This window comes from Gobio gobio (assembly GCF_949357685.1).
Source record: "Gobio gobio genome assembly, chromosome: 18".
Classification (NCBI taxonomy): Eukaryota; Metazoa; Chordata; class Actinopteri; order Cypriniformes; family Gobionidae; genus Gobio; species Gobio gobio.
In genome coordinates, this window is record NC_137111.1 from 43,645,978 (window position 1) to 43,718,066 (window position 72,089).

General features: G+C 38.2%; 2 protein-coding genes across 2 annotated transcripts in view; one reads left to right on the top strand and one right to left on the bottom strand.

Annotated features, from left to right (window-relative positions):
* Positions 1-1,735: 1,735 nt before the first annotated feature.
* LOC307142541 (collagen alpha-4(VI) chain) lies at positions 1,736-51,272 on the top strand. The gene is made up of 39 exons (XM_079843510.1): positions 1,736-1,826; positions 1,921-2,508; positions 4,500-5,072; positions 5,286-5,855; positions 7,228-7,845; positions 7,946-8,518; positions 8,688-8,843; positions 12,645-13,028; positions 13,821-14,069; positions 18,386-18,729; positions 19,377-19,452; positions 20,246-20,382; positions 22,956-23,048; positions 23,319-23,372; positions 23,643-23,714; positions 25,028-25,054; positions 25,593-25,637; positions 27,503-27,556; positions 27,687-27,749; positions 27,833-27,898; positions 28,379-28,435; positions 31,505-31,540; positions 31,928-31,993; positions 32,105-32,167; positions 32,279-32,341; positions 34,361-34,423; positions 34,537-34,587; positions 35,825-35,887; positions 36,025-36,060; positions 36,171-36,207; positions 36,369-36,380; positions 36,502-36,998; positions 38,367-38,442; positions 40,774-41,415; positions 43,688-43,778; positions 44,363-44,520; positions 44,717-44,887; positions 45,253-45,294; positions 50,954-51,272. The coding sequence occupies exons 1-39, from the start codon at positions 1,751-1,753 to the stop codon at positions 51,151-51,153; spliced, it is 7,242 nt and encodes a 2,413-aa protein (XP_079699636.1). The 5' UTR covers positions 1,736-1,750; the 3' UTR covers positions 51,154-51,272.
* A 10,254-nt stretch (positions 51,273-61,526) lies between these two features.
* The window catches only part of fndc5a (fibronectin type III domain containing 5a), a gene marked incomplete at both ends in the record, with an annotated part of 15,789 nt that continues 5,226 nt past the window's right edge, over positions 61,527-72,089 (bottom strand). The window contains 4 exons of the mRNA XM_079842435.1: positions 61,527-61,666; positions 64,441-64,530; positions 67,881-68,079; positions 68,219-68,334. Coding sequence (XP_079698561.1) covers positions 61,527-61,666; positions 64,441-64,530; positions 67,881-68,079; positions 68,219-68,334 — 545 coding nt within the window. The remainder of the gene's footprint in view (positions 61,667-64,440; positions 64,531-67,880; positions 68,080-68,218; positions 68,335-72,089) is intronic.

Below are 72,089 nucleotides of genomic sequence, written 5' to 3' on the forward strand. Positions count from 1 at the left end.
TTCTGAGCAGCTCATTTTTATAAATTCAGATTCTTTTTTTGTCTTGCGGACCATATGTAAACATCTTTTATGTAAAATATCTTATTCAGGACAGTGCTAAATAAAAAATAACATGCATTTTGTGTGATCCCTCTTTATTTTGTTAAATTTATTGATGTTTTTGCAGATTCTGCAAGGGGTATGTAAACTTTCGAGCACAACTGTATACTGTAAGAACCTGAAAGTCAATGATGTTTCTAAACGTTCCATCTGTCTTGTAATTTTGCTGCTTTGCTAGAGATGTCTGTCTGTTCTTCATCTGCTGGGCTGGAGATTCATCTCAAGTAAATATTTGGCTTAACTGTAGGCAGATGCTCTGAGGATGTAAGAGTAATTCAGAGACTAAGGAAGTCCTCAAACATTAGCCCTTAAGAGGAGAACCCCCTCAATGATGGCCCACATAATCAATTAGACAACAATGGATGGGTTTTAGATCACCCTTTTAGTATCTGAAAGATGTGTTTGGAGTCTTGGCCTTGTACGCTTTCTTAGTTATTACACTTGTGTGCAGTGTAATTTCTGCAAATGCATGTTGCATTAGTGAGCATTTGATAAGGTTTAATCTGACTTGTACTTGCGGTTTTGCTGACCTGTGATGGCCATCGCTTACACGAGTAAACATAAAGTGCGCCGTTTGGGACAAGGCCCTTATGTGGTAAGGACATAAGTATAAGTGGTCGTAGGCCCAGTAACACACGCAAAAACAGTAGATCTCATATCTCAACCTGACAGTCTTTACAAACATTATCTGTGTTATTTTCATTCAAAACAGGAAAGATCAGTGGGAAAGTAGGAAAAAATCTCAGTGTCTTTCGACTTGTACACTCTCAAAAAAAAGAGTTTGTACCTTTTAAGGCACAAGTGGTCGTCACTGGGGTGGTACCCTTAAGGGTAAATATTTTAACCTCTAAGTCAAGGGTTAGCAAGTTCGGTCCTAAAGAGTTGATGTCCTGCAGAGTTTAGCTCCAACCCTACTAAGCCACCACAGTATAAAACTCATGGCTCCCAGCATGCACTGCAACCATAATTGACATTCTTATGCTGAATCTTGATATCTGTGTGCGTCTAAACTCCCCCCCCCCCCCTAGAATGTATTTAAAAATCAAAATTCAGATTGTCTGACCTGTGGCAAGAATGTATTGTTGGTGAATATTAATTATTAACATTTTTAGTCAGTGATGAGTTTAGTCGAACATTTTTCTTTATGACCATTTTTGTTTATGGCTTTATGGCAAACTCACAGAAAAAGCCAAGAGTCAAACTGGCCAACTAAAGTAAACACCGATCACCATAATGGTCACCAAACATTTTCAATAAAACATCAACATATAAACCTCTGTCAATTCTCAATAAGAGCGTCTATAGGTGTCTTTCAGGGTTGGAGCCAAACTCCAACACAACTGCAGGACAGCAACTCACTAGGACCAAACTTGCCTACCCCTGCTCTAAGTAGAGGAAAACAATGGTATAATTGTACCCTAAGGACCAATAGTGTACCTTTTAAAGGTACAGTTATACATTTTGTTGTACATACTGTACCTTTTTTTCTGAGAGTGTATAATGACATCCCTACTACCCTAATATATCTGTTAATTCTTTCTTAAAGCTAGCATCATATTATACTTTACTTACAATAATGTTTGGTGATGCGAATGTTGCAGAAACGTTTAACCTCATTGGTTGCCTTTTTCAGGGAACAAGGAACTCAAGCATGGAGAAGGAGTGGGGATCACTTGGCTTCCTTGTTCTGTCATTATGTTTTCATGTCAGCAATGGCCAAAACCTTGGTAGGGGCAGGATTTTCTAGATAATACGAGATGATTATGTTCAGTTTTGTCTGATTGTTGCTCAAATTAAAAGTCTCTGTTTTCTTTCTCTCAGTCTGTAGACAGGACACGGTGGCTGACATTGTATTCCTGGTGGATGGCTCTGGCAGTATTGGGGATGGCAACTTCCAACAAATCCGTGAATTCCTCTCCTCGCTCGTAGAGAACTTTGAAGTTGCTCCTGACAGGATTAGGATCGGCCTTGTTCAGTACAGTAACACAGCGCATACTGAGTTTTCGCTCAACACTTACCAGAACAAAGAGGAAATTATCGACTACATCCAAGTGCTGCCTTATAAAAAAGGCGGGACATTTACCGGTCAGGGTTTGGAGTTCATCCTAAAACATCACTTTGTTGTAGAGGCCGGAAGTCGAGCACAGTGGAATGTTCCTCAGATTGCCGTTGTTATCACAGATGGTGATTCTCAAGATGAGGTTGAGTCACATGCGCAGGAGTTGAGGTTAAGGGGAATTGAAATATTCGCCATAGGGATCAAAGATGCAAACGTGACGTTACTAAGACAGATCGCAAACGAGCCGTACGATAAGCATGTCTACAACGTATCAGACTTTGCAGCTCTGCAGGGAATTTCTCAGAGTGTGATCCAGAAACTGTGTACCACTGTAGAGGAAACACACAAAGGTAACATGATACATTGAAAAATGTATAATCCAAAACTCTTGAGTTACAGATTTACTGGAAAGTAGCTAGTTGGAACAAACCCTTTAAGCTCTTTATTGATATTTATTGAAAGTATTTATTTTTTTCAAACTTTGAATGTTGACTTGACAAAGCCTTGCCTGAAAGTTTAAAGCAATTTAAAATAGTCCTAAGGCTCTATAGGAAGTTTGAATACTTGGATCAAATCAAAAACATTCCAAGCTAGATTTGAACACCTGTCTGTTTTGGTTTTGGGGGGATTTTTGATAATGTTGTATGTGAAAGTATGATCGTTTAGAAGAAATAACGCATACTAAGTCAGAACAACCTGAAGGACAGTTGATTTTGATTCTCGTAGCTTGAAAGCTGTAAGAGGCATCATAGATCAGTTTTTCATTGAAGTGTAAGATATTTTTCTATAGCAAAATCGCAAGTGATTACGTAAAAAAAGACTGAGTAGCTTGATTTAGAATAGGTTGACATTTATAAGGCCCTGTTTACACCTGGTATTAAGATGCGTTTTAGTCTATCAGGATCACAGGAGGACGATGCTAAATACAGGTGTAAACGGGGTCTAAAACATTTTGAACTTATCCACTTTCAACCACTTCCAGCATTTGTCTGGATAGCTTTTTTTTTTAGTGTAGACGCATATGTGGTTGAATGCATTCGAACAGCCACAATAGACCGTCTACTCTCCGCCTACTCACCTAACACATAAACATTATGGAAGCACGCTAGCCAGATGCGATTTAAACTTTAAACCCGCAATGCATACTGGGAGCCAACATATTAAAGTATTAAAATCATGGCTCCCAGCTTGCATTGCGGCATGAAACATGTCACCACTGTTGAGATTCAAATGCTGATTCTTTATGTCTGTGTGTGTCTAAAGACTTTTTTTCCCCATAATGTATTTTAAATTCAGAATGTCGGATCTGCTGCAACAAAGTTTTGTTGGTAAATATAATATATTATTCACAAATAATCACTTTTGATCAGAAATAAAAGTAGAAACTATTCCCCTTTATAATGCTGTTATCTATATCACCTGATCATTTTTGGTTATGGCTTTCTTTGCAACAAATTATGTGTTTTGCTAAACACTGTTACAAAGACCACAAACTCACATAAAATGCCCAGAGTCAAACTGCCCAACTAAATGAAACGATGATCACCATAATGGTGACCAAACATTTTCATATTCAGTTTATTCTTAATAAGAGCTTCTGTTTCCAATAGACACAAAATGTTTAATTGGCTCAAGTACAAAATATTTGTTACAGAATTGTTACATCTCTCCATAAAACAAATAATGTCAAGTTGACCCAACTAAACGTTTTTATTTTTGTGTATGTGTGTGTGTGTGTCACAGACAACTTATTTTCAGTTTGCATAACTGTTATTTACAAAAGTTGAGTCAACAATAAAAAGCTAGGGGAAATTAGTACTAAGATTTTTTTTTGTACAAGATTTTTAAAGTGTGGATTTTTGCTGAACCAACACAACAAATTCAGTCATTTAAACTTTTTTCAAGGTTTTCAACTCGTTCGTTGCTGAAACGAAAGCTGCTGCTCTCCGTATGTTTTTCTGTCATCTCATTTCATGTTCACATGAACGGTAAAATGGGCAAGCTTATTTCGTCCATTAGATCGAAAGATCTGAAGAAACCCGTACATTTACCCACCCATAGACCCTCCCCTCGAAGAAATCAGGACAGAAGTGGTTGAAAATGGACACACAAGAGATCTCGTCTACTTGTGATCCGATCGAACAAAACACATCCTAATACCAGGTGTAAACAGGGTCTAAATGTTGTGGAATCTCAAGTTAAAGTAACAAGGCAACATCATGACAGTGGCACGTTTGCAGCAAATGCAGATTTCATCCTTACAATTATATTTCTATGATTCTATTTGTACAAACACAAGACTTATAAGCAGTTCTAACTAAAGCTCTTCCATTTTCTCTAGGCTGCAACGATACTGCGCAGGCAGACATTGTGCTCCTTGTGGACTCGTCTGGTAGCATTGGAGACAGTAATTTTCAAGAAGTGAGGAATTTCCTCCATGCTTTTGTGGACGGATTTAACCTTAAACCTGACATGGTGAGAGTAGGACTTGCCCAGTTTAGTGACAAAACATACCAAGAGTTCCTACTTGGTGGCTATTTAAATAAGAGAGACCTGCACCAAAAGTTGGATGATCTCATCTACCGTGAAGGAGGCACCAACACTGGTCAGGCCCTGAGTTTCATCCGTGAGAATTACTTTAACCTGGCCAGAGAGAAGGTCCCTGGCATTGCCATAGTCATCACAGATGGGGAATCACAGGATGCTGTAGAGGAACCTGCCCAGAGACTACGGAATCTGGGAGTTGCCATCTTTGTCATCAGGGTGGGAACAGGCAACATGGAAAAGCTGCGCTCCATTGCTAATATCCCACATAAAGATTTCTTATTCAGTATTAACAGTTATCAAGAACTGCAAAGTCTAAAAGAGAGTCTGGAGAACAAAGTGTGCTTAACTGTTGGCATCCAGTCAGAAGGTAACATTATGCTTTCCCATTTGTGTCTATACTGTGGGATTGTTGAATTATAAACATCCTTAAAATGAATACAAACAAAACAAAAACTTTCCTTAAATGTACAATCTTTGAGTCCCACCATACTGTGAACTACATACTTGTCTGCACCCTAGTGTTGTACAATTTGATTTATTTTTTAGATGGAAATAATTAATTTGTTTCTATTCTCCTCAGCTTTTGTGCAAAAATTTGCTGATCTCTTCATACTCGTTGATAGTTCAGCATCCAAACAAGAGCAGGTAGCAATAAAGAATTTCCTCAATAGACTGGTCCTCCAGCTCAAATTGGAAAAGAATGCTAATCTTGTGAGCCTGGCTCAGTTTGGGGAAAATGTCAATGAGGAATTCCTGTTTAATACTGACAAGACCAAGAAAGAGATTCTGTCAACTATTCGCAGTCTGCAGCTGAGACCTACAGGGGAGCGGAGAATTGGCCATGCAATTGAATATACACACAGACATTTCTTAAATGGTAGTGCTGGAAGCCGTGTCTCTGAAGGTTTTAAGCAGTTCCTGTTAGTCATTGCAGCTGGAGAATCTGCTGATAGTGTCATCCAAGCATCCAGGAAAATCAAAGACGATGCAGTAACCGTTTTTGCTGTTGGCTTAAACAAAGCTGATCCGTATGAGATGAATTACATCTCTAGTCCACAGCACAGCTACAAGTTAGTAGGCAACGCTCCACAAGTGCAACTGAAAATTAAGCTTGCCATAGAAAAATGGGAAGACGCCACTGTCACAGAGGGTGAGTGCTTGCATAATCTTCTACACTCACCTAAAAGATTATTAGGAACACCTGTTCAATTTCTCATTAATGCAATTATCTAATCAACCAATCAATCACATGGCAGTTGCTTCAATGCATTTAGGGGTGTGGTCCTGGTCAAGACAATCTCCTGAACTCCAAACTGAATGTCAGAATGGGAAAGAAAGGTGATTTAAGCAATTTTGAGCGTGGCATGGTTGTTGGTGCCAGACGGGCTGGTCTGATTATTTCACAATCTGCTCAGTTACTGGGATTTTCACGCACAACCATTTCTAGGGTTTACAAAGAATGGTGTGAAAAGGGAAAAACATCCAGTATGCGGCAGTCCTGTGGGCGTAAATGCCTTGTTGATGCTAGAGGTCAGAGGAGAATGGGCCGACTGATTCAAGCTGATAGAAGAGCAACTTTGACTGAAATAACCACTCATTACAACCGAGGTATGCAGCAAAGCATTTGTGAAGCCACAACATGCACAACCTTGAGGCGGATGGGCTACAACAGCAGAAGACCCCACCGGGTACCACTCATCTCCACTACAAATAGGAAAAAGAGGCTACAATTTGCACAAGCTCACCAAAATTGGACATTTGAAGACTGGAAAAATGTTGCCTGGTCTAATGAGTCTCGATTTCTGTTGAGACATTCAGATGGTAGAGTCAGAATTTGGCGTAAACAGAATGAGAACATGGATCCATCATGCCTTGTTACCACTGTGCAGGCTGGTGGTGGTGGTGTAATGGTGTGGGGGATGTTTTCTTGGCACACTTTAGGCCCCTTAGTGCCAATTGGGCATCGTTTAAATGCCACGGCCTACCTAAGCATTGTTTCTGACCATGTCCATCCCTTTATGACCACCATGTCCCCATCCTCTGATGGCTACTTCCAGCAGGATAATGCACCATGTCACAAAGCTCGAATCATTTCAAATTGGTTTCTTGATCATGACAATGAGTTCACTGTACTAAAATGGCCCCCACAGTCACCAGATCTCAACCCAATAGAGCATCTTTGGGATGTGGTGGAACGGGAGCTTCGTGCCCTGGATGTGCATCCCACAAATCTCCATCAACTGCAAGATGCTATCCTATCAATATGGGCCAACATTTCTAAAGAATGCTTTCAGCACCTTGTTGAATCAATGCCATGTAGAATTAAGGCAGTTCTGAAGGCGAAAGGGGGTCAAACACAGTATTAGTATGGTGTTCCTAATAATCCTTTAGGTGAGTGTATTCTTTCAATAAAATTCGTAAGTGTGTTATTACACTTTGTTCCCCTTGGTTAGGGTTTTAATTATGACTTTTAAAATTATTATGTATTATATAATCCAAAAGTTCTTATGTCTTTTTGACAGAGTGCAAGCTTGACGTGGTGGCAGATATTGCTTTTATCGTTGATCAGTCCAGTAGTATCAGAACCAAAAACTTCAAACTTGTGCGTGACTTTCTCGAGAGCACCATCGGAGGTCTCGACGTGGGCGAGGGAAAAATAAAGATAGCTGTAATCCTCTATAGCGACTTGCCTCGAGCTGATGTGTACTTCAACACCTTCAATGATAAGACTGACATCCTGCGCTACATCAGTAGCATGGCGTATGGTCGTGGTAACACATACACCGGAGCTGCTCTCAAGTTTGCCAAAGAGTATGTGTTCACCAAAGCAAGAGGCAGCAGAAAAGATGAGCACGTTCAGCAGGTTGCCATTGTTATCACCGATGGGAAGTCCACAGATGACGCGGCCAGCGCTGCAGCAGATTTGCGGCGATCAGGCGTCACTGTATTTGCGCTTGGTATCAAAGACACAAAAGAGGATGACTTGAGAGAGATTGCATCCTACCCACCCAAGAAGTTTGTGTTAAATGTGGAACGCTTTGATCAACTAAATTCACTTGCAAAGATTTTAACCAAAACACTTTGCAATGAAATCACAGATGCCATCTTACCTAAAACCCCACTCGACACAGTATTAGAAGGTTTGCACAATATTTTTACTTTTTGTATTACCAGCACAGTGTTCATCCTGTTCAAATGTGTTTCAATTTCATAATGGAATACTCTTTCCCTTCTTTGTAGTCTGCAAGCAAACAGTCAAAGCTGACATATACTTCCTTGTGGATGAATCAGGAAGTATTACCTATGAAGACTTTGACGATATGAAGGAATTCATTATTGAATTGCTTGATGTGTTGAAGATCGGGAGTAACCACGTGCGCATTGGGTTGGTGAAGTTTGAAAGCCGTGCAACCACAGTTTTCCGATTACACGACTATAGCACAAAAGCTGGTGTCGAAAAGGCAGTAAAGGGTCTCGTTATGAGTGGAGGGGGCACCAGGACTGATCTGGGGTTAAGACAAATGATACAGCTATTCGAAGAAGCTGTACAAACACGTGGGGAAAAGGTACGTGAGCTGCTGATTGTAATCACAGATGGCGAATCAAGAGGGACAGTAGAGCCGGTAGAAGTTCCTGCTAAAATACTCAGAACAGAACAGAATGTCACCATTTATTCTATTGGTGTGAAAAGCGCATCTGTCCCCGAGCTGGAATTAATATCTGGGAGTCCACAAAGAATGTTTTATGTCAAAAACTATGATTTTCTCAAGGAAATTAAGAACGAAATCCTTACAGAAATCTGTACTTTTGAAGGTAAGAAATTCAATTTATCACATATGTTTTTTGATTTGCACAATATGGTATGATTGCACAATTTATTGAATTCTGTGATCAAATAATATAACCAATGCATTCAAATAAATGCCAGTGTCCGATTGTCATTTCAAGATTCTTTGCTCATTTTATGCATTTCTTATTTTAGGTTGTGAAGGTCTTTTAGCAGATGTTGTCTTCCTGATCGATGGGTCAGAAAGTGTTAGCGCTGAAGGGTTTAAAAACATCATAAATATAATGGAGTCTGTGATAGAAAAGTTTGCAATTGGACCAAAAAAGGAGCGTGTTGCAGTTGTTCAGTATGGCACAGACACAAAAGAGGAATTTCCCTTAGATGAATTTGAAGATAAAGCTGGATTATTAGAAAGAATTAGAAATATCGAACAGATGAATGGAAAAACTTACACTGGAGCAGCACTTACAGAAGTATTGCAATCTTTTGACGAGTCTAACGGAGGACGCCCCAGTGCCATGAAGTTCTTGATAGTTCTTACAGATGGAGTGAGTAGGGATGATGTAGCCCAACCTGCAAAAGTCCTGAGAGACCATTCCATCAACGTTTACGCCATTGGTATGAGACATGCAAACAGATCTGAGATTATTGCCATTGCTGGATCCCACGAAGGTGTGTTCTTTGAAGACGCAGTTGCTCACCTGAAAGAAATAAGCAGTGAGGTTATTCTCAAGATCTGTAATACGGGTAGGTAAACAATTTCTGATATTTTTTTTAAGAGATCACATTATGTCTGTAACCTCTTTCAGTTGATATTAAGAAAAAAATGTTTTGTGGTTTTTAGTCCATGTCTGTTAGCTTTGAGGGCATCTACTCTTAAAATTGAAAACATTTGCAGCAAATCATCTTTCTTCATTAAATTGGACCAAAACCACTGATGACTAATCTTAACCTCCATTTCCAAAGTCCTTCTGAATCTGACCGGCAATAGCATGTAGACTTTTATGCCTCATGGCTGTTTTGCCAAAAGAGAAGGACTTTACATTTTTAAAGGGATATTTCACCCCAAAAATAAAATTCTGTCATTAATTACTTACCCTCATGTCATTCCAAACCCGTTAGACCTTTTTCGTTCATCTTCGGAACACAAATGAAGATCTTTTTGATGAAATCTGAACTATCCCTTTAATGCAGGGGTCTCCAAACTCTGTCCTGGTGGGCCACTGTCCTTTAGCTTCTCAAAACATAAACACACACTGATTCGCTGGTTCAGGTGTGTTTAATTGGGGTTGGAGCTAAACTCTGCAGGACAGTGACCCTCCAGGACCAAGTTTGGAGACCCCTGCTTTTATTTGTACATCTTGTGTTCACACTTGGCATGTTTGGTTCGATTAAAAACCCCCTGGTGCGATTGCTCTGTTAGTGCGGTTCATTTGAATAAGTGTGAACAGTGCCATCTAAACCCTGGTGCGCATCAAGCAAGCAGACCGAGGCGGCTGAAAAGATGGGTCTTGGTCCACTTCCAAAAAAACTCTAGTGCAACTGAAATATGAACACGAACCAAAGACATGTAAATGGCACATGTCACAAGATGAGACCTTAAATTCGATCTTATTTACTTTGTTAGCACACATTACAGGTCTTAGGGTGAACAATTAATCCGTGCAAGTTAATACACACAAAAAAAAACAGTTTGCCGTGGTAATCTTTAATCAAAATCTGAAAAGTAACTTCCGGTCTCGAATGGCGTTCCCTTTCCGGTGACGGCAGTTTGACGGCTTGGGTTTGAATATCCTCAACCACTCCCCTCCAACCGTTAGTAAGCGAGAGATGGAGAGGAGGAGGTAAAAACCTGCCCTCTATTCAATATTACATTTCATTTGGAAATGCGTCACAACACTGAAATAAAATCAGATGTAACGTCCGGTTCACTGGGATTTTAAAAAGGACAGTATGCTCAAGCACACCTGTTTTTTCTCGTCCTGGTCATGATGTTGCCCATCACAGTCCGGTACAGGCATCAGACCCGCATCTCCTCTCAGCAGATCTTCATTTGTGTGTGTGACGGAGGGATTCCTGCCACTGTTTTGACTCCTTTACTCATTTTATAAGCTTTTCACGAGTTCTCAGCTGGTCAAAATACCATCATATGTAGCTACGCACATACAACAAGCACAGCATTGTTTCGGAGGTTTGATAAGTTCGTCCAGGAAATATACATCATAAAAGCCGAGCAATCAGGTTGTGAACGTATCCCTTTGCCTGTTAAAAATGCCAGTGTGGACAGTAAGCAGACCAGGGGCTGTATTCACAAAATATTTTATCTTACCACTGAGAGTTCTCCTAAATGGCAGTAAAAGTTTTTAGTTACAAGTTTTCTCTTAAAACCTATTCATAAAGCTGCTGAGAGCAACTTTTACTAAGGAATAGAGGGAAGTCTTAAGCTAAGAGTAAGGGCGGGGTTGACCATGTTGCAATGGATGATGTCAGCACGCTCACTAACTATGACCACAGTGATTGGCTGATAGGGGAGGGGTCTCTGTCAGTGATTTAATTATAGAAATATTTTGTTGAACGAGGTTTCATCAGCATGTCTTCCAACCAATACGCCTATATAGGTCGTTTGTCACTTCCCTGAAATACGGCCCATAGGACCGTTTTGCTAAAGTTGCGTCCCTATTGACAACAGGACACTTTCATTTTAATGCTTTGTTTCCTTTTATTTGCATCATATTTTGGGTTTTGCATAGCTCAATTGATAGAGCATTGCAAAATACATCATGTGATCATGCAATCGTGGGTTCGATCCCAGGGAACGCATGTGCTAATAAAGTGTATATGCACTATAAATAACTGGGTAGGTTTAGGGGTGGGGTGGGTGTAGTTGTTAATAAAAAATTTTTTTTTGCTAAATGGAAATATGACAAATGGTGGTAGAAAGTATACACATTGCATTTAAATGAACACGCTTTTTGATTGGTAACGACAGTCATAACACTGTCATTATTTTTACGTCAGCTAGAGGGCGCATAACTTTAAAACGTAAATAAAAGTCGTAATAAGGTGCTTGAAAAACAACCTATAGAATCGTATTTTGGAGGAGAGTTTGGGTTTCATGGTACTATATTCAAATAAAATGTTTAAAATAAGAATGCTGCCATATTCAAATAAAGATTTTAAAATAATGTTGCTATATTCAAAAGTGGGCCAAGTGTCACTAATTAAACTAATATATGTTCAGCTAATTGTTCAGCTTCTTATATGTCTCCTAAATGCGAAAATTATGTTTTATAAACAAAGTTTGTGAGGAGTACATTCAAACTGTCTATCTAATCAGCGCGAGAGGAGGTATATACACAGCTGAGAGCCGGCTCACCAAGTTACCTCGACAGTTTTCTGCATCCCTCCGCCACCCCGTTCCTCACTGACGGTCTGCAATTGGACAGTGCGCCTAATATGTTTTTTTACTCTATTTGATCATTTGTATGTATGAACTCGTAAAAACAACTGCCACAGGTAATCTGACATAAAACATTTTTATTAAAGAGACATTTATTATCGCTATAGCCTCAATGTTGTATAGTATCTTTGGGCAGATTGCGGCAACAGCCATTAGGATTGTTTAGTGATTGGTCTTAGTGGCTAAGGAGTCCTCTTGGCTACTCCTACCCTTTCATGGATTTAGGAGCTAGTTTTAGTGCTAAAATACTTTGTGAAATACTCTTAGAGCAAAAATGTAGGCGTCCTATTATTTTAAGTTTCTCCTAAATCGGCAAGTTAGGAGCTACTTTTACCCTTAAGATATTTTGTGAATACGGCCCCAGTACTAAATGTTTTTTTGGTCTGGACCAAGCAAAAAGTGTGAACACAGCCTAAAACATTGTCAGCTTTCATGTTTATTATAGTAAAAACCAAACCCAGAGTGATGATTTCTCACATTATGCTAATTTATCTTTCCAGAATGCAAGACACCCGAACTGATTGACATAATCTTCCTTGTGGATGCCTCTGGTAATCCCAATAAAGATGGTTTCAAGGAAATGATAAACTTAATGAAATACGTGGTGAGGAAATCTGTGGTTGGAGACAAACGGGTACGATTTGGCGCCATCACCTACTCTAACAGCCCTCAATCGGTGTTCACCCTGAAAGAGTACAACAATCAGACTGATGTTCTGAAGGTTATCTCAAACCTCAAAGCTTCAGGGGGAAGAAGAAACACGGCTCGGGCTCTTAAAGATACACTCTCCTACTTTGACACAACATATGGCGGACGACGGGCAAAAAATGTACCCCAAGTGCTATTTCTGATTACAGATGGCAAGGTTAATGATTTAAGTGGATTGGACACATGGAATGAATCCCTGGCAAATTCAGAAGTCAACTTTTTGGGGATTGGTACTGAAGATGCAGATGAGGTCCAGCTAAAGAAGATGGCAGGAAAAAAAGGCAGAGTGCATTATGCAGACACCTACCAGGATCTGAGTGAACTACAAAAAACAATCACCCAAGAGCTCTGCAGTCTTACCAAACCAAGTAAATTTCATTTCTTATCACCTTCTATCAGTGCTTGGGAATAAGTAGCAGTAGATTTTCTAATAACAAGCTTCCCTCTTATATTTGATATGTAACTCCAGTTACATATAATTTGGATTTGATTCTCTTTTATGTTGTATTAAGTGCAAACGATCTGTTCACTTTTAATGCTGACATGCTAATTGAGTTCATTTGTTCAAAAAAATCTGAAAAACAAGGTTTTTTTTTTTTAAACAAATAAACTCAATGCTCAAATGTGTGAAGTAGCTTCTGATTAAATTATATCAAAGGTATATAAAAAATAGGTTGACCACATATTTAGCTACTTTTTGTCAATGACTTTTTCAATATAGTAAGCTGACTATTTCTGCCTACTCACTTCATGCATCTTGATTGGTCTATTTATACTTGGTCACATACATTTCTCACTGTAAAATGGATACAAATCTGATACTCTTCCCATGTTAATGGCAATATAATTCACTTTAAAGCTCTGTCTATGCCCCCATATGATGCTTAGCGTTTGAGTTTAATGGTCGCTTCTTCTGTGCGTCTCATCCACAATTGCTTGTGGTTCAAGTCACATCTTGTATGTGTCTCATACCACCTTCTGAGCTATCTGTAGCCATCAATACAAATGCTAGATCTAAAGTGACCAAGTTTTTAAGTAAACCGTAAATCATGAGTAGCTTGTATCTTGCCAATCTTGCTTCACCAACACTGCAAACTATGCTTTTGTTTTAATCTCTATTAATGATGTTTGTCCTAATGTTTTTTTGTTCCTCTTTCTAGTTTGTGAGATGGAGGTAGCAGACCTTGTTTTTTTAATTGATGGATCAGAGACTATCGATATACCAAGTTGGATTGTTCTCAAACAAACCATGATTGACATTGTGAGAGAACTGGATATTGCTCAAGACAAATGGCGAGTGGGTGTCGCCCAGTTCAGCAGTGACTTCATACATCACTTTTACCTGAACAGTTACACAAATTTGGCAGATGTGGAGCAAGCTATAAACAACACTGTGCAAGAAAAAGCGGGTACACACACTTGGAAAGCCTTGAAATTAATTCGACACTACTTCACAAAAGAGAATGGATCCAGAATAAATGAAAGAGTCGCTCAGAATCTCCTGCTGATCACAGATGGACACGCCAATGATCCAAAAGATTTGAATGCATTAGCTTATCTTAAAAACAAGGGCATAACAATAACTGTTATTGGGATTGGCAGTACTATAAAAAAATCTGAGCTGCTTGAAATAGCTGGATCAGCTGACCGGGTCCTCGTTGAGACTTTTGAAACCCTTGAACTAAAGAAAACCATAAGGAAAGTGTTGAATTTACTCTGTACAGTCCAACCGCCATCATATAAAAATAATGGTAAGTAATGGTATTGGTACATGTTAAATATGTTTTTATAGTACAAATTAATTATTATTATATACTAAATATTTTACATATAAACACTGTTCCTAAACTTGAGCTGCCGCCTATTTCCAAATATGACCATTAAAATGTTGTCTTATGAGGGAGCTCAATAGGTTTTGAATCAGAGCAATAGCGTTAGTTCTGGCAGGTCATGAAGTGAAGAGTGAAACATTTAAGGGGGTCTGAATACTTTCCGTACCCACTGTATATCCATACACATTTACAGTACAACAGTCAACAATGCCATATGTTCCATTTTGTCTTTCTATGGATGTAGATGTTAACTGATTAACTGACCTTGACCATAATAATAATTAATGCCATCAGTTAATTTATATGTTTTATTTTACGCATTTGTTTTATTTCTTTATATTTTTAGAAAGCAGTTACCTTAAAAACAGGTTTGATGTCGGTTAATTGATTAAAATAAATCTAAATCTTGGCCTACACCACACATTTTCACACTTTTATTCATTTTTGACCACCAATAAAAGCTCAATTACTTTGCCCTCTATAGAGATGAAATATTTAAATACTTTATTATCAGCAAGATGAATCTGAAACCACTTTTTGTCAGGGTTTGTTGAAGGGAAAGGAGCGAGGACTCAGATGCAGAGGAAATAGGTCTTTTAATGATAATAATAAAATAAAACAAGACAAAACAAAACTACCCCGAGGGGGAAAAACAAGACTTGGCTTGACTTGATGGGAGCAGGGAAACATGAGGTACATTCAACGACGATTCGGCACAGGGCTGCAAACACAAGGAGATTAAATAGGAAACAAACAAAAGAGGGTAACGAGGGAAGACAGGTGGGGCAAATGAACCAATAATCAGGAAACAAGGTGGGCGGGGTTAGACATTAGACATGAGCACATGGCACAAGGAAACACTTGACAAGACATGTGCTCACACCAAACGTGACATGAACATGCAGCTAATGAAAACTCATAAGCTGCATGTTCACACAAAACATGACAACATGAAAGCACACAGCCAGTGAAAAACACCAGCTGCGTGCTACACAACACAAGACAAAACATAACACATGGACAGAAGAGAGCACACTCACACGACAAGACAGAGTGCACAAGAACGAGCAAATGCTCCTTCTGTGCGCTCACAACAAAAGACACACATGGAGCATGAATATCCGAATCCCAACACAAAACCCAAACACTTTTTTATCACCTGTTGATAAGCAGACTGTTGTGATTTTGGGAAAGCCTTACTTGATAAAAAGTCAGTACACTTTAGGGACCCATTTTATATTAGGTTCACTGTAAAAAAAAAATCAGGTCTCCAATTGAACATTTTCTAGTGAGCGATCACATCTAAATTTTTCAGATTTAAAATTTAAATTGAATTTCTGTGAATTGATGCAATTTAATTCAATTAAAATTCAAGAGATTCAATTTGGCCAACTGAAAAATTTAGATGTGATCGCTCACTAGAAAATTTTCAATTGGAGACCTGAATTTTTTTTTACAGTGTGGCCTTAACTACTATGTACTAACATTTTAATTAATCATTTGATACAATGCACTTATTGTGTACATGCATGTTTTTACATTGTACTTACATTTTTAAAAATACCTGCATGTAATTACATCTGTAATTAATTTCTGTAGTTACATTTGTAATTACACAGTTGGCACTTCCCTTACACCTAACCCTACCCTTAAACTTACCCATACCACCACACCTGTCCCTAACCCTACCCGTATCCCACCTCAATATCAGCAGATGTGTTTTGCAATACAATTTGAACACAGTAAGTACATTGTACTTATTTTTTATGTAAGTACATAGTAGTTAAGGCCACCTAATATAAAGTGGGGCCCACTTTAGAATAATAGTCCATCATTAATAGGTAAGTAATGCAGGACAAATGAGTAGTACTACATTAACAATTCAGCCACTACTATTAACTAATATGGAAACAAGAGGAACTAATCAGTAAGTAATAACATTAATAATGTAATATCTATTAATGACTGAAAAATTATAAAGAATTACCAATTAATTACTAATCACAAAATTATTGTGTGTCTGAGAGGTTATCAAGAATATTTTTACTCTATATGTAGTCATAAAAAGCATCACTAATTACACAAGCAGTCACTCTGCGGGAACTACTAGTGATCTGGAACGTTATTTTAAAGTGAAAAAAAAAATGTTTTTCACTTGTATGGTCCAGATCACTAGTAGTTCTTGAAGAGTGACTTAGTAAAACTAGTGCAGGGGTCTCCAAACTCGGTCCTGGAGGGCCACTGTCCTGCAGAGTTTAGTTCCAGCCCCAAATAAACGCACCTGAACCAGCTAATCAGTGTCTAACTAGGCCCAAGTTAGACACTTGCTGCGTCCCAATTCGCCTACTTATACTACGTCCTAAAAGTATGTACTCTTTTTGTGAAGAAAAAGTACATACTTTTGAGTGTATAGCAGAAGAGTATGCAAGCTTTGGGACATACTACTTCGTCATCTTTAACGGACTCTGTTACGTGCGTCCCGTCACCGTTTAAACTGCCCTGTCAATCATCGTCACAGTTCATATCCTCCACTTTCAATTTAATTTCCTACCGTATCGGAGAGAAATGTAGTCGCTCGTTGATCTGCCTTTCGTCGGTCTTTAATGCAGAGACTCCTCTCATGTGTTTGCAAAGTTAATGGGCAAACGTATCATTACAAAAGTTCTCAATGCTGCTGAAGGAGAAATATAATGTGGGTAATATTGAATAAATATCTTTTCGTCAGGTTAAATACTGATAATTGCTCACTCAAACCACTTTATCTAATCCTCTCCACTTAACCGTCAGACTCGCGTAACCGTCATGTTTGTAGTTTTTTAAACACTTTTTATCCGCGTTTGTAGTTCTAATCGAATCCTCGTCCATCTCGCAATGGGTTGTGGGCAATATCAGCCGTTAGAGTGCGCATCGATCAGCACTTCGGATTCTGACCGGAAATAGTAGACCATCCGGGAATCTTTGGAATACTTTTTTCAACATACTAAGATTTGGGACATACTAATTCTTTTTTCGAATACTATTTAGTACGGATAGTATGCGAATTGGGACGCAGCAACTGATTAGCTGGTTCAGGTGTTTTAATTGGGGTTGGAGCTAAACTCTGCAGGACAGTGGCCCTCCAGGACCGAGTTTGGAGACCCCTGCACTAGAGTATTGATGCATTTTAGGACCACTTTGAGAGTAAAAAAAAAAGACAATTGCTCACATCTCAAACACATTCATGTTAACTAGTTAGTTATTAGTTCTTATTTAGGTCATTCTCATTCAGTCATTTTTGATTATCTAATTAAGGAACTATCTCAGTCCTAAATTTGATATTACTTACTGATTAGTTCATCTTGTTTCCATATTAGTTAATAGTAGTAGCTGAAGTGTTAATGTAATACTCCTTTGTCCTGCATTACTTCCTGGATACACTCTAAAAAAAAAAGGTTATATATGGCACCAAAAATGGTTCTTTGCTCGTAATCATAGGGGAACCTTTTTAAGTGCTTTATAGCACCAGTTTTGGTGCTTCAGTGGTGCTTCAGCGGTTCTTCAGAGGTTCTTCACCGGTTCTTTGACTAAGGTGCTATATAGCACCGCTAACTATGGTGCTATATAGCACCGCTACCATATACAGAACATGTTAAGATATGGTGCTATATAGCACCAAAAGTGGTTCCTCTATGATTACGACGAAGAACTAGAACCTTTTTTTTTTTAGAGTGTAGTTAACTATTAATGATGGACCATTATTCTAAATTGTTCCCAAAAAGTCTTCTAACATGGTAATATACTGCGTACTGCTGTACTGTACATAGTATGCATGCATAGGCATTAATGATGATGATGTAAACTATTTTGTCTTCTCCTTTTCTTTAAGATTCTGACCCATTGTTTTGTTTGAACAGATTGCAATATTGACATTGCCATTGGGTTTGACGTGTCCACACGATTAGACGAGAAACCTCTGTTGAGACCTCAGGTGGAAATGTTGGTTACTAGAGCCATCCGCCGTATCTCCAAGATGGATGATCTGTGCTGTGTCAAAGCGAACAATATTACAACTAGATTTGGCTATAGGCTAGTGTCTGGACAAGATGGCAGTAATCTGAAGGATTTGGACTTTAAGGTGTACGATGACGATGTGGTCAGAAATGTGATGTCATGGCGACCTACGGAGACCCTGGTCTTCAACAAGTTTCTGTTAGACTCCTTCAAAGATAAGTTTGTCTCCTCCGGAGCCAAGGCAAAGGTGGGAATGTTTCTGAGATATAAAAATGATTGTTTTATCAAACTATATTACATTCTTTATGTGAATGTCCCCTTAATTATACAAGATGCGGATGTTATTTCTAAATGATTATATGTTTTTGTGATGTTTTACTGACATAGTCTCACTAGAAACGTAGTTGAACTACGTCTAATTTAATATACAACTACTTTAATTTAATATACAACCAAAGAAACACTATCCACTTGTATTTGCTATGATATTTAGTTACACTTTATTTTAAGATGACAGTTACATTGTACTTACTCAAATGAGTGCTAAGTAATATTAATTACATGCACTTACTATAGAGTTACATTTAGGGTTAGTTACTTGTATTACCATAGTAAGTACATGTAGTTATGTGTTACTACATCACCTTAAAATAAAGTGCTACCTGATATTTTACCCAAAATGGTGATTTAAATTGCACCTGTAAGAGGACTATTGGGGGGAACAAATGAATTAAAAAATGCAAACATGGTTGGGAAATCAGATTCAGCATCTTAATCACTTAGATCCATATTGGGCACATTGCATTCAATATTTATTGATCATTCAAGACAACCAGAGACAATGGTACTCGCACAGAATGATGCTGCTAAATCTAATTGTATGTTTGTGTCTAGGTTTTAATAATCTTCTCAGACGGGTTAGATGAAAGCATCGAGAATTTATTGCCGAGTTTAGAGATCCTTCAAAAAAGTAAGTAGCAAAATATCCCACCACTCACTTTTTTTTTTCGAGCTGTTTTACAGCAGAATTGAATTCTGTTTGCATCATTGATCACTATTTTACTGTTTATCACAGTAAAGCTGTTTTTGAAACAATTTGTTTTGTATAAAGCTCTATATAAATGAAGTTGACTTGACTTAACCAAGTAACACATTTATCTTCAACAACACTGAAAGTGAATAGCAGGTACAACCTATGGGTCACATGACTAAACACGCATCCTCGTTTTCAAATACCTCAGTTTACACAAACCACACTACAACATGTTTTCAAATATATCCACTTGGAACAAGGAGAGTTTTAAAAAGGTCATTTTCAATGGACAAAAATGTTGTCTGTGTGGATGGAGAAAAATATGTTTTCCAATTTATCCGGATTAATGTGAATATAGCCTTTATCACTAAACCATAAAAATCAGTGCCATTGTAAAGTGTTTTAAGATTGATCCACCCATCCATACACCAGAGCAATTCCTTGATTTGTTCAGTTTAATGCAGGACTTTAATTCGTTTGGTAAAAGGATATAATTACCCCTCCCTCTCCATCTGCAAATCTGGGCTTGCATATTGGTTTTGTTTTGTTTGATTTGGAAACACTGCCTTTAGTCTTGTATAGCCCCTGTGTTTCGTGTTCTCCTTGCTTTTTTTGGAGGACTTTTAACATGAAATAAAATCAAGTCAAAGTGTATTGAAGTTTACAGACTGTGACCCTGAACTTGAACCATTTTAAAGCTATTTGTGCTTATGTCTAATGTGTAAACTAGGTATCAGCTCACTGCTGATTGTGTCTTTTGAGGGACAAATGGATGTTCGCCAGCTGGAATTTGGCAGAGGTTTCGACTACATGCAGCCACTGACCATCAACATGCAGAATTTAGGCGATGCTCTTATGAAACAGATTGTAAGTATGAAAGCAATGCTTAAAGGTTTAGTTCACCCAAAAATTTAAATTAGACCATGATTTACTCCCCCTCAAGTCATCCTGGGTGTATAAGACATTCTTCTTTCGGACGAACACAATCAGAGTTATATTACAAAAGTGTCCAAGCTTTATAACGGCAGTGACTTGTTGGGTCATTTTTGAAGTCCATAAAAGTGCATCTATCCATCATATAACTGCTCCACACGGCTCCGGGGGGTTAATAAAGGCCTTCTGAAGCGAAGTTTGTGTAAGAATAATATCCATATTTAAAAGTATAGACTAAAATATCTAGCTTCCGGCGGTCAGCGGTATGCAAGTCGACTTTACGGCGAAAGAGTAGCCCCTGATGCGAAGTACAGGAGCATCGCAATCTTTGACGCCTCTCGTGGATAGGGCTGGGCAACAAACTTAAGCCCTTCTTCTCTTATATCGAAATCCTCTGCCATTTCTCTTTAAAAATTCTCGTTTTAGACTCTAATTCATGACCGGTGTTTTGTTTTGCCCTATCCTCTGCGCTTCTGCGTTCATCAATACGCATGCGTCAAGGGTTACTCTTTCGCCGAAAGTCGACTTGGGTACCGCTGACCGCCAGAAGCTAGTTATTTTATTCTATAAAGTTTTAAATATTAATATTTTTCTTACACAAACGCGCCACTTCGCTTCAGAAGGCCTTTATTAACGCCACAAAGCCGTGTGGAGCAGTTTTATGATGGATAGATGCACTTTCAAAATGACACAACAAGTCACTGAGCCATGACTTTTTTAATATAACTTAATATTGTATTCGTCTGAAAGAAGAATGTCATATACACCAAGGATGACTTGAGGGTGAGTAAATCATGGGCTAATTTTTATTTTTGGGCGGACTAACCCTTTAAGGGCTCTCAGGGTTCCCACTCGTCCTGGAAAAAATTGAAAACTTGATGACAAATGTTCCAGTCCTGGAAAACACTTGGAAAATTAGAGTAAAAATGTCAAATGTCTTGGAGAATCTTGTTGTTGTCCTGGAAAATTATTATTTTTTTAAAGTTCTTCGGTTTTTCTTTAGCCGAGTACAAAGTTTATCACTGGCGAAAAAAATAATTACTGCTAGTTGTAGAAAGTGTGATGTTCAGGATTGCTGAGTTTTAACATGTGACTAGTATTTTCAATGGTTAGGTAGTATTTTCGATGTTTAGTCTTGTGACTAATGTTATTAACTGCTCAAATGTGTGCAGTGAATGTTAACTGGTAAGCAGCTACCTAATCACATAATTTTGATATAAACTTGCAATTATGAGTTATAAAGTCAGAATTGCATGCTCACAATTGTGTTATAAATTCAGAATTGCGTGATATTGACTTTTTTCGCGCAATTGCGAGTTTAATTCTGTGATCAATTGTGTAAACTCGCAATTGCGAGAAAAAGTCAGAATAGCAAGATAAAAAGTCGCAATTACCTTTTCTTTTTATTCTGTGGCGGAAATAAGCTTCCAGAGTCATGTATGATTAAAAGCTCATATTAAAAACTGCTTTTATACTTAAGTCATGGCAATAAACTGTACGCCTTTTGAAGACTTAGAGAGCAATATTTGGCATGATCCTTGACTTTTATTCCTGTCATAGTAAAATTGAAAATGTCCTGGAAAATGATCACTAAAAAAGAGTGTGAACCCTGGCTCTGTTCACTCAAAGAAGCAGTTTTCAGCTCTTGCCAAGCTCATTTTTTACACCATCTGCACAAGTTGCATCAACAGCTTAGCAGCTGTTCTGAACGAAATTTTATATTGAAACAATGTTTTTTTTGTATTTAAATGAAGACTTTTCAAAGCTGTTTTCCTTTAACTTGTGTAGATGAAATAGTATTGTCGCCTTTTTCTCTCTCATTAAATAAATTACCAATTTGATTAGTTTCAGGAGCCAGATTTGACATTGTACACAAAATGATATATTGTACAAACATCAAATATTTAAATGCTTTAATATTACCATAAGCTACATGGACCTAATGATATACACAATTATTAACATATTCAATTACCAAATGCTCTTGGCAGACTATAAATTACCACACAAAACACATTGTGCTCGACACAAACCATTTCAACTGGACCAGTATTTAAAGTAGTCTGGATTGTAGCTTGTGTAGATGTGTTTATAGTTTTCAGAGATGTCATGCAATCTGTCTGTCTAATTTGGCCAGCTTCTACTAAGTAAATTTGTGGTAAAATACGGTAACACTAGTTTAGGGTCCAATTCTCACTATTAACTTGTTGCGTATTAGCATGCATATTACTAGGATATTGGCTGTTTATTAGCACTTATAAAGCACATATTAATGCCTTATTCTGCATGACCGTATTCCTACCCAATACCTAAACTTAACAACCACCTTACTAACTATTAATAAGCAGTTATTAGGAGTTTATTGAGGCAAAAGTCACAGTTAATAGTGAGAATTGGATCTAAAGTGTGACCTAAAATACACTAAAATTTGATTGGATGCATGGCCTGTGACTTCAACAGCAATAGACAAACAGTTTCACACATTGTGTGCCTTTCTCTCCCCTCAGGAAACAGTGGCACTGAGGGAATGCTGCAATGTTACTTGTCATTGCACTGGAGTACCTGGACCACAAGGACCCCCTGGAGAAGCGGATCAAAAGGTCAGAGATCCTCAATATGTGGATTTACATGATTTCTCTTGCTTCGTTCATCTTCAATTGATTTTTTTTCTCTCACTGAGCTTGTCGCATTATGCAAAGGATAAATGCATTTCTGCTTTAGAACTTGACGTAAATGAGTTATGCTGGAAGGCAGCATGATTTTAAACAGGGTGCGTATAGGAAACGTGCCTATAAAGCCTTAAATAAACTCTACTTATGTAAGGTGCTCACTCAGTTTTGTGTGATCCCTTTTGTGTTTTTATTATTTAGGGCTTAGTTGGTCAGAACGGTCATCCTGGATTTCCAGGAGATGAAGGTAGTATGGTAAGTGAAAGTGTGAGCCTAATGTCTGCTGTCATTCACATTACATGTACTTAATATTCCAATTCAGCAACTTCAACATTAGTAATTCAAAGATAATGTATAGCTGATATCATGTAGTAGTTTATCAATGTTTTGTATGCAATTTAGCCTTTACACCTCATCTGTAGAGATGTGTCACTGATGATATAGGACAGAATACACATGTTTTAGAGAGGATGTACACTGTATATACATGGGTAAACAGTCTCTCTCCCGTCATGTTTCTGGCAGGGAGAGCGAGGACCACCTGGGCTGAATGGAACTCAGGGACATAGAGGTTGCCGTGGAAACAGAGGAATGAAGGTAATGTAACGTGATTATCATTGGAGATGCATCTCTTGATGTTTTTTATATCAGTGCAATTCCGTTTGGAATTTCTGTATTCATCTCAGAATGTGAATTGTTTTCACTATCCTCGTCTTCCACTGCATTTCAGAAACTATCTCCGTCCACACTACATGACCGAGAACGCATGTCACATGACCATTCGTGCACACCGGGCATACGCGTTCCAGTGTAAACTGTCGCCTCTTGTGCATGTAGGCAGCTGCAGAATTATAAAATGCAGAGTTTAATTGACCGTTCGCAAAGACCCGCCCCCTTAGTTACTGTTGCTATGTCCGACAAGCCATGGCGCTCTCACACCACACACACGTTCTCACGTTGAGAAAATACATCACGGAGCAAAGAGGACACTGACAACACGCCGACAGACAGGACAGAGCAAGTTACTTTTGATATGAAACAAAGTCTCAACTTCGAAATGGTCATTTTTTTAAAGAAATTTAAACAGTAAATACCGTTTTGTGGCTCTTTAATGTGTCGTGATCGCTGTAGCGCCTCATGAACCGATTATCTCTACTAGTTCATTGATAAGCATGAAATAAACATGAATGAACACTAAAATAAATGTTGTTTCAACCGCGGAAAGACGTCAGTACACACCGTTTTTCCAAGTTCAAGTCCACCAACGTTAATCTTCTAACTCTCCTGACTGCTTTGTCGGACAAAATGGCAGATTCGGCGATGTGATTGGTCAGATCGCCTGTCAATCAGACTTGCGGCGAAGGGTGAATTGCACAATGGCTGCTAAAAAGGACCACAAAGTCAGCAAAGCTTGCAGTTTCCGTTTCCATGTTATTGTTTACACGGTCGTCGAGGCTGGTCTATTACAGAGGCATTGAGGGAAACGGCTCTGAGCTGCGTTTCTCAAAAGCATTGGAAGCCTAAGTTGATCGTAGAAAAATGGCCACAAACAGTCCCTACGATCAACGTAGGTGTACGATGCTTTTGGGAAACGCAGCCTTGATGTATTGTCGTGTTCCGGTAGTGCAATGTGGGCAGCCATGCCTTCATTTTCAATGGTCTGTGTTTTGGTCCTTTAGTACACCACTTGTATTTCAAATGTAAAAAGTAAAATGGTTTAATATTTTGCTATTTAGTGAAAACATTCATTTCAGGGATAAATACATGATACCTGCATGGCTGTTATTAACTGCATGCCTAGGATTTGTTGATGTCAGTGTTTAAATGTTCCTTTTTATAATATCAATCAGATGAGATTGTGTTTTACAGCCGTGCTGAATAAAGAAAATGTTTTAATCTCATTTCAATAGGGCCAACTAGGCAACAATGGAAATAGAGTAAGTAACAAGAGTTATTATTTTGTTTACTGCTTGTTAGGTCTTTTATTGCTCCCACTTAAACAATTTTGTTTGGACAAAAATATAAGCCGAATCATTTTCTAAAGTGCTTTCTGAGTGCTTGTTCTGCTGGGGGGGTTTTTCTGCAACTACAATGTAGATAGCACAAAACACTGTAAAGCTTTATAATGAGTATCTTTGTCTTGTTTTCAATTACATAAACAAACATAATAAACAGATTATAATACATTTTCATGAGAAGCAAAATATGATCTTTTTATTGAATAGTTTTGCAATGACAGAAGATGGTTTTTCACAGTGAAAATGTGCTTGCACTCAAGAAACAATTCTCATTAAAAATAATGATTTTTGCTGTGAAGTTAATGGTTTCCATGAGTCTGCCTTTTCCCAAGCTGCAGATGTTATGTGTAGGGTCATTAAAAAGTACAGACTCTCATCTTTATTTGCTCAGTGGTTGTTGATTACTTCCCTAAACATGACTGTAAGTGTGTGTGACCCTTTGACCTCTGTCTGACAGGGAGAACATGGGGAAGACGGGCTGGCTGCAGTGGATGGAGAACAGGTTATTTCTCTCCTCAACCTCTTTTCCAATCTTACATTCACAGTATCTTAAATGAATATGATGAATGCTTCATTAATTAATCTATATTAGTATTATATACAAATATTGGCTGAATGTTTTGCATTCAAACTGTGAAATTGTTTTGAAAAATTACAGAATTAAGTTAGCAAAACATGTGCATTGTGCAGAGACATCATTTGCAAAGATTTCTAGATGGAAACGATGAAACGTTGTGACAGCCCCTTAATATTTGCTATTGGCAACTATCTTGAGAACCAACACATAAGCAACGTCATCTTTGGTTATAGACACTTAAATGGAAGCAAGAAAGATCTCAAACACATACACAAACTTCATTCAATCAGGGTTCCTACACAGTTTGGAAAAGTGTGGAATTTGATTTGAGTAATTTCCAGGTCTGGAAAGATATGGGGAGAAAACAGAGTACGGAAAAATCTTTGTGTTTCCAGACTATTTCCTCTTTTCGGATTTATAGAGAATATAAAGTTGAGTGATTTTATGGCTAAAGTTTAGTGATAGTTTAGTGATTTTCGAGCATGACGGCGCACATTTTCATTACACAAAACTGTTTGTCTTCTTTACCATAAGCACATTTTTTTGTTTTATTTCACTAAACAAATGTACGTGTGCCACTCAAACTAGCAACATATACAGAAGCAAACGATCATTTAATTTAGACTGTACTTTGCTGTTTAGTGATCATGCAAAATCAAACCACAATTGCAGTATCAAACTGATACCAAGCGGCAACCTCCCGCAGATCCTCTTGAAGCCAATACGGAAGTGACTTAAACTGCATTTCATCGACTGGCCACTAGAGACAGGCTCCAGAAGGGAGCAGAATCTCATTGAGCCGCATGTTAAAATGCCCAACTTTACAGCACCCTAGACTGGGTAAACCCAGCCTTATCTGCCGGGGATTTAGAGAAGCGATGGGTCGTTGCCTGTTGATCACGGCTCTTGTGGTCTGATTGGTTGAAGGACTATCCAATTGCGTAAAGAGTCATTTAATTTATGCTCGTTGATCAGGCCTCCTGTGCAGTAGAAAATACAGAGCAGACTCCCCAGACCAATGTTCAATCTTAAATTGAGCTTGGTCTTGTGATAGCCAGACAAGACGTGCCCACTTTGGGCTTCAAAACTGCTCTTCAGAAACCTGCAGGTGACGTCACGGACACTACGTCCATATTTTTTACAGCCTATGGTCTACACATATAGTGAATATATGCAGGTTTTAAAGCGTTTTAGGTTTCTTTTCATCATGTAAACGCATGTTACATTTCGAGAAAACCAATGGGAAAAAAACAGAGAAAATTTTAACAAATGATTGTTCTATATACCAAATATAATGCTGGTCTGAACCATTAATGTTAAATACGGTCTGAAAATGTTGAGTCTGGAAAAGCATGGCATTTTTTTAAATAAAAAATGTGTAGGAACCCTGCAATATGAGATTTTACAAACTGTAATCCTAAATTTTAGGATTTAGGAAGTTATGCCTTCTATAAGTATAACATTCCCTCTTTCAATGTTAGTCTGAATGAATCTGTATTTTTTGCCTGTTATATCATCCAGTGAAATTCGTAAGTTTGACCACCTAGAAAAGAAGTAGCACGCCCTTTCTCAACAGACGCATGATTTGAGGAAGTTTCAGATCTGAAATATCCCTAACCATAAGTATGATGAGCAATAAATAGTATAAATAAATGTGTGTGAGGAATATAAAGTGCTGCCTTTTAAACACTGCGATAAATTAAACCCAATTTAAGTGACCTATATGAAACTGCAAGCACCGCATTGTCTTTGGATTGATTCGCTGTACTCTCTATTTCTGTTGTGTGCAGGGCGATGCTGGTCTAAATGGGCTTCCAGGACCTAAAGGAGACCCGGGCAGTGCTGTAACTACACAACCACACACACATCACAAATGCTATCTGTTTTGTTTGATCACAGATGTCTGCATTTTACAGTTAGTATAAGCAGGAAGAAGTGGCTTTCTCAGTAGGTCATGTTATTTTTGTCTTTCAGGGTATGAAGGGTTTCAAAGGGAGTTATGGACCTAAGGGACACAGCGGTCTGAGAGGAGATCCTGTAAGGTGTTTATAGTACTTGTTTTTAATGTCTAAACAACTCGACCTGATTTGTCTGTATATGATTCTCTGTTTACATTACAGGGCGTGCCAGGAATAGACAACACAATTCTAGGTCCAAAAGGCGAGAAAGGAGATACCGGGCTCCCGGTGAGTGTCCTTTTTTTTTAACTCCTTCTGGAAGATGTTAGCACGATTTGTTTGTGTGAGAGCGACAGATTGTTTCTGTTTCAGTAGTGATCTGCTGTAAGTCCGATGTTGTATAATTACGTTCGTCCTGTGTGGTTATATAAACACACTACTGTAAATTCCTCCCACGTGGCTTTGTATTTTTATAGGCTGCCAACACTTACATGTTCACATTTGCATTGTCAATTATAACACCACTAACACATTTGTGTAATTTGACATGAACACACTTGGTACTGCTCCTCTGAAATGGCTTTCCTTTTTTCGTTCTCACTTTGACTGTTTTTAATATATATATATTTTTTAAATGAAGAACTTTAATAAAAGTGGAGGATAAAGTATCAAAAACATATCAGATTTAGAACCACATTTTTCAGCATGTTACAAGAATATCCAGTGTGTAACCGATATCAGTAAAAGTGTGTTATGTTTTCTTATCAGGGTGACCCAGGGTTAGTTGGACTCTCACCAGACAGACCTGGAGATAACGGTGATCCTGTGAGTATTACCTATAGTTTCTGTAGGCTACTATTCAAGTGTCGCTCGTTACTTGTGTGATTGGTTGATAATCATGATAAAACATTTGTACACAATATCATATAGCATTTACATGTGATACAGGTAGAAATAAGGGGTGTAACGGTCCGGGGCGCCGCAGAGGGGGGGGGAAATTAGGACGATTCTAAGGGCCCACGCACTTTTGGGGCCCCCAGAGATTGGTTTTATTAGTAGTAACAGTACTAGTAGTAATGCAATAGAAATTATAAATGTATAATCTACCAAAGAGTTACAAATATAACAAAATTATGGCTTATTTCTGCATTTCTGGCAAAATCCAGCAAAACGCTCCTCTCACGAACTACTCACGGACCATTTGCTCAAATCCCACTCCGACATGAAGTTTCTCTGCACTGTAGTATAGCTACTTTAATTGTTGTAGCCATTAAGAAAATGTATTTAGTTTTATATTTATGTTTAAATATTATAATGTGATTATCTTTGTTGTCAATCTGTCAATGTTGATTATGAAAAGTGAACAGCATGAGTTAGAAAGGACACATCATAAGATGTGCACTGCCAGGAGACATGGAGTGGGTCAGACATGATTGTGACCACTTCATTAAGTTTTGTTCTGTAGAAAGCCTTTCTTTAAATTAAATTTTGTTTTGTATAAATTGTATCTTAATTTTAATCAATGTTTCATCTGCCAATTAAGGCATTCTGGGTTGAGCGAGCAGAGCTTAATTGACCTATCGGTAAGCCCCACCCCCTTAGTTACTGTTGCTAACTCGGACAAACAAACGGAGTTGCTATATCTTACAATGTACAGCTGTCAGTGTGAAAACCTTGTCGCAAGATGTTTTTGGACACAGAATGTAGCGTATATCCCGTCCGAATGATGGCCAAACTTTACTGAAGGTTTATCAAGTTTATAATGTCCTTTTTCACTCCAAAAAAAAATCATTGTAAGAGCTGAACAAACAAAGCATAAGAAATGCGCATTAACGGCTCATTCACAAACTCTCTCTCTCCGTTGCATTATCATTAACATACACAGCAAATTACACAAAAACACTCATACAACTAACAGTAAACAAACATATACACAGACCGTGTGCCTTTTCGAGGGTGCAGTTAATAACTGGTAAACTTTGTATCTGCAAAACAACTCTGATAAACTGCGTGCGAGCTCTTCCTTTCACTGCCCGTAGACTATAATACTCATCAAAATAAGAGTCCTCCTTAGTAGGACAGATAATGTAGACCTTAAACATATCTAAAATTAAATTAATTTACATATAACCAGTTTAATATGGAGAGGCACTGAAATGTAGACCTTCGTGTTTTTGACCTACAGTGTTACATGACGTGAGAACAGTTAGTTAATTCGGTTTGTATGTTAGCAGGGACTTTAATCGTAACTTAACGAGAGTATGACAAACAGAAAATCCTCTCAGGATACCTGGAATCAGTGTTACAGTACCTCAGGCACGACATTTTAGCATATTTGTAGCATAAACACCATGAAACCGCTGAGAGCTTTGGATTTTCCAATGTTTCTCTATGGCGCTGAAGCCTTAAGATGTCCGAGCTCCGGTCCCAGCTCAACTGATACTCAACTGCTATTGGCTCATATGCGTTCGAGGGGAGGGGCTTACCGATAGGTCAAATGGTCAGTATTATTAAATTGCAGACAAAGATTTTGGATAGCTAGGTTGGTGCGGTGGGGCACATATTCTTCATATTCTTTCATAGGGCCCAAAATTTCTAGCGGCGCCCCTGGTAACGGAAGGCTACACGTATACTTACCGAACGGTTCCAAATGCAATCTTTAACAGTGAACAGTCGGCTTGTTTAAAGCGCGGAACACACTTCAATCCTAGTTCCCACACGAACATATTAAGTATTCAGTCCATTTTATCACGAAATTCAAACAATGAATGCCGTTTTGACGCTCTTTAATGTGACGTGACTGATCACTGTATAGGCGCGTCAGTTCAAGCGGGCGCGCGAGTGAACGCGATCATCTCTTCCTAAAGAATAAACACAAATTAATATCTTAAGGTATGTTGAGGATACATCATATGTCGTGTAATCGCTCAAGAAAATGTTCAACTGCGGAAAGAAATAAAACGGCTTGTAAGCAATGTCACGTAGCATCACATTTACCTCAGAAGTCATTCAGTGTCCAAAACTGTTAGTTCACTAAAGAAATAAACTCTTTCACTAAATATATGCACTATATTAGCCTATATATTCATTATATTCTACTTAACCTGTTAATGATGTCTTGATTATTTAATGTTTGTTTAAATAAACGGTCATGAAAATGACAGACACTGTGTATAAATGATTATCGATTGTTAAATGAACGAATTGAAGAAAAAAACATTTTATTATTAGATTTAGAAATGAATGCAAAAACTGCCTTATGTGAAGTTTACATGTTTGCATACAATGTTATTTGAGTGTTGATTATTATATCTAAAAATAAATAGCAACTGAATATAGGCTAATAGTTTGGGCCCTGTTGTTAACCTTTAATAGTAATGTGCAAGTAAGGGATCCCTATATAGTTTACAGCAATATCTTTAATAAACTTAGTTATAATTTAATTAATTTAAGGACAGACACTATTTTTTCAGTAAACCACTGTTTAATAAAAATAAATAAAAAGCAATTTTGAACCGCCAGTTGTGTGTACCGTTACATCGCTAGTAGATATAGACTAAGGTTCAAAAGATTAGGCTCACGTTTTTGTTAAGAAAGTTTTACTTTTATTCAACAAGGAAGCATTAAAATGACAGTGAACCCATAAATAATTTCTGTTCCTTTTAAAGGATCCTGAGAAAAGACCCTGTAATGCAGTGTCGTGCATTTTTCATTGAGTTCACATGTGATAATAATAATTAAAATGGCCAACTCAGCATATTAGAATGATTTCTGAAGGATCATGTGACACTGACATCTTTTTCTGCCTCAATATCCTTCATCAGAAGAGAAAATGAATGAAATAAGTGTAAAGAAATGTAATCCTTCAGATAAATTCTCTGTGTATTTTGGTAGGGTGCTCCAGGAAGAAAAGGCCCACAAGGATTCCCGGTAATGTAGCATGAAGAACACGCATAGAATTCTGTTCTGTTCTTTTCCATTCTGTTCTTTGTTTAACCTGATCTATTCTACTTGGTTGTATTTTAATTTAATTTATTGTATTCTTTTTTAATCTTGTTTATTCTAATCTGGTGTTTATTATATACTTGTAATCTGATTTGTTGTTGTTATTATTAACTGTGTTATTATATAATCTATTCCATTTTTTTTTTAAATGTATTGTTCTCAGTTCTATACTAATACACTATTCAATTATGTTTTTAAATAAGTGGATTTTTTTCTGTTCTAACATTCTTTTCTCTAATATATTCTATTCTGTTCTCTTCTAATATAATATGTTCTGTTAATTTCTGCTGTGGTTAATATGAATCTGTGTAGGGTGAATCTTCAAATGAAAAAGGAAAAGCTGGACAGCCAGGGCCTCCTGGTTACCCTGGACAAGTGGTGAGAACTACGACCGTTCACACCCATTTAAAACAGACACAAAGACAACAGATTTCAGATGTTAATGTTGGAATTTATGTTTTATGTTTATTTATTTTTTTGCTTGTTCAGGGACCACCAGGTATAAATGGGGCTCCAGGAGAAAGTGGTCATTCAGGTGTTCCTGGGATTCCGGTGTGTATTCAATTGTTTAGATGCATGTTTATGTATGAAAAAATATATATGATATGGAACACCTAGAGAAGAATACGATGAATATTGAGAGAACTGTCTGTGTTTTCATAGGGACCCTTTGGCTCTCCTGGAGCTAAGGGTTCAAAGGGAGGTCGAGGACCCAGAGGGCCACGGGTATGGCATCTTCTTCCTCTTTTCTCTTTTCCTGACTCATTTCTCAAAAGTACCCATATTATGCAGTCTCACTTCCTGTTACAAACATATGTAACAGTGTAACACATTTGCATAATGCCAGCCTATGGTCTTCATTGACCCGCACTCAACCGCTGTATTTGTAGCTGAGGCCTGGAAGAGTTTGGCTTGCGTTGTCGACATGTTGAGAAGACTCAGTTTTCGGCGCTGCGAATCCACTTTGCATGCACTTCAAAATAGGTCTGGGATAAATCGATAAATCAATAATTCGATGCATCGCAAGTTGATAATGGATCAATTCGGAGATTTTCCGACTGCATCGCGATTCTCTCTCAAATTTATTCGGATCTATTTTTAACAGCAGATGGCACTGCGTGCTTTAGAAACAGCCATATTGGCTCTGCTTGCTTCTGATTCCTTACACACACCACTTGAACCTTCTATAAAATAATCATTCATAAAGTTAAAAAATGTCCCGGCCCTTCTTCGAAAGGATGAGGACTCGCGCTGAAATTGATACAGAAAAATCGATGCCATCAGTCGTATCACTGTTTATCAAGCACTGAAGAAGCCTCTCGAGCACAAATTCAGATATGGTAATTGATGCTTCGTTTCTGACATACACTGTAAGCAGTCGACCAATCACAACAGACTGGGACATCTGACCAATCAGAGCAGAGTAGGCTCGCAGAAAGGACAAATTTATTGAGACCAAGGGTGCGTCTCAATCAGCTCCCTAGTTCAGTAGTCAGGGCACTGATCAGGACACAAGTCAATGGGTTGACTCCCTGATCAGTGCCCTGACTACTGAACTAGGGAGCTGATTGAGACACACCCCAAATCAAGCCTGCAGCACTCCTCTCAGAAACTGAAGCCTCCGCGCCTTGATCGCCCCCCGGTGGTTGGTCCCAGTATAGCTCATAAACCCCACCCCTCCATGTATTACATTGGACGTGAGACAAACTAAACAATTCAATTACACTTCAAATACTTATTTCCTAAAGATGGTTTCAGTCATTTAAAAAAAAATAATTAAAAAGAAACTTTTTTTGTTGTTGTATTGACTAAACCGTAGTGTATACAATGTAGAAGATCAATGATATACATGCACGTACAGAAGAGAGAAGAGGAGAGAGAACAAAAAAAAGGAGACTGAGAACCAAGTAAAACCAAGAATCATAATCATAATCGTAGTAATCATAATAGTAACAATAATTATAACAACAATAGTAATAGTAGCAGTAGTAGTGGTAGTAACAACAATAATATTCATGATAATATTAGTAATAGTAGTGGTAACATTTCTAATTTATAATAACAATAATGGTATTAATAATAATAATAATAATAATAATAATAATAAAAGTAGTAATAGTATTAGTAGTAGTAATAATAATATTCATGATAATAATAAGAGTGATTGTGGTGGAAACATTTGTGATGTATAACAATAATAATAATAGTATTAATATTAATATTAGTAATAATAATAATAGTAGTGGTGGTAGTTACAACAATAATGTTCATAATAATAATAGTAGTAGTAGTGGTGGTAGCAGTAGTAATTTATAATAATAGTAATAGTAATAATAATAGTAACAATAATAATAATAATAATTATACATTTAGACTAGTCAAAAAGGTTAATGTGGATACTATTCTCTAGGTTGATTTTTGATAAATTAATGCAATGTATATTATGAGAATATTAGTGTTTTTTGACCTTGGATACATGTAAACCTATTGTAGGAGACCTCCAAAACTAAATTAGGAACCTTTAAAATAGCATAATAGGGGCACTTTAAACACAAATAGCCAGAAATGTCTTCTGAGTGATTACTTTATATCTGAATTTCAAAATAATTTTTTGATTGGCTTTTATTTAGGCAAATTAAAACCTGGCTAGTCTAAAGTATATTATGTAATACTGCTCTCTGGCCATATGATGTTGTAGAGCAAATTTGTGCTCCTCTTTCTTCAAGTGTGCCTGCTTGTGTTTAGGGTCTACCGGGTGACACAGGGATCAAGGGAGCGCTGGGGCCGGAGGGATTCGAAGGGCAACCGGTCAGTTGGTGCATTTGTGCATCTTTGACTTGAAAATGTTCAAATGTCCATCTAAATCATATGGAAAAATTTGGTGTGACTTTCCAATCTAATGAATGACTTTATGTAAACAGGGACAAGATGGAAGAGATGGGTATGGACCTGCTGGGCCCAAAGGACAGAAGGTACCTTTGATATGTCTCAAGATCATACCATAAAAGTGTTTTTAATTTTTCTATTTGCCATATTTCCCGGAATATAAGACACTTTTATCATCTGAAACATGCTGCGGCTTAGAGTACATAAGCAAAGCACACATTTGGACTCTCTCATTGGCCCAGTGAGAGAGAAATGCAAGTTTATTTGTATAGTGCATTTCCCACACGCCATTACTTCCAGTTTCACTTTAAATAAATATGTCTAGGCTTGGCGGTCATAATACATGTTGTTCAAAATGAATTCCACTATCATTTTAATCTCATATTTTTCATTCATATTGTCTTCTGAATACCATTAAATGTAACTATAATATGTTGTGACGTGAGTGGAGGTAAAATACATGTTTATAATGTTTGTAAACATGTCATTTTATTTACTTTATTTCTGAACGTAATAATAAAATGTGACTTACACAGTAATGTGACTTTTCCGAAAAATACAGTAACTTGTTTTCTCTTGTCTACTTTTATGGATATTCACGTAACAGAATAAATTTGCTTTTAGGGAAGCAATGGATACTTTGGCCTCCCTGGATTGCAGGTGTGTTAAAGCTAATCAAACATCAGTTGCAGCTCATTACTTGGCATTTCATGTAATTGTGTAAATGTTAATAATAATAATTTTAAAGTAATATAACATTATTATAATAATAATAGGGAGAGGATGGTACCAAAGGATCCAGTGGAAGCAAAGGACATAAAGGTTATCGAGGAACAGCGGTACAACTTCATTTCATTTTCTTTTTGCTTATTTATGAACCATTTGAAAAGTTAAAGAGATAGTCCACCTAGAAATGAAAACTGTCATCATTTACACACACTCAAGTTGTTTCAAACCTGAATTTCACAAAGAATGTCGGTAAGCAGACAGTTGATGGACCCCATTGACTTCCATAGAATGAAAAAATGACTATGGAAGTCAATGGGACCCAGCTACTGTTTGGTTTCCCATATTCTTCCATATATCTTCTTTTGTGTTTAGCAGAAGAAAGAAATTCATACAGGTTGAGGGTGAGTAAATCATGACAGAGTTTTCATTTTTGCGTGAACCATTCCTTTAACGTCCAAAAAAGCAATCATGTTATTTGAGCATTTCCTTTTCAATTTACTTGCATAATAACATTATATAGAAGGTACTGTATGTATGCAATATACTATAAAGTTTATGCAGTTATGCTGTGTTATCGTGTATTGATGTGATCAGGGGAACACTGGTCCTCCGGGTATTCAAGGTGTTCCAGGAGAAAAAGGGATGGACGGACACAGGGTCAGTCATTTGCATATAATTCACAAAACGATGTCAGTTTATGAACATGTAAATCAGGTGTACTGATGATTTACTGTAAGATGTTTCTGTTCATCTTTATTTATTGAATTCATTATGTAATTCAATTTTATTTGTAGGGTGAAAAAGGACTTCCTGGAATCAGTTCGATGCCTGTAGGTTCACATTACTATAAATTATCTTTAAACAGTATTAAATTACTCAGAAAGTTCAGGAAATGTCATTGTTTTCTTTCTGTCCTCCATTTCTGCTTCTCAACATAAAGGAATGTGACCTGGTCGAATACATACGCAAAAACTGTGGTAAGTTCAGAGCACCAAATATCCAAAGATTACCAAGCAGAATGACATGAACATTATTTCATTAAAATATTTGGTTTGTCTCTGCGTGATCTCTTAGACTTGCCTTTTATAAACCTTGAAATCATTTGAAATGTATCTAAACTTTCATTTTTTCTCCACAGCTTGCTGCGCTGGTAAGCTTTGTCTTGTACTTTAACTACAGTTTGTTGCCTCATTAATCAATAATCTTTTATAACTGCAAACTTTTTACAAATAGTGAATTTCATTGTTGTTTTTGTACAACAATGCTTACAGGTAGCCGTTCCCAGTGTCCAGCTTACCCCACAGACCTAGTGATAGCCTTGGATGTGTCTGAAGATGTATCTTCGGAAGTGTTCGAGCAGATGCTTTTGGCAGCTCACTCCTTACTGGAAGACATTTCCATTGCTGAGACAAATTGTCCATGGGGATCTCGGGTGTCTGTCATCTCCTACAACATCGAGTCCACGGTCCTGGTCCGTTTTGCAGACCACCTTAAAAAGAAGACTCTTCTGGAAGCTCTAAATGCAACCACTGTAAAAACAACCACAAAAGACAGGGACATAGGACAAGCCATGCTCTTTGTGGCACGAAACGTCTTCAAACGAGTCCGAAAGGGCAGGCTTATGAGGAAGGTGGCCGTGTTCTTCACAAACGGGCCATCGAATGATGAATCAAGCCTCGCCACAGCAATGCTAGAGTTCAAGGGGGCAGACATTGGCCTCGGAGTGATCGCTTTGAGTCCTGCTGCTGATGTGAGACGAGCAATGCAGGTAGATATCAAACAAGCATATTATGCCAATATATTTAGTGACTGTGATGACAAACAATGAGTCTTGAACATTTGGGGGGGACCATTTTTTTTTTTTTTTTTGTAAAGCATAAAAAAACAGAACAGTGAACGAAATTCTAGGTCTAATTCTAGTTGGGAAATAATCATTTTGGCACTATTTGCAAATAATATGTGCATTAATTTGCGTCAAATATATCATTAGTCACGAGATTCTTCCCATTAGTGAATGAATACATAAATCCGCTGACAACATTCAAATTCCTTAGTGGTCTGGTGGTAGAGTTTTTGTAAAGCGTGTCAAAAAGGTTACAGGTTCTGATCCGCCCTCATATCGTTTTTTTTCTTCATTAAAATCGAAGATGTTCAATGATTGTATATTAAGAGCATGGACACGTTTGTGTGCATTTTGTTTTGAGTCCCCGCAACGGCATTAAGCGATAGATTGACGCACTCGTCTATATGAAGACTGCTCGAGCCAAAAGAGAACGTGAACCCCGCCTACTTTGATTTGATTGGCCATCTCAATCATTTTGACATTGACGAGCGTCGTTGGACCTGAGGCAGACCAGACTAAAAATGTCACTTTTAAACCTTTTTTGTCATCCTAACATACAGAGCACAGCGTAATGGAGTGAAGGAGAGCAGTGCAAGCGCAATTTGGCCATTTCTAATTATTGGGGTCCCCCTCAATGTCTATAGTGGTTACGGCCCTGACTGAAGGGATAGTTCACCCAAAAAAGGAAAATTCTGTCATTATTTACTCACCCTCATGTCGTTCCAAACCCATAAGACTTTCGTTCATCTTCGGAATACAAACAAAGATATTTTTGATGAAATCTGAGAGATTTCTGCCCCTTCATTGACAGCTATGCAACTACTTTGACGCTTCAAAAAGTTCATAAAAAGATCGTAAAACTAATCCATATGAATTGAGCGGTTTACTCCAAATTTTCAGAAGAGACATGATCACTTTATAAGATGAACAGATTGAATTTAGGCTTTTAGTCTTATGGGTTTGGAATGACATGAGGGTGAGTAATTAATGACAGAATTTTCATTTTTGGGTGAAATATAATTGTAGCAAATTAGATAACAAAATATCTAATTATATAAAAAATAATGTAATAAGCAAACAAGTTCCAGAATTTTGAATTCTCTGGATGTTTGAAATCCATTGAAAAATGTGGAACTTTCTGCAGATTTCTGTGCCATCAGATTATCATAGTCATTCACAAAGTTCTATACATCCACATGCCAGTTTGTTTATTGGGTTTTGGGATTAATTGCTAAAGCTCTCAGCTATGAATGAGAGTCATTTCAGCTTTTTTACCTCAAATGTTTTTCTCAGGTTGACAACACAGGAAGCTACATTTTTGTAAATGACAGAGAAGTGAATCGCATTAAACAGTGCCTCATTTGTTTTGGTAAGCTCCAGTGCAGACACACACACTACCGTTCAAACTCTTGAGGTGGGTATGATTTTTTTCAGATTTTATCTTATGTTTATTTGATAGAAAATACAGTAAAAAACGAAATATTGTGAAATAGTATTACAATTTAAAACAACAGTTTTAATATATTTTCAAATGTATATTTTCAATCTATTTTTTAGGATTCTTTGATAAAAAGAAAGTTCAAAAGAACAGCATTTATTTGAAAAATAAATCTTTTGTAAAAGTATAAATGTTTTTACTGTCACTTTTAATCAATTTAATGCTTGATTAAATGAATGAAAGTGACCGTGGCTGTTTGCATGCTTGCACAGCATAATTATGCTTTCTCCTAAAATATATAATGTTATTCAATTTATAAGTCAGCAGCAGTAAGTATTAGACATGCACCGATGTATCAGACGATTTTTGATCAATTTACAACCATCGGCTATAGAATGAAAAAGACAGATGGTTTGTTAATGAACAAGTGCGTGAAGGCACTGAGCTTTGTAATGTCTGTTGCATAATCCAAGATTGTTATGTAATATTCCTGCTGCGCTGCTGTCTGCGTTTTAATGTTAACCAACAACAAAAAATCGCTCCCTACTCTTGACCAAATAACTCATAACTGTGTCTCTGTGAGAATGAATGGCGCTGATGCACACACATCTGACTTCACACACACTGAAACTTGCAGTGTTTTTCAGCCTCTGCCGCCTCGATATATGAGGACATGAATGCATGAACCACATGTCACAGTCACTTCATGAGTATTTTACTGTTTCATTCGACAAAATCTATCATATCATAAACACACACACAGAAACTTCACGGCAACCCATCAAAATAAAAGTTTAGTTTAACAAAGTAATTGTGACAGAAATATATTAAAGGTGCACTATGTTACATTTTTTCAGTAAAATATCAAAAAACCACTATGCCAGTGTTATATATTTTGTTCAGTTGAGTACTTACAATATCCCAAATGTTTCCAACTATTTGTAAATCGTGAGAAATTGCTATTTTACCCAAGGAACCGGGGCGTGTGAGGGAGTCGCCTGTCAATGGCGTCACATCTGTGTTACCCTCGTTTTTATTTTACAGAAACGCTTTACTCTCACTGCAGTGTGAACAAGTGTCATAGCAGCCACCGAGAGAACGCACAGAGTAACATCATAACTTAATTTTCAACACACTCAAATGTATCTAATATGATAAACAGAGTTGCGTTACCTCATACTCATGACCGGAAAAGAGGAAGTGGTGCCGGCGACTGTTTCATAATAAAAGTCCCGCTGCTCGCGAGGCATGTGTTCCGCTCTTCTTATTAACAATCGCTCCAGCGGCCTTGCTCAGCTCCACAACACTCGGTCCTGCTCTGCTTCATACTACAGTAACGTTAATAATCACATCCATGAACATGATTTCTGCCCGAGTCCTATCCCGATTCTTTTCCACCGGCTGTGAGGTGAAAACCACATGTCCCAAGATTCTGCGCTCAAACGTGGCGTCATCAAACTACGCCTTTGTTTTGAATAGGCGACCTCTAGTGGACGGAAAGTTACATAGTGCACCTTTAATGTTGTACAGTAGAATTTAGCTACGTCTCAATGTAATAATAATATATGCATTTAATTTATACAGTGAAGAATATGCAGTGTTATTTAACACTTGTTTAGTTTATTTCTGTACCTGGAAACTGTTAAACCTACCTAAAAAGCACTGTTTATTCCATATGTGTCTTTGTTCTGTTGAATGTTAAATGGATCCAGTCTATGTTATTAGAAATTATTTGATAATGCAGCATTAAACTAGCTAGTAGGCTACAAGTTAATGTTTGTTTATTTTTACTTTGCTGATTTAAAACATGATCAAAACACTATCTATTTTAATGACAAAATTCCAAATAAGAGGGCAAGTGACAAATATCGGAATCGGCCAATAATTATTTGTTAAAATCGGTATCGTCCCCAAAAAATCCTATTGGTGCATTCCTAGTAAGTATCCATTATGGAGAAGTCAATCCCATAATGCATTGCAACAACGTTCAGTTAAAAAATCCATCCATGATGGTGGACAAAGCTAGAGAAATGTTGATTAAAAATAAAAAAAAATTAACCAATATTTCTGTGCATTATATATTTGTATGCTAACTTGTGTCATGACATTATCTTAGCAAACATCAGCATGCTTACTTCCCACTTTTGTATGATGCTCAGAGTTGCTGATTTTCCAAATCAGTCATTTATGAGGTTCTATTTCAATAAGGATGCAGCCTTAGAAGGTCTTTGATTACAAACCAACTGTGTTTATTCTCCCCAGATCGCTGTAACCCAGACCCAGAGTGTGGTATCATTCTACAGCCGCCACCTCTACAGATGGACTTGGACCTGTCTTTGCTGCTGGATGGGTCTAATAACCTGAACACTCAACAGTATTTTAATGCGAAGGAGCTTCTTCTGTCTCTGTTAGACCGGATCGATGTGAGCAATGAGCCGAGCAGTGCGGACGGGAAAACCAGGATAGCCGTCTACCAGCAGAGCTCCATTTACGGCGGCTCTTACATCAACGAGGAGTTCAGCTTCACTAAGTTTAAAGACCGCAGTATCATGAAGCGGCATATTTCTAGTACAGTGAATCAAGTGGGCGGGACATCCCATCCTGAGTTTGCTTTGGAGTGGTTGATTTCTAACATTATGCTTAAAGCAGAAAGACCACGAAGCAAACGAATGGTTGTGGCTGTTTTTGGCGAAAACTCTGGGTACAACAAAGCTCAGTTTGATTATTTGTCTAAATTATGTAAGTGTCAGAATGTTGTGATGTTTATCCTCATGGCGGGACAGAGATTCGACTGGACCCGGATGCAGGAGCTCACCAGCTCTCCTCTGGAGCAGCATCTGGTATTCCTGGATGACAGAGAGTACGCCACGCGCTTTGTGTACGCCTTCCTGCACATGTTCCACAGTAAGGAATATTCATAAGACCGGTGCGATAGAATTGCATACTAACCTGGTTTTGTGTGTAAACTTGCAGACTTTTTTTTTTGTTGCATTTCCTGAGAAGAATATCCCAAAAACTCTATATATCATCTTCTTTCCTCTTTCTCTGTAATTTAAAGGGATAGTTCTCCCAAAAATTTCAAATTTGCTGTTAATTTATTCACCCTCAGGACATCTAAGATGTTGGTGTCTTTTTTTTCTTCAGTAGAACAGTAAAGATTTTTAGCTGAGTCAATGGCTAGTATTGCATCCTTCATATCTCCGAAAAGTCTGTAGATTAATCATATTTATAAAAGACAGATGCGCTGCACCGATTCTTTCCGAAAACAGCCGAGCTCATGGAGGCGTGCTGTGGGCGGAGCTAAAAAGTAACGAGCACGCACATACACACAATACATGGCATTATCCCTGGATTACTTTCGATACAGTACTATACGTTTGTGTTGTTTACATGATATGCACTTGCATGCTGATTGCCAACACAGACATTTGATGCAGTTTCACTTGCCGCCTGCGGTTTCGACTCTTGACCGGGAACAAACAAACACACTTGTAGAACGCCGTTGCTGCTCCGGGAAAACAAACTGCATCCACTGTGCCCTTAAAGCTGGGTTATTTGTGAAGCTGAACAAGGTTATCTTTCCCTCACAACCAGAAACACACTTTTTTAGTGACTGTTAGGGTGGCCATATGTCCGGATTTGGGCCGGACAGTCCAGATTTTAAGGCTCCTGTCCAGTGCAGCCTCAAGCCGCACACTCATTGGTCCTCCTGTTTGGAGTTGCGCTGAAAAGTTGCTACAAACCCTAGAATCTACAAAGTAGAATCTTTATTGGGAAGCAGCAGCATAGCGTCTAATGCCGTAAGATCTCTGGTCAAACAAATTATTGGCTGAAAGCGGTGTCAAATAAATAAGCATAACGTAAACAAGCCTCTACGACGTGCTGGCTACGTCATATAATCACGTTAACATGCTGCAACGTCACACCTCTTTTAATCCAGAATGGACAAAAGAGCATGAATTTATATGAAAAAGCAGGAGAGACGCTTTTCATGGATTCTGCACACTGTGTCGCTGTGCCAGATTATTTGTTTATTTATGTATTTCTTTTATTTCCAGAAGTCTAGAAATGTTATGTTTTCAGGCACTGTGCACTTTGCAAGGTTCATCTCAGTGGTCAGTTTTTGAAACAGACACCATATTGTCTTGAATAAATAGGGTACAGATACTGTGAACAAACACTTTTTTTGCCTCTTACACATAGGTCTACTTCAAGATATATCGTAGATCAAATGGTATAAAACGAATAGAGTAGGCTATTACAGAATCACTGTATCATGATACCATTGATATGATGGACAAAATTGTATTGTAGTTGTGAGTCCAATGCAAGTATTCTTGCCTCACTAAATTCTGCAAAGTGTCCTCCTTTTTGGTGTTCTGGAAATGGCCACCCTAGTGACTGTTAAATTTTGTGGTCTAAAAACAAAATGACAGCGCTGCCAATGACTGTAACCTGAATGAAGCTTACATTTATGCATTTGGCAGATGCTTTTATCCAAAGCGATTTACATTGCATTCAAGGTACAATTTTTTTTAACATTTTGTCAATTCTTGCTTTCCCTGGGAATCGAACCCATGACCTTGGCATTACTAGCGCCATGCTCTACTGTTTGAGCTACAGGAAAACACTGTGTCACTGTGAAATGTTATGTTTCTGATGGGCAAATTGCTCTCGCTCTGGCTGACGCCTGTGTGCGCTCATCCGGGAGAAGTGCCTATACAAGGAATCCAGCCCTTTATGAAGTCACACAGGGCCATACTCAAAAAACGTTCCGAAACTTGTTCGTATCCTAAAGGAGTGTATTTGGCACAATATTTTGGGTGAACTATCCCTTTAACAGATGCCAACACAAATATTTACATCTTAAAAAACATGCTTTAGTCTTTCATCACCTTTTAAGTAGTATTATTATTATTTATATTATTTTTTCATTCTTATTTTGAATGTTTTTATTTTTATATTTTCTGTTTTCAATTTTTGTTAAAGTTTTAGTAGCCTAATGATGTTTTTTTTTGTCAAAATTCAGTTTTAGTTCAAATATAAAGTTAAAGTGTATGAAAATGAGAAACGTATTTTATTTTAGTTAACATTTACTTTATGTCAAGTAATGAAAATGCTTTTTTATGGTTTTAGTTTTTAAATAAACTTTAGTTAAACTGGTGTTGTTTTGTAGGAGGAATCTTACCCCGGTCACTGATAGAGACCCATGATTGTCGTGGTTTTGAGCCAAGCCGTGGTGATAATGGACAACAAACCATAGAAAGGTACATCTTTGAACATAAAATCACAAAGGTTAGCATATTTTTTCCAGCGTGTTTTTGCTGTAAGTGTTTTGACACAGTCGGTTAAACTCTGGGCTCAATAATCCAGATGTTGTAGATTTGAACTAGGGTGATCTAAATATCTCACTGTGTTGACTTTTGAGTCTTTGCGTTGTGCCAAAAGTGTAGGCCGTGCTTGGCCCGTCTGTAGCTGATCGCGTCTGTATTGTTTCTTGCTAACCTGATTAATCACAATAGCAAGATGTGAAAGCATTTCTGAGAAAACATAAGAATGAACTCGGGGGATATTCTCGTCTATGCAATAAACCTTTGCTACACTGGGCTTCATTGTTTTTGTTTGCAAGTTGAAATACACAGATGCTGGAATATTGGGCACTAATTACATTTATACATTTGGCAGATGCTTTTATCCAAAGGGACTTACAGTGCACTTATTATTCATATATGTGGTGAATTTACTTGTGGATATCTTCCTCTGGCGAGAATCGGTTTTCATTTAATGAATTACATGTACAAGACACAGTCTGTGCTATTTAATGAAATGAATCCTTCTAAATGCGTTTCAGAGAAATTCTGCCCACCGAAGAGCCCATCACAACAGAAGAACCTCTGGAGGAATATGTTTATGACGAGCAAAGTACAGAACCAATCGCTGAACCCAATCAACCCGACTACATGGAACGTTTTACAGAAGAGGACCACACCAAGCCTCCGAAGACTAAAGGTGCTGAATCCAGATCTTCCTGGCCTCATATAGCTGCTCTTCCTTCTTTGAAGTTGCATATATCTCTGGCGCAGTAGTGTGCATGTGTCTTCACCCACATTAAAAATGCACAAGCTGTTTTTATGCTGTTTCTCTGACATTCTTTAATATTCAGTGCCATAGGGATTTAGTGGAGTGTACTGTTTGTTTCCAACAGCACGATGTTTCCTTAAGAGAGATGCTGGCCGTGTGTGTGCATCGTATGTGTCCAGTTGGTACTACAACAAGAAGAATAAGAAATGTATGCACTTTTGGTACGGTGGCTGTGATGGAAATGAAAACCGATTCTCGACAGAGGAAGAGTGCTTCAGGGAGTGTGGGTCCACAGGTAAATTCACCACAGCTTGTTTAATGATATTTTGGCTGTTGTTGTTTTTTGTATTAATGTCAATTATTTACTTTACATTTGAATGTATAAGAATACATGTATTGTTATATTTGAATATATAAATATTTAATTTGTTAACTATTATATTAAAGCTTTACTCTAATACATTTAGAGTTTTAAGCATTTATAATAATTTCTTTATCATTTTGAATAGATATATTGGATACGTTCTTTTATGTCAGCCTTTTATCTGTAGAGCATATAGGATTTTAAGTATTTATCATAATTTATTTCTATTTTCTAATGGATACATTTTCCCTTTGAACCTATACAGAGTTTTAAGGTTGTTCAAATTTCTCCCACAGAATCTGAAAATCTTCCACAGGATGATCCCGGAATATTCATGGGTAAAAGAGACATTCACTTGACAGATATGCCATCATAGACTACCACTGTTCTTATATAATTATAAAACTAACTTTTTAACACACCTGCCAATGGCCAGTGACTGAAATACATATCTTTTATCAGATGTGAACATAGATTAATCCTTATAAAAGTTATTCAGTCTAGAGCAGTGAGTAAATTTTCTTTGTCTTTTGTTTTTTGTTTAACATTAAAAACCGGCATTGGCTGGAATATTAGGCTGCTGTCACTTTAAGAGTTAATGCACGGATCCAATATACTGATACACATGCGTTTTCTTTCTCAACTGTTTATGTCCACTTGGACATAACTGACTATGTATACAATTAAACTTGCCTAGATGGGCATTTTGACACAGTTTTGTTTGAATATGCCTGTTCAAGCGCAAGAAGACATGAAAGAGCGCTCAATTCAGTATCGCACGTGTAGGACTGAAAACAATCAAAGACATTTGCTTTACTGTTTCAACCCCCATCTTTCTTACCTCAAGGACCATTTGGAATTTCTAAAGACAGAGGTGGTGATAGTCCCCAAGGCCTGTAGGCCAAAATTTGTCACACCTTTACAGTAGGGGCTGATTGGTCAGTTTGAATGTCTCACATTTGAGTTTAGTCACATGGTCAAGGAAGGGATAAAAGAAGATTGTAGCTGTTGCTCTCTCTTTTCTTGGGGCCTGCTCTTTGGCTCTTCTCTTCTTTGCTCTCTTCTTCTCTTTGTCTCTTTCTCTCTACACTTCCTCTCTCTCTCTCTCTATCCCTCAGGTAACATTTTATTCATGCTGGGAATGATTAATGGTATACATTTTTATCTTCTCATACACAGTACCGTGGGGTTTCAGTCAGGGCCTTCACTAACGATCAACGCGCCGCCACCATAACAACACCACATACATACAAAATACAATCATGCACTGTATGCAGAGTTCCCACGCTTCTCGAAAGTCCTTGAATTTCAGACACATGGATTCAAGGCCTGGAAAGTACTTGAAAACAAACATAGGTCCTTGAAAGTGCTTGAATTAAGCGTGAACTACATTTTGTTAGAGTAGCATGGTGCCATTACAAAAATTGGCCTTTATGCGCTGCCAAAGCCAGAAAAAAACAGCGCTACTGATTGGGGAGGAAGCGGGGAAAACCTGAAAAAATGCTGCGTGAACGGATGGATCGTGATCACAGGCAGGCAGCTCTGCATAATGAGCACATAACATGGAGCTTTTAGTGCCAGGGAAGTGCAAATTGAGTGATGCTTGGCTCAGTGTTGAGCTACATAAAAATTGGTTAATCAAAGTTTCAACGAATAACGCTTAATAAAGTAGTGTTTATAAGCCAGCACTCCTTTGTTTACAGAGGTTACCGGGGAAACTAATATATTTCTGCTGTTCCATAAGCGCCGTCTATTGTCAAAGAGTGAAATTGCATTATCAGCGCGTCAGTTGGTTTGTTCAGACTAATGCATATTAACCCATATTTTTACACCGCTTACACACAGAGTTGTAAATGTTAACTGGTGGATCGATGAGAAGCTCATGTGCTTTAAAAAAAATTAGAATAATAATATGTCTCGATTATTAAGTTGTATTAATATAAATATAAAGTTGTATTAGTATTAATATAAAGGAAAGTCCTTTTTTTACAGTCATTTTATGGTTTAGGAAACTTTCCATAAACACTGATTTTTAAAAAGGTACCATGTACAGGTGATTAATAAATAATTTAGCATATTTTTAATGCCTAATAATTAACGTGTCCATATCTTTTTATTTAATTGGAAAACAATATTATCTCTATATTTTGATGTTTTAATTAACCCTCTGGTGCTCTTCGGTCATTTCTGACCGGAAAATTTTCTGTTTTGAAATTTAAAAAATCACAGCTTCATCAGAATGATATGAAACTTGGTGACTTTTCTAGCTTTAGGTATGTAAACACACAAAAAAATTGGGGTCATGATTCGAGCATGCTAATTGGTCGTTAAAAAAAAGTAGCGTTCATTGTCTTCGGTCATAAATGACCGACCATAGGAAATGAATGTGAAATCGGCAAAAACACAAAAATTCTCTGAATATTTGTGTGTACAATCTACAAATTGGCCACGATGCTGAAAAAAAGTACACAGCAGTAAAGGGGTGACACTCTAAAACATCAAGAGTGTGATATTGACACATCCACTCACACACACGCGCACACACGCAGACTTATACACACACACACCTATGAAAAACTGAGCCTATGAACCACGTTTTGATTTTTTAAAAATCACAGACTTTTCTAGCATTAGGTATGTAAACACACAAAAAAATTGAGGGCATGATTCAAGCATGCTAAGTGGTCGTAAAAAAAATACTCCCACTTGTGCTCTTCGGTCAAAAATGACCACCATAGGAAATGAATGGGAAATCTGCAAAAACACAAATTCACAGAAAAAAATCTATATTTCTAACAAAAAAAAGTCAAAAACTTTATAATAAATAGTCTTTGAGATTTTTATATATATATTCAAATCCATCAAAAATAAATCATTAAATGTGTTCAAAAGAGAACTAGGGAATTCTCAAGCCTCTCCATAGAGACCTCTAGTGATTCCACCCATGGTTGCAAGATTTCTTAAATAATTCCAAAAGAGGGCACTAATCTGCCTTCAAAAAAAATATGTTAAAGGCCTAGTCTCTATTTTAACCTGAAATACTGCAATAATTAAAAAAATAAATAAAACAAAATTACAAAAAAAATATTTTGTGTAATTTTCAATGGCAAAAATAGACCACAATTATTGCATAAATATTAAAAAATACCATCAAATCATCTCAAAATACAAACTTAAAAAGAAAAAATTTTATTGAAGAAAAATAAATTGCTTTGGTTTTACTGGGGTGGAGGAAGTTTAATTCTTAGGTGTCCGGTCACTTATGACCGGGAAGACAACCAATGCAACCCCTAAACAAAGAGCACCAGAGGGTTAAGTAATGATTTATATTTCAAAAAAGAAAACTAAAACCAGTGTGAAATAAATGTTAAAAGCAGGAATAAGAGAGCTGCAAACAGCATCTCTCGTTAAAGCTCGCTCCCTCTCTTGTATACTCTACCAGCCTTTCCTCATAGGATTTTAAAAGTCACATGCCCCTATTTAGTTGTCAGTATATGCATTAGCGTTACTGCAGTAATGATAGACACAGGTACAGTAGGTGTTTGATATACTGTGCAGATTGGCAGTAACACACCCACCTTTATCGTATTTATTGTGCTTGATTTAAAATAAAAGGTGCTTTAAAAAGTCCTTGAATCTGGTGTTCATGAAAGAGTGGGAACCCTGTGTATGCACTAGTGTTGCGAACCCCGCTTTCAAAGTGCTCGTTGGGAAGGGGGCACGCGAGACAAAAAGGCAATTTAACTATTTATTGATACCACTGCACTCACGCGTCACCGTTTAGGCAACTGGTGAAATGAATCAAAATCAACTCACTGGCACAAATACTCTTAAACAAACAAACAAAAACACAGACCAACAAGAACATCAAAAGAAACAGAAAAAACACAGCTTGTCAGCTATCGGATCAGGAAGCTCTTTAGAACGCAGCTTGTCATCCGCAGCGGCCATAGCTCATTTCACTTAGATCGCTCACAACCCGCCAAAAGTTCAAACGGCTGATGACATCAGCGGGGGGTAGCGCCGACACTACACATCAAAATGTGATTGGCTGATGGCACACGTCAGTCAAAGTTATGATCAAATGGAAAATGGCAGCTTCGTGGACCAGCGCTAGTAGTATAGCTAGCCTTCCGTTGAAGCTGCCATTTTCCATTTGATCATAACTTTGACTGACGTGATGCGTTTAGATGATGACATTTGGAAAATACAGCTCGGCCTAAAATAACCACATTCTTTCTGGAAATATAATTGTAACGTACTGAAATAGACAGTCATTGAATTTAGAAATGTTCAGACACAAGAACAAAATATATTTTTTTATTTGACAGGGCCCTGACAGCCCATCACTGCTCATACATCTATTTTGAAACAATTTTAAGTGTAACCATAACCAGATTTTATCATTAAATCCTTTCAATTACAAATACTGTGCTAACTAGTTTTGATTCGGTATTAACTTTGAAGTGCCATCTATTGCAATACAATGTTGTTACATTATAGCAACGCTCTCCCACATATTTTGCTTTTGTGACTGCACTTATTTCTGTCTTTGGTATAAGTTGCAGTGGGTTGTAATAGACGAGAAATGTACAGTTTTCTATCATCTTGCTTATAACGTTTCTTTAGTCATTCGGCAACCCTGCAGCCTGAGCCACTGTAGGCGAACCACTCTTTCACACGCTCTAACACGAATTCTGGGTGTGCGCTTTGGATGTTTGGGCACAGACAAAACTTCCCACACTTCCCACACACAAGTAACAGATTGAGTTCCCTTTCATGTCTTCTTGTGCTTAAATATTTAAATTGGCAAGACTTTCTCGCCGATGCAGCACTGTCTCGACTCCCAAGCGTCGTTCATGTTTTCACAGTATTGCATTGTTAGAAGTCATAAAAATGTTACTGTCCAACTGGCGATTGATACTGCTTTATATACTTGCCAACACCAATTTTTAATCTCATTTGGCACTTGACGAGTGTTAAAGGGATAGTTCACCCAAAAATGAAAATTAGCCCATGATTTACTCACCCCTCAAGTCATCCTAGGTGTATATGACATTCTTCTTTCAGACGAATAAAATCTGAGTTATATTAAAAAGTCCAGGCTAATCCAAGCTTTATAATAGCAGTAATAGTTGCTCTGTTTTTGAAGTCCATAAAAAAATGCATCTGTCCATCGATTAACGTGCTCCACAATGACTCCGGGGTGTTAATAAAGGCCTCCTGAAGCGAATTGATGCATTTTTGTAAGAAAAATATCCATATTTAAAACTTTATATAGTAAAGTTTCGGCCGACCGCCTTCCGTGTTCAATTTGTGGAAAAAGTATTGAAAGTTCCTCTGCCGATCGGAAGACTAACGCCACCAGGTCCGCTCGTTATGACGTCACGTACGCATCTTGAGTTTCACTTTCAACTTTCAACACTTTTCAGGATGGAACTTTACTTGATAAAGCTTTAAATATGGATATTTTTCTTACACAAACGCATCGATTCACTTCAGAAGGCCTTTATTAACCGCGTGGAGCACATTATTCGATGGGCAGATGCATTATTTATGGACTTCAAAAACAGAGCAACTATTACTGCTATTATAATGCTTAGATTAGCCTGGACTTTTTAATTATAACTGATTAAATTCGTCTGAAAGAAGAATGTCATATACACCTAGGATGACTTGAGGGTGAGTAAATCATGGGATAATTTTCATTTTTGGGTGAACTAACCCTTTAATTTTAGGCCCTGTGCTATAACCCAACATAAAACTTTTTGCATTTTAGAATAAGCATGCTTTATGAATTGTTTATAAGGAGAATCCTTGATTCACTAAAACAATTATGCAAATCAAGTAACAGAATTTGTGCTGAACTCAATATGCGTGTAACAGTGTCAAAGAATAATTTAAATAGTCATGGCCCAACCATGACATAAGTTAAACTGTATGGTTTGTGAATAAGATGCGCTAAAATTACCTCCATTTTGTTTTCTTTTTGCTCAGACATCTGCCAGCTTGAGTATGATGTAGGAACTTGCTCAAAATTTGCAGTGAAATGGTACTTCAACGTCCGCAGTGGTGAATGCACCCGGTTCTGGTATGGAGGCTGTGAAGGGAACAGCAACCGGTTCAACACTCAGGAGGACTGTGAGAGTCAATGTCTCAGGGCCAAAAAAGTATCTCCTAACATATCTAAACTGTGATATCTAATGACTTTCCAATGAATGCAGAATCCATGGATCGCATATCTAGAGGCAAGTCTTGAAGTTTTAGCTAAATGTATTTGTACAGATGAGGTAATACAGGTCTAAAGATTGCAATTTGGTGCTATTAGGGGTGCAGAAAAGGCATTTTTCCCCTTTAACATAAAAAAATGTTTTGTATCACCTTTATACATACTGAATAAGATTTCTTGTTGGACTGGCCATGCTTTTTTAAAGGCACATTGTCATCAAGACAACTGTTAAGAGGAATAAAAATACTATGAAATTAAGAATATGTTGTACTTAATTTCTATTTTAGGAGCCGCTACTTTTTGACAGTCTTTAATTCACGTTTCAGGCTATATGATGTTTTATATTAATTAGCACTAAACAAAAACAGCTTGTTTAACCCTCAGAGACCCAACATTTACATTGCATTCAAGGTTTTATCAGGTCTTGCTTGGCCTGGGAATTGAACCCATGACCTTGGCGCTGCTCGTGATATGCTCTACAGTTTGGCTGTAGCTCAAAACCCAAGCATTGATATTGATATTATTATTTTTCCTCCTTAAAAGTGTTTCTGGAAAGCCACTGGATATAAAACCAGAAAAATGTCTACATTGGGAAATGAGACTAACTAAACTTTGAAGAATTGAGGGAAAAAAACATTATAGGTCATCCAAAACAGCCAGTAACAGTGTTAGCATGCTGGGAAACTAATTATCCTGCCAAAGTTAACACACTTTATAGTCTAATCTATTATTGCATGTAGCTGTAAACCACATTTACTCATTATTTTATTGCTTTAAATTTTTTTGCTTTAGTGGGTCTCTGAGGGTTTAGATCCATGCCAGAGGAGGGCGCTGTCCCATGTTACATTTTTCCCATGTTACTAACATTCACATTTCACATTTGCAAAATTCTAAGCCCTATTAGCACAACATCCATCTCTTGTGACCATACCATTAACATAATTCATGTTGTTTTCACACAGTATACAGTCAAATAACATGTTTCTAAAATGCTTACCCAATACCAAAAGCATGGATCTTTCTGGTCTTATTTACAAAGGCTTAAATCAGCATGACAGAAATGAAGACCTATGTTCCAAACCTTAAATATAGTAATCAGAGGCATAGTCAGGCGTCAAAGTTCTTTCCATTACTGGTGCTGTGCATCTTATCCCACTTACCTATGAAATCCATGAAAGCTTATTTCTGCATGGAATAGAAAATTAAAAAGGTAATTGTGACTTTTTTCTCTCTCATTTCCAGTATCTCAGGTGAAAAACAGTATGTGACAAATGAAGTATGTCCGAATTCGTAGTACTCATGAAACAGTAGGCAAAAGTACCCAGATGACATACTTCTTCCTGTAAGTTTCTTTAGTGTGCATATGGACACTACTATCCAGAGGCCACGGGAGAGGATTTGTGAATGGCCGTGAAGTGATGCAACTGACGCTGGTTGGTCACGTGATGAGAGCATAGCAAATGTAGTACGTCCAGATTACATTCATAGTACATACCTTTTTAGTGGTCGTGAAGTAAAAAGTACCTAGTAAAAGTAAGTCAAATTTTTGAATTTGTAAAAGAGAGTATGCGATTTCTGACACAGCTTAGATGTAATTTGGGCTTAATGGGTGAAGCTAGAAGGTCCAACCACACCCTAACCCTACCTATAACTCCGTCTCTCCACCCATTAGAATCACAGAGGTGGAGCTGGACTATGTCAATCTCAACTAAGCAGCAACCTCCCGCGGTCTCTCTTGAAGCCAACACGAAAGTGACTTAAACTGCAATTCAAGGACTGACCGCTAGAGGCAGGCTCCAAAAAGGAGTCAAATCTGTATCTCCCCAGTGTTAATGCCCAACTTTACAGCAGAACAAAATATGTTTACAGCCTGGTATAAAAAGTGGTTTTGGTCTATACAGCTAATTGTGCCCTTCATGACAATTGTGAGGGGGTGACATTTTTTTATAACTCGTCCGTTTAAATTATATTAAGCCTTAAAGATCCCACTTGAGTGACAGGTGGATTGCCACAATGGTCGAGCTAGGTGGGCGTGGTTTCAGCAACCAGGCACCTCAGCTCCACCCACGTCCCGCCTCTTTGCCCATTTTCAGTTATCCGGGAGTGACGCGATGCCAAGATGGTGACTGCCCACATTAGGTGTCAAAAATGCTCTTTAGAAACCTACGGGTGACGTCATGGACACTACGTCCATATTTTTTTACAGTCTATGATCTCAACGCATGACTGTACCCCTTTTCCACCAAGGCAGTGCTAGAGCTAGTCCCAGTTCATAGTTGGTTCGACTGAGGAGCCTTCTAAGAACCGGTTTGCTTTTCCACCTGCTGAGAGCCACAACAGAGCCATGTCTTACGTCACTGTATACGTCTCATCTTTCTCAGCAACGCTAGCGAGGCAGCGGCAGTGTTGCCAAGTTAGGCTACTTCATCACTGTTGCCGCGGGCTGTTTTTCATGTCCGCGGGTTGAAGCAACCCCAATTATGTGATATTTAGCCCTGGGAATGCAAATTTTAGTAGGCAACCATGCCAAAAAAACGCATATTTTACCCCCAAATGTGATTTTTACCGGGGAAGCCCCCCTGAAACGCAATTGGGCTTGTTTTGAGTAGCAATTGGGTGGGTTTTGTTGTGAAAACCTGGCAACCCTGGGCAGCGGGAAACACAAACACACACCAGACACACACACACACCAGGCTTGTTCGAGATGCATCAGCGCTGCGCAGACCGATCCACGTATGATATAAAAAAAAAAAACGCATGAGTGAATCAAAAGCATAAGGAGACGAGTGCTCTCGCTGGACTCGTTGTCATACGCCGATTGGTCTGCACAGCACCGCTGCGAACAAGCCTTCCATCAACAATGCAAACGTTGCGTTACTATTGCTTTACATGGCTTTACGATCCTACATCGGCATCAAAACTCAACGAAAACACAGCGAATCCAACGCATTCATGCAGTTCGCCGTAATTTGTATAGACGGAGATTACAAACGAGCAGCAGCTGTTAGCTCCATTAGCTGCTATTTCAACAATGGCGGATCTCAAGTTTGTGTTGGTCTTGTTGACCCCGCCCCCAGCGCCTGACGTAATCGGTTCTTACTTCTAGCCCTGTTCTAGCCCAGCAATGTTTTGTTGCTACTTAAGAACCACTTTTCCTGGCTCGGAGCTGGGGCTTTGGGTGTGGAAACACAAAGAACCGATTTGAAACTAGGCTCTGGCTCCGATCTAGCTCTAGCACTGCCTTGGTGGAAAAGGGGTATGAGGCGTCTCCCTTCCGAGCAAGAAGTGAGCAAAACGCTCAAACCGCGCCATTATGGACACCGAATGCTGAGAGGGCCGTCATTTGGCTCTGCAGTGAGCACCACTTGGTTTAATATGCAGAGACAACTAAAAATAAATAATTTATACACTCTAAAAAAAATGGTGCTATATGGCACTAAAAGTGGTTATTTGGCTCGTAATCATAGGGGAACCACTTTAAGTGCTGTATAGCACCAAATCTTGGTGCTTCAGCGGTTCTTCACCGGTTCTTCAGCAGTACTTCACCGGTTCTTCAACGGTTCTTCACCGGTTCTTTGGCTGAGGTGCTATATAGCACTGCTACCATACACTCTAAAAAAAAAAAGGCTCGTAATCATAGGGGAACCTATTTTAGTGTTATATAGCACCAATTTTGGTGCTTCAGTGGTTCTTCAGAGGTGCTATATAGCAACTTAGTCAAAGAACCGGTGAAGAACCTCTGAAGTACCGCTGAAGAACCACTGAAGAACCACTGAAGAACCACTGAAGCACCAAAATTGGTGCTATATAGCACTAAAAAAGGTTCCCCTATGATTACGAGCCAAGAACCATTTTTTGTGCCATATAGAACCTTTTTTTTTAGAGTGTAAACAGAACATGTTAAGATATGGTTGATGGTATGATTACGAGTGTAGCTTATAGGTTTGTCCAACCAATGGCAGACAGTTAGCCTAGAAATCTAGACGCACCCTAGCGGCAGCAAATCGAATTTGCCGCGAGTGTAGTCTGGCATCTCTCGGTAGACCTGCGAGCTGGAAAAACCAAACTCTGGTCAGGCCAATCTCATCGTGTATAGAGTCGGTGGGCGGGCTTAACATAATGACGGCAGAGTTGAGGCGGTTCCGCGTGCTACTCGTAAACAAAGAAGCTGGCGAACAGCGGTCTTTCGAATCGGCTTTGGCTGCGACTCTGGAAGACTTTGAGTTAAGCTTTTCTTTGAGAAAAGAACAAAGAACGGCACTGAAGTCATTCTTAAGAAAGGAAGATGTGTTCGGAGTTTTGCCGACCAGATACAGTGAATGTTTAATCTATCAACTAGCTCCGCTTCACATTGCTCTCTGGTTGGTTGTAGCGCTATCCAATTGCGTGCAGAGGGAATTTGAAAGACAACCGTTTGTCCCGCCCCTCGGATTGAGCCCTGCCAATGGTGTGTTCCCAGACCCAATATCTTGATGTGGGTCTGGCTTGTCAGGCTAGTAGACAGTGGGAGTGCTCAGGAAACTGTCATTGGGTTTGCTCTTCCATATTCAGCGTTATGAGGTGTCACAGTAACAGCACAAAATACTTTTTCAATTCCATTTTATTAGATTTAATGACAATCAACAGGTTCAGGTTAGTGTGATAAAAGCACACGGTAAAATTGAGAACGTAGTACAGTGATTTCTGTCCGTTAACTTAAATCCCATAATGTTATCGACCAGCATTGACGGTCCTGTCGGTTTAAGTGCAATCCTGGAGGCCGGTCAGAATCCCCCGTCGTATTATTGCTGATGTGAAGCATGTTCAGCCCTTGTTTAGAGAGGAGGACAGTCTCCCTCGTTGAGAAAGCACAGGGAATGTCCTTAAGAGAAACATCATATTAGCACTAAACAGAAAATTGCAGTGATTGGCAGTCCACAGAAAATGTTCTATATCATTCATCGCCACAAAATTCTTTCTCACACCATTTAAAATGACTGAAACCAGGACCGACATCATCATGAGAAAATGTAGAGGGGCCGTTCACACAGAACGCGTTTTTACATTCCACTGCGCTACTTTTCCATTGTTTTTCAATGTAAACACGTGCTAGACGGAGGTCTTTTACCGTTGCGCTTGCATCTTTTGCAGCGTTTCGCGCATGACACAGCATTCTCAAAATGCAATGCTCATCGCTCAAGTAAAAAAAAAGTAAGACTCGGGCAGAAATCATGTTCATGGATGTGATTATTAACGTTACTGTAGTATGAAGCAGAAGCAGGACCAAGTGTTGTGGAGCTGAGCAAGGCCGCTGGAGCGATTGTTAATTAGAAGAGCGGAACACACGCCTTGCGAGCAGCGGGACTTTTATTATGGCATAGTGGCCAGCGGGACTTTTATTATGACACGGTCGCCGGCGCCACTTCCGCTTTTCCGGTCATGAGTTTGAGGTAACACAGCTCTGTTTATCATATTAGATACATTTGAGTGTGTTAAAATTATGTTATGACATTACTCTGTGTGTTCTCTCGTCAGCTGCTATGACACTTGTTCACACTGCAGTGAGAGTAAAGCGTTTCTGCAGAATAAAACCGGAAACCGAGGGTAACACAGATTTGATGCAATCGACAGGCGACTCCCTCACACATCCCGGTTCCTTGATTAAAATAACAATTTTCTCACGATTTACAAATAGTTGGAAACATTTGGGATTTTTTAAGAACTCAACTGAACAAAATATATAACACTGGCCTACACTCTAAAAAAAAAGGCTCGTAATCATAGGGGAACCTTTTTTAGTGCTATATAGCACCAATTTTGGTGCTTCAGTGGTTCTTCAGCGGTTCTTCAGAGGTGCTATATAGCACCTTAGTCAAAGAACCGCTGAAGAACCGCTGAAGAACCACTGAAGAACCGCTGAAGAACCACTGAAGCACCAAAATTGGTGCTATATAGCACTAAAAAAGGTTCCCCTATGATTACGAGCCAAGAACCATTTTTGGTGCAATATAGAACCTTTTTTTTTTTAGAGTGTAGTGGTTTTTGGATATTTTACAAAAAAAAATTTACATAGTGCAGCTTTCGTTGCAAAAAGCGGTCTGTGTGGAACCGGCCCTTTAAAATGTTTACCTAGCCCTACTACAATATATTTTATTAAAGAATAAACACTATATATATAGCCTAAGGAAATATACACAACCAAACTGATAATAGTATTGTAGTATTTAGCAGTAATAGGTACTTTTTTTGTCAATTCATCTTTTTTCAGTACCATGACAGTAGCTCAGCTGGTTTCAATTGTATAGTTTTTTCAATAACAAGCTACTTTGTACAAGTAGCAAGGCAGTATAACAAACATTATATCACATTATATCACCCATAATCAAACACGCTCTCCAAACATTGGAGTGTATTTAGTGAATTAATTCAGTGCATGTCATTTAAGTGCTTTTTAATAGTGAAATATTTTGTTAAATGTTGCTGTATTGTTATATTAATATTCTAGTTTGATGTTGTATTTCACGTCTAGTCAGTCTTGTTCTTTAATTTAAATCCCCTTGTGTTTGTGCCAGAACAAATACAGATCTGATTGAATTTTAAGCTTAACTTAAACTTGCTTTTAACTGGCTTTTCTGAATTCAGCCTATTTTAAATGATGGGTGTTTTAAAGTATCTCCCCCAGCACTGCTGGTTTAGTGTATCAGTTTTGTTTGTCAAGTATCTCTGCAGGTGTAAACAAGAACACAATCAATAGAAGTAAAAGTCTCTTCTGTATGCTGAAATGAGAGCTGTGAGTAAAATTATTCCACGACATTCTTTCATTTCTCTCTGTCAAATCTTTTGAACCAGTCCAAAACAAGCCACCTATTCTCTGGGTGAACGCTTCTGAATGGAAATGTTTGGTCAAAGAAATGCTTGATGAAACCTTGAAGGATCTTGATGTGAAACATCCATATTCATGACTGTTTATGAGTCAATTCTCTGACCACTCACTGCCAAATCTTGTGTTATAAAGTGGGGTCCAAAAAGTCTGAGACCACTAGTAAAATGCTCGTTTTCTTCTTTATTTATGTGTTTATTAAATTCCCTGTTCTCCAGTTTGAGAATATTGATCAGTGTTATTTTAGTATTATTTATATAGTATTATAGTTTTTAATTAGCTTTTATTTTATTTTTTTTTAAGTTCTGTTAAGAAATTTGTAATTTAATGTTTTATTTTAGTTCCAGTTTTAGTTCATTTTAGTACTTCAACTTAATTATTTTGGTCGTTTTTTTTTTAATTACGCATCTAATAATTATATTTTAACTTTATTTCAATTACCAGAAATCATTTTTTATAGTTTTGTCTCTACAAAGATTAAGATTAGTAATATCACAAATTTGTCTAGAAATTGTTCAGAATCTTAAATCTCGTTCACTTCATTATAGCTGTTCTTTTATTTCCAGGTTTAAGTGGTAATGTACTGTAAATCCCAGATATTTCACTGTGGTTCATAGGTGGAGTGTGTGATAAACTGGGGAAGGACACGGGTCAAAAAATTTACGTGGGCTCGGGCGTATTTAAACAAAATGTAATAAAGTGAAAATGAAAATTAAATGAAAAATGTCGATTGCAGCATTAAATTTAGATCTGCTCATGTTGCATCATCACTTTTTACACTTTTTACACGTTTTACAGCATTGCGCACTATAACCAATCACAAACGATTCTGATGAGCTTATGAATGCAATGGCCAATCAGAGGCGTTCAGATTAGCCATCGCTGAATCGCAGGAGTTGTGTTCAGTGCGCGAGCTGATACGCTCTGCACTTTCGCAAATACGCTCATCAAAAACATAAACATATTTGGTGATTGTGCTCTTGAGAGCGTCGAAACTAATATAAATCGGTTTCTATTTACAACATATTTTTGCAGCGTTGAGCAATGTAGCCAATCACAAACATATCTGTTGATTTCTTGAATGCTATAGCCAATCAGACGTGTTTAAGTTAGAATCCCCTTCTCACTCAAAACGCATGTTTTGCTGAATTAGGTTAGGCAAAGTTTAGGCTATTTATTATTCGAATTGGCTGCCATGCTAAATCACGCATTCTGTATGCTTGCCTGTTCAAATTATAGTGGTTTGTGAACATAACCACTTTAATAACTAGAGCGTTTATGCTGGGATGTGTAGGTTGTTGATTGGCAACACATAATTTACGCTGTTTGATTCGCCCTCCGTCTATGCTGTGGTTTCAGACATTTGAACCCCAATGGATGCCCTCCATATAGTTGCTTACCACAGATTTACTTTATTATAAAAGCCTTCATCACCACTGAATAGAGGAATGTGGATCATGCCATTTGAAAAGGGTTAAGGAGAAAACCACATAAAGGAGCGAGTCTCAAAAGTTTTCAAGTTTAAAAGAGAGGGGTGCGGATCTCAGTTGTTTGTAAAGCGATAAAGACAGGGTCTTTTCCCCTGTAATTCTTTCAGAGGCTTTTCTCCTGTTCCCGAAAACAGCCACAGATTCGGCCTTATCTCCAAACTGCTGGAGCCAGAGCAGGTCTGTGTTCACCTTTCTGGCCTTTCTTTCAGGCGCTCGCTGTGCTCGCAGGATTATTCCGGCTGTCATACGGAAACTTCCAAAATTCCTGCTTCCCGTTTTGAGGATGAGCACATACGGCGGTTCTGCAGCCGCGTGGTGAAAGCGGAATCCTTTGAAGTGAAAACGATTCCGGTCACACTTTGCTGATGTTCACAGATGGCGTTCGGTTATTGTTGTTGATGTTCTTGGGGAACTGTGGAGATGGAAGCAGATGTCTGATGTTAGTGAGAGGATTCCAGCGCTCAGCACAGAACATGGTGGAGTAATGACGAATGAAAGAGGCGAAGCTATGGCAACATAATTAAACCACATTCCATGATGATTATTTTGAGCAGCATCACATTTATCGTTCTCAGTGAGTGCAATCCCATAATGCATTGCAAAGCAAAACAACTGTTAACTATAAAAACGTTTATAATTCCATATTGAAGTGTTGATTTAAAAAAAATACAGCAGTTCAGTCTTGTATTGTGATGTTATGTGTTGTGTTGTGTTGAGTTATGTTATGTTGTTATGATGCGTTGTGTGATGTGATGTGTTGTGTTGAGTTATGTTACACTATATTGCCAAAAGTATTGGGACACCCCTCAAAATCATTGAATTCACTACAGACCTCCTAACTTTGTGTGGCCTTCAGATGAGCTCAAGAACAGTGTGTAGAGCTTCATGGAATGGGTTTCCATGGCCGAGCAGCTCATCCAAGCCTTACATCACCAAGTGCAATGCAAAGTGTGGGATGCAGTGGGGTAAAGCACGCCGCCACGTGTTCTCTGGAGTGACCAATCACGCTTCTGTTTGGCAATCCGATGGACGAGTCTGGCTTTGGTGGTTGCCAGGAGAACGGTACTTGCCTGACTGCATTGTGCCAAGTGTAAAGTTTGGTGGAGGGGGGATTATAGTGTGGGGTTGTTTTTCAGGGGTTGGGCTTGGTTCCAGTGAAAGGAACTCTTAATGCTTCAGCATACCAAGATATTTTGGACACTTTCATGCTCCCAACTTTGTGGGGACAGTTTGGGGACGGCCCCTTCCTGTTCCAACATGACTGCACACCAGTGCACAAAGTGTCGGTCCATAAAGACATGATGAGCGAGTTTGGTGTGGAGGAACTTGACTGGCCTGCAGAGAGTCCTGACCTCAACCTGATAGAACACCTTTGGGATGAATTAGAGCGGAGACTGCGAGCCAGGCCTTCTCGTCCAACATCAGTGCCTGACCTCACAAATGCGCTTCTAGAAGAATGGTCAAAAATCCACATAAACACACTCCTAAACCTTGTGGAAAGCCTTCCCAGAAGAGCTGAAGCTGTTATAGCTGAAAAGGGTGGGCCAACTCCATATTAAACCCTACGGATTAAAAATGGGATGTCATTAAAGTTCACGTGCATGTAAAGGCAGGCGTCCCAAAACTTTTGGCAATATAGTGCATGTTGTGTGATTGTGATGTGATGTGTTGTGTTGGGGGACCATCACAACAAAGTGTTAGCAGATATTAAGCAGACAATCTACTAATACTCTATTGATAGGTAGTTGACATGTAGATGCAAAGTTACTTATAGTTAGTAGAATAGACTATCGAAATAAGCAACCAAAATGCATTATGGCAAGTGCATTTATAGTCTTATGAAATGATTACATTATATACTAATGTTCACTGAGTAAATGATGCTTGTATTGTCTTTTTTAGACATGAAGCGAAATGTTAATGGTTTGGTTGGAGTTGTATTTGAGGACGGTTCACCTGCCTAGTGTGGTCTGGACTCTCATAGGGTCGTGGTTATACCTTACTGCGCAGCAGCCCCCCTGATGGATGCTCAGGGGTACTGCACTCGGACGAGTTCTTGGCTTTGTCCTTGTTATTGTTTGGCTCGTTGTCTTTGATGATGTCGTACTGGCGGCAGAAGAGCGCGATCACACCTGAAAGAGACAGAAAAGACATGCACCAATCCACCTCATTCTTAATGAAAGAGCGGCGTGGCCGTTTGTAACCTGAATGTGCGAGGCTTCCGGTGTCATCTGCTCCAGTTATTTTAGGCCTACCTGTACAAAAACAGTCCGTTATGCTGCTCGACGTTGCAGACTGGTATTTGTCAGCATATTATTTACACAATGCTATTTACACTGAATGCAGATAGTGACAGACGCTATTTACACTGTGTAACACTAATTTAGTGTAAAGAGCAATAAAAAGTTAGCCTAGAAATCTAGACGCACCCTAGCGGCAGAAAAGTTATTTTGCCGCGAGTGTAGTCTAGCAACTCTCGGTAGACCTAAGAGCTGGAAAAACCAAACTCTGGTCAGGCCAATCATAGTGTGTGTGTGTAGAGTCGGTGAGCGGGCTTAACATAATGACGGCATGTCACGGAGGTTCTGCGCGCTACTCATAAACAAAGCTGATTAACAGCGGCCTTTTGCCGCGACTCTGGAAGACTTGGAGTTAAGCTTTTCTTTGAGAAAAGAACAAAGAACTGCACTGAAGTCATTCTTAAGAAAGGAAGATATGTTCAAAGTTTTGCCGACCGGATACGGCGAAAGTCTATCAACTAACGTTAGCTCGGCGTCACCTTTTTCTTCACTCTGTTTGGTTGTAGCGCTATCCAATTGTATGCAGAGGGAATTTGAAAGACAACCATTTATCCCGCCCCTCGGATTGAGCCCTGCCAGTGGTGAGTTTCCAGACCCAACATCTTGATGTGGGTCTGGCTTGTCAGGCTAATAAAGTGTAAATAGTTGTTAAATGCTACATTTTATACTTAGTGCAAATTGTGGCAGATGCTATTTACACCTCAGTGTATGGTAGTACATTATAAAACAATGCAATAATAATAACATATTGTCTATGATTATATTTACTAAAATCATAAGTGGATGCTGCCTTATTGGGACATTACTTGTACTTATTTTCTTAAAGGTGCACTATGAGGTCGCCTGTTCAAAACAAAGGTGCAGTTTGATGACGCCAAGTCTTCACCTCACAGCCGGTGGGAAAGAATTTGGATAGGACTCAGACAAAAATCATGTTCATGGATGCGATTATTAAAGGGATAGTTCACCCAAAAATGATTTACTCACCCTCAAGTCATCCTAGGTGTGTATGACATTCATCTTTCAGACTAATAAAATCTGAGTTATATTAAAAATGTTCAGGCTAATCCAAGTATTATAATAGCAGTAATAGTTGCTCTGTTTTTGAAGTCCATAAAAAGTGCATCTGTCCGTCAAATAACTGCTCCACACGGCTCTGGGGTGTTAATAAAGGCCTTCTGAAGCTAATCGATGCGATTGTTTAAGAAAAATATCCATATTTAAAAATCTATTTCATTTTTTTCTATGGCTCTGCATCAGCCGTCCCCGTGCCATCACTTCCGGTGAATAAGGTCAAAATACATGCAAAATACCGGCGCGATCATAGATATATACATAGCTTCCTCATTAGTGCCTGCGCGGATCAGTTGAATGAGGCATCTACGTATGTATATCTTTGATCTCGCCAGTATTTTGACCTTATTCGCCGGAAGTTATGGCGCTGGGAAAACTAGATGACATTCGTCTGATAAGAGGTAAAAAAATAAATACTGTTGGGTTTCTTGCAAAAACCGATCGTTTCGTGTCTTAAGACATCAATGTGTCGCCACGAGCCGCATGGTTTAATAAGGATTCGTATGTCTGTGTGTTTTTACTCTCATTGCTCTCATACGCTAAAATATCCCCATTGACATGCATTATACGACTATCACACTGCAACAGTTGGAGTTAAAAATCTTAATTTGTGTTCTACTGAAGAAACAAAGACACCTACATCTTGGATGCCCTGGGGGGTAAGCAGATAAACATAAACATTTAGTTTTTGGGTGAACTATCCCTTTAACGTTACTGTAGTATGAAGCAGAGTGTTGTGGAGCTGAGCAAGGCCGCTGGAGCGATTGTTAATAAGATGAACGCAACACGCCTTGCGAGCAGCAGGACTGTTATTATGACATAGTCGCCGGTGGGACTTTTATTATGACACAGTTGCTGGCGCCACTTCCGCTTTTCTGGTCATGAGTATGAGGTAACGCTGCTCTGTTTATCATATAAGATACATCTGAATTGAAAATGATGTTGTGACGTTACTCTGTGTGTTCTCTCGTCAGCTGCTATGACACTTGTTCACACTGCAGTGAGAGTAAAGCGTTTCTGCAAAGTAAAACTGGAAACCGAGGGTAAGGCAGATATGACACCATTGACAGGCGACTCCCTCACGCGTCCCGGTTCCTCGGTTAAAATAGCAAATTCTCACAATTTACAAATAGTTGGAAACACTTGGGATATTGTAAGCACTCAACCGAACAAAATATATAACAGTGGCCTAGTGGTTTTTGGATATTTTACTGAATATTTTTTACATAATGCACCTTTAACTGTTATTTTAAAAAAAAGGTCACTCTGAAAACTCTCGTTTTATTGTCTGAGTTCCGTAAAAAGTGGATTTGAACTTGGGTTGGTAGCGTCAAAAGCTAAAGCCACCCGCCCGTCAGGTAATGGTGGGTTGAGTTAGTGTAAATAGTACAAGGCAGGTATATGCACTTGGTGTAAATAGACACTCTGTTTAACGTATTATCATAATCATAAACACACTGGTTGGTATTCCAGCCTTTCTGAACGTGGATTGAAGCAGGATTTGAGTGAGGATGTGATGGGCCAGTGCTCACCTGCCCACATGATCAGAACCACCACAATGATGATGATCTCTCCTGCCCTGAGCTGAGCGTTCAGCCCGACCTCCTCCATGGTGACTTCGTCTGTCAAGAACATAAGGACGTTATTAGTGGTATGTCAAATATGAATTATTAATAACGCCTAGGTCTAATGGTTTTAAAAATATCCCAGATGTTGTATGATAACATTTTCATTATAGTAAATCATACTGAAAAATTAAATAGGCTATTATTAAAATCTACACTCTACTAATTCTGTATCATGTTCTGCACCTCAATTACATTTTTAGGAATTAAATTGGAGTCATTGTAAATCATTTTCTTTCTTTTTTTTGGTGACACAACCCTGGTACTATTATATTACACGATCAGGCATAACATTATGAATAACACTGATGATCTCTTCATCACGGCACCTGTTAGTGGGTGGGATATATTAGGCAGCAAGTGAACATTTCTTCTTCAAAGTTTATGTGTTAGAAGCAGGAAAAATGGGCAAGCGTAAGGATTTGAGCGAGTTTGACAAGGGCCAAATTGTGATGGCTTGACGACTGGGTCAGAGCATCTCCAAAACTGCAGCTCTTGTGGGGTGTTCCCGGTCTGCAGTGGTCAGTCTCTATCAAAAGTGCTCCAAGGAAGGAACAGTGGAGAACCGGTGACAGGGTCATGGGCGGCCAAGACTCATTGACGCACGAAGGCTGGCCCATGTGGTCCAATCAAACAGAAGCTCTGTAGCTCGAATTTCTCAAGAAGTTAATGCTGGTTCTGATAGGAAGGTGTCAGAATACACAGAGCATCTCAGTTTGTTGTGTATGGGGCTGCATAGCCGCAGACCAGTCAGGGTGCCCATGCTGACCCCTGTCGAAAGCACCAACAGTGGCACGTGAGCATCAGAACTGGACCACGGAGCAATGGGTCCTGCCATGCATGTGGATGTTACTTTGACATGTACCACCTACCTAAGCATTGTTGCAGACCATTTACGCCCTTTCATGAAACAGTATTCCCTGTGGCTGTGGCCAATGGTTTGAGGATCCCAACAACGAGTTTGAGGTGTTGATTTGGCCTTCAAATTCCCCAGATCTCAATCCAATCGAGCATCTGTGGGATGTGCTGAACAAACAAGTCTGTTCCACATAGGCCCCACCTCGAAACTTACAGAATTAAAGGATCTGCTGCTAACATCTTGGTGCTAGATACCACATCACACCTTCAGGGGTCTAGTGGAGTCCATGCCTCGACGGGTCAGGGCTGTTTTGGTAGCAAAAGGGGGACCAACAAAATATTAGGTCATAATGTTATGCCTAATCAGTGTATATCAGAGACTACTTAAAAATCCCTCAATGTCCCTTTGCAATGTAGATAGATGAAAAACATGAGCTAATCACAGATTATTGATTGACTGGGATGAGCTGCATCCTTAATGAAGCTAATGGATCTTATAGACGTGATCTTCATGTGCATTATTTATTGGTTTATCTCTGATTCAAGAACACAGAGCAGCTGAGTGACAGTTTGAAAATAGGAAATGTCATTCATTTAATAATACATTTAATTGCTGAATTTATCATTATTGGAGATCTTTAGTTCAGAACCAGTCCAATTCTTTATTATTATTGTTATTAAATTAAGAATTAAGTGACTGATGCTGCCCAGTTTAAGGCTTAATCAACTGTTTCATCAAGATATTATACAATTAGAACATGCATGTCTTAAAGGGATAGTTCACCCAAAAATGAAAATTAGCCCATGATTTACTCATCCTGGATGTATATGACATTCTTCTTTCAGACGAATACAATCAGAGTTATATTAAAAATGTCCTGGCTCTTCAAAGCTTTTTAACGGCAGTGACTTGATGGGTCATTTTTGAAGTCCATAAAAGTGCATCTATCCATCATATAACTGCCCACACGGCTCCGGGGCGTTAATAAAGGCCTTCTGAAGCGAAGTGACGCCTTTGTGTAGGAAAAATATCCATATTTAAAACTTTATAGACTAAAATATCTAGCTTCCGGCGGTCAGCAGTACCCAAGTTGACTAAAAGAGTATCCCTGATACTCTTTGCACAGGAGCATCTCAAGCTTTGACGCCTCTCGCGGATAGTGCTGGGCAACAAACTCAAGCCCCTATTCTCTTATATCGAAATCCTCCGCTATTTCTCTTTAAAGCTACACTGTGTGACTTTTTTAGTTTATTCTTAGCTAAAAACACTTAGTTCTTTCAAAAATACATGTGCTCATTAATGTATATTTACTTCTTTCAAGTAATAAAGTATTCTCGTAAGTTTGTAATATGCCATTGAAAATACATACGGGTGAGGGGTTCGAATGCGGGTCGCCATGTTGCCCCTCCATCTTGAAAGTACATTAGCCAAAGAGGGACATACCCGTAAATTCAAGCTTCGCCTTTCGCATTTTAACACTCGATGGCACTGTGTCGAATGTGGACGAGGTCAAACTGGAAGCCATGTTAATCTTGGACTAAATCGGCCACCGTAGGAGTTCAAACGAAATCGGAATTAAGAGGAACAGAAACTAAAATTCACTGGATGGTCATATACCTTTCCACCGCTAGATGGGGGAAAATATCACACAGTGTAGCTTTAAAAATTCTCGTTTTAGACTCAAATTCATTGACCAGTGTTTTGTTTTGCTCTATCTTCTGCGCTTCTGAGTTCGTCAATACACATGCGTCAAGGGTTCAAGTGTCAAGGGTTACTCTTTCGCCGTAAGTCGACTTGGGTACTGCTGACCGCCGGAAGCTAGTTTTTTTAGTTTATAAAGTTTTAAATATGGATATTTTTCTCACACAAAAGCGTCACTTCGCTTCAGAAGGCCTTTATTAACCCTCCGGAGCCGTGAGGAGCAGTTATATGATGGATAGATGCACTTTTATGGACTTCAAAAATGACACAACCATTCACTGGTTGGCTTGAGGGTGAGTAAATCACAGGATAATTTTCATTTTTGGGTGAACTAACCCTTTAAAAAAAAATCTTATATTTTGCATATTTCAAGTAGTCAAAAAGTAGTCATTTTAACAAAATAAATATCTTTCTCTCATGATTTATTAAACTACATTTGAGCGAGATGGCTATATGCTTGTCAAGAAAAAGTCAATTGAATGATAAAGGATCAACTGATGTTATTATAGTATTGAAGGGATTAATAAAATCCCATTTCAACAGAGAATTATCACAAACTGGTATTGCAGATGATTTGAAGATTATATAAACCAGTGTCGCTGACTCTGATGTCTGCTCGCGAATATGACTCAATGCTTTTTCCTGATCTGATGTATCTCTCTCTCTTTATTTAGCTGTTCATTAGTTGGCATAATTATAATAAGCACACTCATGTCCACTGTATTCAGTAGCTGTGCATGTATTTCAAACAGTGTCGTACTGGAGTGGTGTGTGTTTGTGTCAGTACCTTTGCTTTTAGAGGCCTGTGTTTCTGCTTCTTTCGGGGTTTTAAAATGCAGCGTTTCACTGAGAGGACTCGGTCCGCTTATACCGATAGACTGAACATGCACAATATAGTCCGTATCGGCCTCCAGATCCCACAATGCACAGCTTCGCGTGGTAGTGTTGACTTCTTGGATAAAGCGCAGCATGCGGACGTCTTTTTTCTGTTATGGATAGATAGATAAAACTAGTATTTTAGCAAATGCCTTCTCTTATGTGAGATGCTTTCTACTAATGAGCATGCATGGTAGATACAGAGAGCTGTGTGTGTGACCTTTCGGTTCTCTCTCTTGTTCTGATTACCTGTTGTGTGATGGCAAAGCCGATGACTGGCTCCCCGTCCGGGGTGTCCCATGTCACCACGGCTGAGCTGCCCTTTAGATCTCTGATGGACACGTTCACTGGAGCAGCCAAACTATCTGAGAACAACAGAGAGGAATCCAGTCGCTTCAGTCAAGTCATCTTTCTTCACAATAGCACACCTCTGATCCAGTTCAAGTGAGCTCAAGCTCGAGACCTTACAGTTACACACACCTTCTCCAGATCTGACTTCAAAGTTCACCCTTTGATTACTTTTTAATGCTCATTTCTGGTCTTATTGTACATGATTCATCAGCTGTGTGAAGTCCCACAGAAACAAATTACTCTATAACTAGATGAGTAAAGCTTTATTCAGGGCACACACGGTCCAAAAACACAAACAATAAAACAAATACAATTCATAAACAAACTTATGTTGGCTTGACAAAACTGTATGTTTGAAAGTTTTATAAGCTTTAAATTTAGTGAAGTGGAAAGAGAAAGAAATACATTGCTAGCATGAATTAGCATGATTTGCTAGCATGTTTTAATAGGTTGATAAAATGATTTTGCAACTTGCTAGCATGATTTAACATGTTGCTAACCTGAATTAGCATGATGTAACATGTTTCTAACATTTTTAACAAGCTGCTATTATTAATTAGCATGTCACTAGCTTCATTTAACATTTTTACTAACATGTTTTAGCATTTGTTAGCATTAATTAACACATTGCTAACATGATTTAACAGTTTTAACAGTGTTAACATGATGTGACGCTTTGCAATCACGAATTTACATGTTGCTAGCATGTTTTAACACATTGCTAGCTTGAATTAACATTTGCTAGCATTAGTTAGCACTGTTAGCATGAATTTGAAGATTTTAATACATCGCTAACATGATTGTTAACATGTTATTAACATGAATTAGCATTATCATGAATTGCTAGCATTTTGTAGCATGTTGTTAGCATAAATTAACATGTTTTAGCATGTTGTTAGCATGAACTAGCATATTGCTAGCGTTAATTGACATGTTACCATGAATAAGCATGTTGGTAGTTTGAATTAACATGTTAGCATGAATAAGCATGTTGGTAGTGTGAATTAACATGTTGCTAGCGTGAATTGACACATTGCTAACATGATTTAACAGTTTTAACAGTGTTAACATGATTTGACGCTTTGCTATCACGAATTAACATGTTACTAGCATGTTTTAAAACATTGCTAGCATGAATTAATGTTTGCTAGCATTAGTTAGCACTGTTAGCATGAATTAGAAGATTTTAACACATTGCTAACATGATTGTTAACATGTTATTAACATGAATTAGCATTATCATGAATTGCTAGCAATTTGTAGCATGTTGTTAGCATAAATTAACATGTTTTAGCATGTTGTTACATTGAACTAGCATATTGCTAGCGTGAATTGACATGTTGGCATTAATAAGCATGTTGGTAGTGTGAATTAACATGTTGCTAGCGTGAATTGACACATTGCTAACATGATTTAACAGTTTTAACAGTGTTAACATGATTTGACGCTTTGCTATCACGAATTAACATGTTACTAGCATGTTTTAAAACATTGCTAGCATGAATTAACGTATGCTAGCATTAGTTAGCACTGTTAGCATGCATTAGAAGATTTTAACACATTGCTAACATGATTGTTAACATGTTATTAACATGAATTAGCATTATCATGAATTGCTAGCATTTTGTAGCATGTTGTTAGCATAAATTAACATGTTTTAGCATGTTGTTAGCATGAACTAGCATATTGCTAGCGTGAATTGACAGGTTAGCATGAATAAGCATGTTGGTAGTGTGAATTAACATGTTGCTAGCGTGAATTGACACATTGCTATCATGATTTAACAGTTTTAACAATGTGAACATGATTTGACGCTTTGCTATCACGAATTAACATGTTACTAGCATGTTTTAACACATTGCTAGCATGATTTAACAGTTTTAACAGTGTTAACATGATGTGACGCTTTGCTATCACGAATTAGCATGTTACTAGCATGTTTTAAAACATTGCTAGCATGAATTAACGTTTGCTAACATTAGTTAGCACTGTTAGCATGAATTTGAAGATTTTAATACATCGCTAACATGATTGTTAACATGTTATTAACATGAATTAGCATTATCATGAATTGCTAGCATTTTGTAGCATGTTGTTAGCATAAATTAACATGTTTTAGCATGTTGTTAGCATGAACTAGCATATTGCTAGCGTGAATTGACAGGTTAGCATGAATAAGCATGTTGGTAGTGTGAATTAACATGTTGCTAGCGTGAATTGACACATTGCTATCATGATTTAACAGTTTTAACAGTGTTAACATGATTTGACGCTTTGCTATCACAAATTAACATGTTACTAGCATGTTTTAACACATTGCTAGCATGATTTAACAGTTTTAACAGTGTTAACATGATGTGACGCTTTGCTATCACGAATTAGCATGTTACTAGCATGTTTTAAAACATTGCTAGCATGAATTAACGTTTGCTAGCATTAGTTAGCACTGTTAGCATGAATTAGAAGATTTTAACACATTGCTAACATGATTGTTAACATGTTATTAACATGAATTAGCATTATCATGAATTGCTAGCAATTTGTAGCATGTTGTTAGCATAAATTAACATGTTTTGGCATGTTGTTAGCATGAACTAGCATATTGCTAGTGTGAATTGACAGGTTAGCATGAATAAGCATGTTGCTAGTGTGAATTAACACGTTGCTAGCGTGAATTAGCATGTTGCTACACTTTAAAAAAATCCAACTTATGTTTTGTATGACAAATTCAGCTTTTAAAGTTTATTCAACTATTTGACATGAAAAAAGTTGAAATAACTAATTGACTCTAAGTTGAGAAAACTCAAAAATGTTCTGCAGCTGGTTGCCTTAAACTTTTAAGTTTTCTCAAAAAATTTTATTTTACAGTGTAGCATGTTCGAAGCTAGATGCTAGGCTTTACCAGTGATAGATACGTAGTGGATGAAGCTTAAATACTCCCCACAATGTAAGTCTATGGGCTTTTTATGAGTTTTAATATTCATTTAGGTCGGGTCAGTTTGAAAAGATCTAGCAACCCGAGTCAGAACAGTCTGAGGGTCTGAGCCGAGTTTGGTAGCTTGAACGCTCCAGGAGGAGATACTGTTTACATTTTGGCTCAGAAGAAGATGTTTAAGTAGTAGATCAATATGTTGTCTTTGTCAAGCGAATATATATTTTTGCTAAATAAAACGAGTATGATCTCAGTCTTTAAGCTTTCATCTTTAGATATTTTCTAGCTGTTTCAGTTCTCATATGAGCCGTTCTCTTTTGCTTCATGTTGACCTGGAATATGATGTACTGTAGGTGTGTGTGTATGTATGTGTGTGTTCAGTGTTGAAGTGTTCTCATGTTTGTTGAATGAGTCTTTGTGCTTCAGAGAGCTCAAGCGCTGCTCTTTCTCTTCTCTATCTACACTGTGTACACTACTTCACACACACTGGATTAAAGCTGTATTTCTAGAAGTCAGAGGACCTGGTCATGAAGCGAGCCAGAAACCCACAACCAGTAGAATTTATGGTGGCCTAGATCAAATGTTTATGCATATTAGCCCCTCTTTGCCTACATGTCATGTGATTAACAAAACGGGTTGTAGTTTATTGCTACAGTGAGCAGAGAATCTTAGTTTGTGCAAATTGATTGCATTCATGTTTTATGCATGGATCTCTAAAACACCCAAATGAAGCTATGCGCTATCTTCCTAGCATTGATTTAATCCTTCTATGAACTATCTGTGAATATTTGAAGATGTAGATATTTTTTATATATATATATATTTGGATTTTTCCCC

Coding starts and splice junctions, on each gene's coding strand:
- LOC307142541 (XM_079843510.1), top strand. CDS start 1,751: ATGGAGAAGGAGTGGGGATCACTTGGCTTCCTTGTTCTGTCATTATGT. Junction 20,383..22,955: donor ATGCTCTTATGAAACAGATT/GTAAGTATGAAA, acceptor CTCTCCCCTCAG/GAAACAGTGGCACTGAGGGA. Junction 44,888..45,252: donor CAGGGAGTGTGGGTCCACAG/GTAAATTCACCA, acceptor TTTCTCCCACAG/AATCTGAAAATCTTCCACAG.